At 38.5% G+C, this 60,000-nt stretch overlaps 1 protein-coding gene across 8 annotated transcripts; it reads right to left on the bottom strand.

The window, feature by feature from the left end:
• Positions 1–5,362: 5,362 nt before the first annotated feature.
• LOC149130297 (uncharacterized) lies at positions 5,363–48,497 on the bottom strand. Of its 8 annotated transcripts, XM_089345203.1 has the most exons (20): positions 48,384–48,497; positions 40,166–40,251; positions 36,710–36,861; positions 31,080–31,236; positions 29,109–30,283; positions 26,891–26,927; positions 21,905–22,114; positions 17,611–17,786; positions 13,903–14,045; positions 12,232–12,282; positions 12,066–12,116; positions 11,900–11,950; positions 11,734–11,784; positions 11,568–11,618; positions 11,402–11,452; positions 11,236–11,286; positions 11,070–11,120; positions 10,904–10,954; positions 9,080–9,151; positions 5,363–5,826 (listed from the first exon to the last, which is right to left on the bottom strand). In XM_089345203.1, the coding sequence occupies exons 2-20, from the start codon at positions 40,247–40,249 to the stop codon at positions 5,621–5,623; spliced, it is 2,871 nt and encodes a 956-aa protein (XP_089201329.1). In that variant the 5' UTR covers positions 40,250–40,251; positions 48,384–48,497; the 3' UTR covers positions 5,363–5,620. The 8 variants fall into 8 exon arrangements, with proteins under 8 accessions (XP_089201329.1, XP_089201330.1, XP_089201331.1 ...); XM_089345204.1 differs by lacking the exons at positions 11,236–11,286; positions 11,402–11,452; positions 11,568–11,618; positions 11,734–11,784; positions 11,900–11,950; XM_089345205.1 differs by lacking the exons at positions 11,070–11,120; positions 11,236–11,286; positions 11,402–11,452; ... (1 more) ...; positions 11,734–11,784; positions 11,900–11,950.
• Positions 48,498–60,000: the final 11,503 nt, after the last annotated feature.

Raw genomic sequence — 60,000 nt, 5'->3', positions numbered from 1 at the left:
ACCCACCCCCACTACTAACTTGGTCGCCCAGATAGCGGAAGCTATCGACTACCTCTAGTTTTTCACCCTGGAATGAGATAGAAGTTGTTTCCTGTTTGTTTGCAGTCTTTATTGCACCTGAACATCTGCCACAAACAAAAACTAACTTGCTAGTTAACCTGCCTTTGATGTTGCTGCACGTCTTATGTGTCCATAGTTTGCACCGGGTACATCTTATAGAGTTACTACCTACTCCTTTTCTACATACTGAGCAGGGCCATCTACCTGAAGGGGTTTGTGTTTTATCTACCTTCCTACTTATTAGGATTTTGGTTTTAGCTAGGTTGACTCTAAGGCCCTTCAATTCTAGACCTTGCTTCCACACCTGAAACTTCTCCTCTAGTTCTGAAAGTGACTCCGCAATTAGGGCAAGGTCATCAGCATAGAGGAGCTCCCAGGGGCAACCTGTCTTGAACTCCTCTGTGATTGCCTGGAGGACTATGATAAATAAGAGGGGGCTGAGGACAGAACCTTGGTGGACCCCTACCTCTACTCGGAATTCATTGCTGTACTCATTTCCAACCCTCACCTTACTGGCAGCATCTCTGTACATGGCTCGCACAGCTCTCACTAACCATTCTTCTATCCCAAGTTTCCTCATTGACCACCAGATAAGGGATCGGGGGACCCTGTCAAAGGCTTTCTCCATGTCAACGAAAGCCAGGTACAGAGGTTTATCCTTAGCTAGGTATTTCTCCTGCAACTGTCTCACTAGAAATAAGGCATCAGTAGTGCTTTTACCTGGCACAAACCCAAACTGCATCTCATCTAAATTGATTTGCTCCCTAATTAGTTGGGCTATGACCCTCTCTGTAACTTTCATAACCTGATCTAACAGCTTGATGCCTCTGTAATTATTTCTATCTAAAGCGTCACCTTTACCTTTGTAGCAGTTGACTATGATGCTGCTACACCAGTCATTGGGTATGACTCCTTCATGTATCACCTGGTTCGTAATACGGGTGACTAGGCTATAGCCAACACTGCCAGATATTTTGAGCATCTCTGCAGTGATTCCTGATGGGCTGGGGGCTTTCCCGGTCTTCATACTCTTAATTGCTTTATCTACCCTGGTACTATCAACTCGGATAGCTGGTCCCTCTGTTGGGTCGACATACGGCAGGCTCTCTTCCTCCCATTCATTCTCTTTATTAAGCAATCTATCGTAGTGGCATCTCCAAAAGAACGAAAGTACGTACAAACGAACGAATGAACGAACGAACGAACGAACGAACGTAAGTACGAACGAAGGAACGAACGATCGAACGAACGAACAAAAGAACAAACGAACGAAGGAACGAGCGAACGAACGTACTTACGTACGAACGAACAAACAAAAGAACGAACGAGCGTACAAAAGAACGAACGTACTTATAAACGAACGAACGAATAAATGAACGAACAAACGTAAGTACGAACGAATGAACAAACGAACGACCGAACGTACGTACATACGTACGAATGAACGATCGAACAAACGAACGAATGAACGTACGTATGTACGTACGAACGAATGAAGGATCCAACGAACGAAAGAACGAACCTCCATACGTATGTACGTACGTACGAACGAACTAACGAACGAACGTACGTACAAACTTACGTACGTACGAACGAACGTAGTACGTTTATACGAAAGTACGTACGTACGTACGAACGAATGAACGATCGAAGGAGTGAATGAAAGAACGAACGTACATACGTATGTACATACGTACGAACGGACGTATGTAATTACGTACGAACGTACGTACTTACGAACGAACGATCGAACGACCGAATGAAGGAAAGAACGAACAAACGAACGAACGAACAAACGAATGAACGTTTGTACGTACTTACGTCCCGACGCAGGAACGAACGTACGTACGTACCAACAAAATAACGAACGAGCGAAACCAATGACCGAACGAACGAACGAACGAATGTGTGTATGTACGTGCGAACGTACGTCCATACGTACGTGCTTACGAACGAACGAACGAATGAACGTACGTACGTTCGAACGAATTAACGAACGAACGTACGTACCAACGTACGTACGAACGAACGAACGAAAGAACGAACGAGCGTACAAAAGAACGAACGTACGTACAAACGAACGAATGAACGTACGTACGTACGAACGAATGAACGATCGAACAACTGAAAGAACGAACGTACATACGTATGTACGTACACACGAACGAAATAACGATCGAACGTACGTACGTTTATACGTAAGTACGTACGATTTTACGTAAGTACGTACGTACGAACGAACGAACGTACGTACGTACAGACGAACGAACGAACGGACGAACTAACGAACGAACGTACGTACAAACGAACAGACGAACGAACCAACCAACGAACGTACGTACGTGCGAACGAACGAAACAACGAACGTACGTACGAACGAACAAACTAACGAACGAACGTACGTATGTACGAACTTTCGAAAGAATGAACGAACGAACGAACGCATTATCAAACGAACGAAACAACGAACGTACGTACGAACTAACGAACGAACGAACAAACGAACGTACGTACGTACATACGAACGAACAAACGAACAACCGAACGAACGAACGTACGTACGTAGGAACATTCGAACAACGATCTTTCGTACGTACGTCCGAACGATGGAACGAACGAACGACCGAAAGAACGAACTAACGAATGAACGGACGTACTTACGTACGTACGAACGAATATGCGTACGAGCGAACGAACGTACAACGAAGGAACGATCGATCGAACGAACGTATTTTGTATTTATGTAAATACGTGCGTACGAACGATCTTACGAAGGAACCTTCCTTACGTCCTTACGTACGAACCTGTATCTATGGAGAGAAGTTGGTTTGTTCATTCTGTGGGCGTGAGGTTGTTTTAATTTGGCTGACATCCAACTCAATAATCTCTTGTTTTACGCATTAAAGTGTTGAAAGCACGAATCCCGGTAAAACCGCTGACAAAATAAAATAAAATCGATTTTCTGTCCCAACTGAAATATGCACGCCAGGTGATCCTCCTGTTTTCTGGGATACATGGAAGAATTATGTTGCGGAAGAAAATATGCACCAGAACAATGAAGAAATCATCTCTAAACGGAAATTGAATATTGTTCTCAGAAATATCCAAAGGAAGCTTGAAGTTGACAGCTTCGATATCTACAGCCACAATGGTATTCTTTGACCAGATACAAGTATTGTTGAAGTAGCGAATGTTCCAAGTGGGCTAAGAAAAGGAACCATTTTTAAGGCAAAAAAAAAGCACAAATAAACTTCTGCCAACTTTGAACATCGAGCAACGACTGGAGTTTGATAAAGCTATCAGGTCCATAAATAGTAAAGAAGGAAGAATTCTGTTCTTAAATGCAAATGGTGGCACAGGGAGAAACATGTGGGATCAACATCATACTTGATAGTTGCTACTGCCATGTCTGGAATTGCAACCACTTTGCTTCTGAAAGGGGGAGTTCTTCATTCTATGTCCAAGATTTCTCTCAGAGAGACTACAAAATCAACATTAAGATTCACAATGAGAGACGCCACAAGAGAATTTGTGCCACAATCTGGTCTCTTAGTTATCGATGGGATCAGGATGGGGCATAAGCATATCTGTGAGTTCCTTGAAAGGAGATTGCATGATGTGTGAGACTGTAACAAACTTTTTTTGTGGATTTACTATATCACTGTCTGGTGATAGAAAAGAAATTCTTGCAGTTATGTCATCTTGGAAGATCATAATTTGTTGATGCAACACGAAACAGATCTTTTCTTGAGGATTGAGTAGAAATAGTGAAGATAGGAACCAATCTAAGACTTCTTACAAAAGGTCATTCTGATGGGAAAGAGTCTGTTAATCACCATCTTGATGCAGGAAATGGTGACCTTTCTGTCGGACAAAGTCTAGGTTCATTCAAAATCAACCTGCTTTACAACTTTGGACTTTCAAGTCTATGTGATGTTGTCTTGCAAATGACTTCACAGACCCCCATGTGGCTTGCAAAGAGACCCATTATGACTCCAACAAATGAAATATCACAATTTGTGAATGAATTCATGTTGACCAGGATCCCTGGTGAGGTAAAGATATACAGAAGCTCAGATACAATTGATAACGAAGCTCTGTACCTCATCAAATTCATCAACAAATTCATACCATCAGGGTTTCCAACACATATTCTCACGCTAAAGACAACAGGCTGCATTAGGTTTTTGAAGAATTTAGATGCTAAAAATGGCCCTTGAAATGCTTCCATGATCTTATTATTGCTACTGGGGTTGCTTGTGGTTCTTTTGCAGGATCAATGCAGATAATCTCAGGGATTCCGAATGGGTCTCAATGAATGGAGTTCCCATTCACAGTTACCATACAAACAATTTCCTGTGGAACCACTCTTTGCCTTGACATGCAACAAGGCACAGGGACAAACATTTAAACAAATTGGAATATATCTCCCAACACAATTCTTATCACGAGGTCAGCTGTAAGTTTCCTTTTCTAGATTTTGGATGAAGCCTACTGGAAGGAAGGAATTTCAACCATGTTTCGTGGTCTGCTGCCACAACAGCTCCTTTATAGGATCCAGTTAGCTCAAGACATCATCAGGAAGAACCACGTCCGGTTTCGGCCCCTACTCCTCTACCGTTTTGACGTGGCGGGGCCACCTCTTTCGGAGGTGTCTTCAGCTCTGGTGTTGGGTGCATGTCTTCTTTCACTGTTTCTGACTGTTCTAATTCAACTGTGGAATGTCCCTCGCTATGGTTATTTTCCAGGAGGTTCTGGCCACATGTCTTACGGTTCATCAACCCGCATTGTTGAATTACTTTCTTCCGACATACCTTCCCTTGGTGGATTAGGATCCAGTTAGCTCAAGACATCATCAGGAGGAACCACGTCTGGTTTCGGCCCCTACTCCTCTACCGTTTTGACGTGATGGGCCCCCCCCCCTTTCGGAGGTGTCTTCAGCTCTGGTGTTGGGTACATGTCTTCTTTCTTCTATTCCCTGGCCTCTTCGATGCAGCATCAACAAGTGTCAGCGTCCGACTGATTGTCTTGTCAAATTCCCCTTTTTTATACCTGCTGCTAGGCTCCAGCAGGTTGCTCCAGCAAGTTGTCACGTGGCAGAAATAGAAACTGTATATTTACTGACAAATGTGTCTACAAGGAGGTTCTACTTGAAAGCAAAATATGCATTTTAAGTAAGTTTCACAAAATGGAATTACAACTTTCATTTTTGGAAAAATTCCACAGGATATTTAAACTATATAACAATGGAAGTGTTTAGGGAGATGCCGGGACTTACAATGACAACAACACCAACAACAAATGAAATTTCAAAGCTTATCTTTATTTCAAAAGTTAATCTCCCACAAAAAGGAAGCTAAACCAATAAAGGGGTCTCCATGTGGTAAATAGATCTGCTAGAATTAGTAGCCGAATCCTACTCCATTCATATCTTATCTTAAAGAATGACACATTAGACAAGGAAAACATGATGGTCCTGGATGGAAGACATTTGATCATAGGTCTGTGGATGGTGAAGGTAGACTTGGGACTAGACAACAGCAACAATTTACACAGAAATTCAATTGAAGTCTGATTTTAAACAGTCAAGAGCAGTAAAACATTCACTTTTTTGAAGGGCTTCTTTTAATATTTGAGGTGTACGTTTCGCTGCACTAGAACTTCTATACCATTTCAGCAGCATCTGGAAGCTTTGTTCCCTAACGCTATAGGAATGGTCAGCTTTTATGATTTCCAGGTCATCTTGTTTAATTCCTAATTCCCTTCCTGCAAAAGAAATAAGAAATAATTGCAACAGCATTAACGATAATATAAAACCCGTGTACTGTAGACTGTATTAATTAAGTCAAAGAAATTAGGTGAATAGAAATGGGAGAAATACTTAAGAAACAGGGAAATTAGAAGACATTGTTATTTATTTCTAACAATAGTGACAAAAATAACAAACAAGTGGAAAAAAAGGCTGGAAATGGAGAAAACATTAAAAAAAAAAACGAATTAAATGGAAGTTACACATGAGAGAACTTCTGGTAAACAACTGGCAGGAGAAGTGTTTGTGTGAGTAGCAGTGTATGGGAGCCTAAAGAATCAACAAAGACTAGCAATAGTTAAACCATTTCATCTATCCATTCATTTTCTTTGCCCTCTCTTCATAGGAGGGTTATAGGGGCAGAGTCCTCAAGCACCTCCTTCATACGATCCTATCTAAAGAAACCTTTATTAGAATTTCTGAGAGGATTTCCAAACACAACCAAATGAAACTATGGGTATTATGCAACAATTCATTCTTGGTTTCCCCCCCCCCCCCCCCCGGGGTCTCCTGTCAGTTGGTTCAGCTTCACGAATCCCTCTTTTGATTCTTTCCTGAAACATTTTAATCACATGCTGATAGCATTGCAGCAGCTGTGACCTCTCAATGCAGAGAAGCAGTCGCTTGACCTGGAGAGACACCTAAATCTCGAAGCTACACACGTTACTCCAGAGACTCTTCGGAGGAACTCAATTTCGGTCGTTTTGGTAACATCCCATATTCAATGACTGAAATAGTCACCTGTGATGTCGTCCCTCTTATGTTGTTGTTGTTGTTGGCACTCCATCGCTTCCAATGACGACGAGGGTTCCAGTCGATCCGATCAACGGAACAGCCTGCCCGTGAAATTAATGTGCAAGTGGCTGAGCACTCCACAGACACGTGTACCCTTAATGTAGATCTCGGGGGATATTCAGCGTGACGCAGAGTGTGACAAGGCTGACCCTTTGAAATACAGGCACAACAGAAACAGGAAGTAAGAGTGAGAGAGAAAGTTGTGGTGAAAGAGTACAGCAGGGTTCACCACCATCCCCTGCCGGCGCCTCGTGGAGCTTTAGGAGTTTTCGCTCAATAAATACCCACAACACCCGGTCTGGGAATCGAAACCGCGATCCTATGACCGCGAGTCTGCTGCCCTAACCACTGGGTCATTGCGCCTCCACCCTCTTATGATTAGTAAATAACTAAAAATGATCAAAATTCAGAAATATCTCAAAAGTGGGGATTGTGTACCTGAATGACTTACTGTTAGGTACCTATCACATATAGAAGATACCAGAATACTGACTCCCAAAAAGGAATTCCTTCACTGGCTCAAGGCGACAGTTTCAAAAGAATCTCATACAAGAGAGACTCGAGAGTAAACAAAGCAATGAGAAGAGTTTTAGTTTGTAGGTCATAAGACAAGGGTCACCAAAATCTACACCATACACCTACAACACTTGGGTCCTGAAAAAATCACTGCATCCACAAACATCTACATCATCTGCAAAGTTATCACAATTTATATGCAGGGGAAAGAAAAGGGGTTAATAGGAATTCTATATGGTGTATCTAATGTACACAATAGGTGCAGTGGTATCACAGGCAAGCTTACAGGGAGGACAGGTTAGGGTTAGGGAAGGACTTTGTAAGTAGCAGATATGCAGGAATAATTCGTAGTAAGAACAAGATACAGTTGATAGTTTCTCTAACCTAAGAGACATAATTAGAAGTGGGTGGGTGGGGGGACTATGCAAAAAGTGCAGTAGTTAGAGGAAAAACGAGATGAAAAATGTACAGGGAATTGTTATGTCTACTGGCAACTAAGGGATTCTGTCTCCAAATGAAGGAGAGATTGCATGAGGTGTATTTATAAAGTGTAATGTTGCATTTAATGCAGAGGATGCGTGGAAACTGCCAGGAAATGAGGTGAGCACACATCACTAGAAGTGAAATGTTAATGTGTTGAAAACTTGGAGCCAAAAAAACTAGGTCTCAGAAGAATCTGTGATAGTTCACAAGAAAAACAAAAATAAATGTTATAGATATAGAAGGGATATGGAAGATGAAATTTGGATAAAGAAATGCCTGGAATTCAAGTCAAAGGAAACAAGCAATCAACCCTGACAAAGGACCACAACAACTCTGGGAGAAGTCATCTGACCATTACAAACTTAGTAAAATGGATGTAAGATGATGATGATAATGGACTGGTGTTAGTGGATTGATTTTAGCCCAGTATATGACTGGTACATTTTGTATGACTCCCAGAGAGATAACAAATTGGCAATGTCACAGATGATGTCCTCTCTTAATTTAGGTAAATCATTTCTATCAGCTGACTGAGGGGATAATGTTATGACCTCTTGAGTGAGGGGTGAAAGGTTCAAATCTAGTCCCCAACACAGCTCAATGTCCTGGTAAAGACATCTCTCCTATGGTTCAGTCTACGAACCATAGGGAGGTAAAGACATTGCTGTAAATAATAGGAACATTGTATAAATGATGTTTTATGTTGTTAAACTTTCAGACAAGGGGAAATGGGATACTGTGGTGTTCATGCCTTTCCAATAAAGGAGAGTGAAACGATTTCAATTGAGAAACAAAATCAAGTTGAGTTTGAATTTTCTGTTGAGATTCTTTTTTTTTAACGTAAGCGAGTTTCATTAATTTACAATACTGAGTTCAATCCAGCCATGGACACAGTCAACAATGGGAGCCTGTTTTCTATAGAGACTGGCACTATATATTGACCAGGGTCGAAAGAACTACAATCAAAGAGACTACAGCATGTCCCACACAATGCAAACTCTCGTGTTTAAAAAGGTTGCATTTGATAATGTGGTCCTCTTCAACCAAGATAAAGCATTATGGCACATCTGGAACCGTTTCCTCTTAACTCTGCCAGATTAAGGCAGATATCTGCCCAAACAAACAACAAAAACCTAACAGTAAACTTACTAAAAGTGTAAACAAACAAAAACATTGTCATTAATTCAACTGTTTACTCTTAAACGACAATATTTTTGAGTCCCTTTTACAAACAACAATATTAACTCTACTCTGTCTCTTCATTTATACATTTTACGAAATTTCATTGATATCTTTACTTTATAGCTAAACTTTTAATTGGAAATTAGGAATGGAACCTGTTCTCAGTCATTCAAACAAACAAAAGTTTAGCTTAAAGCAAAATTTATAGAAATTAACTGGGTATTTTATACTCACCAAGTTCCTGCCATTTACCCGCCAACTTTCTGGACACCTGATGAAGATGCTTCTCCTCTAGCATTACAGAATCTGAAATATTTCCAAATTTTACACTTCATAGCATAATTTCCCTATCTCTGTTAATGGTTTATATTTTATTATTGTAAGATATTCCTATCATCAATGGACAACTGCTGACCATTATAGGTTTGGTCAACAATTTTATACTTTCTACAGTGGTCCTATATAATGGCTCAATATTTAGGTCCATAACAAAATAAACTGACCTTCCTAAGCATCCTTTTTCTATTAAGACATCCCACTCAATCTAACAATGTTGCAATCATCTCATTTAATTATCACATGTTAACACCTCTTATCTTTTTTCTCTCTTATATCTGTGCTAAACCTATGACATGGCGTGGTGCCCTCACCACTAGACTTCACTAATCAACATTCCCCTCATTCTTTTGCTTAATTCCGATGTCAACCAAGTTGGTCATCAACAAACTTGACACAAACTCATGTCACACCACTTGGAGTAGGATCAACACACACCTGTTATCTTTGTCAAACGTTGCTGCTTTTAATCTTTGATTTTAATTATGCAACTCACAGTTCACCAGAATTTCATCCTGATTCAGGAAATATTTAAAGACACCTTAATGAAATAGTTTTCTTTCCTGATGAGCAATGATTAGTTCTACACAGGTGAAACAGAAAGTGATAACAGGTATCCTAAAACTCTGTATACTTACACAAAACATCTTTAATGACACAAATGTTTATACACAGATTAATGCAAAGGAAAAATATCTGAAATGGTACATAAGAAGTGATATTCAAGAATATATAATCAAGATGGTGATATAGATAACAATGAGATGAGAGAAAGGTGAATATATCTCTTTAAGGGGAGAGAATTGCTTCAGGGTTTATATTTATCTTTTGTATTGTTTCCTTATCATGAGAGACCTTTTTCCTGTGTTTTATGTTTCCATATTTCCATAAATCCCCTTATGGAGAGAGAGAGAGAAAGAGAAAGAGAGAAAACAATTCTCTCAGCAGCAGACCAAAGCCTCCTACTTGGATAAAGACATCGTTTCGTGGATGTCATGGTAGATTTAGTAACAGTGAAAAAAAAAAGACAGGGTGTTCACACTTGTAGCAGTTTTCAACTTAACCATCTTGTTCAACAAGAACACCAACAACAATGATCAGTAAACTTATTGAAAATGTACAACAAACAAACACCGACATTAACTCACCTGTTTACCATTAAACAGCAAAATGTTTTAGTTCCTTCATTCAAAAGACAATTAACTCGATTGTGTTTCCTAATTGAGCCATTTTAGCAACAGCGCCAACACTGCTGGACAGTTTGTTTAAAGTTTGGTAATATCAATATTTTTAATAACCTTCATGTTGTTACACTACTGGGAACTACAGAGGCTGCTACTTGTAGATAGATAGACAGATAGATAGATAAAGAGAGAGAGAGGGAGGGAGAAAGAGAGAAGGAAAGTGAGGGAGACAACAATGAGATGAAAGAAAAGTGAATATATCTCCTTAAGGGGAGACAACCGCTTCAGGATTTATATTTCATCTTTTGTATTTTTTCCTTATCATGAGAGTCCTTTTTCCTGTGTCTCAGGTTTTTATATTTCAATAAAACCCCTTTACTGGATATTCTTGCATTTGTAGGTAGAGAATAGAATTACTTTATAGGTAACCATTCGAATGAAATTAGCAATGGAACCTCTTCTCAGTCATTCACACAAACAATATAACTCAGGTGAAGGTAAAATTTATAGAAATCAATTACAGTTATTTTATACTCACCAACAGATTCTGCAACCGTCTGGACTGCTTTCTCTTCAGACTTGGGACACACTGAAATAAGAATTGGAAATTAGCAATGGAACCTCTTCTCAGTCATTCACACAAACAATATAACTCAGGTGAAAGTAAAATTTATAGAAATTAATTACAGTTATTTCATACTCACCAACAGATTCTGCAACCGTCTGGACTGCTTTCTCTTCAGACTTGGGACACACTGAAATAAGAATTGGAAATTAGCAATGGAACCTCTTCTCAGTCATTCACACAAACAATATAACTCAGGTGAAAGTAAAATTTATAGAAATTAATTACAGTTATTTCATACTCACCAACAGATTCTGCAACCGTCTGGACTGCTTTCTCTTCAGACTTGGGACACACTGAAATAAGAATTGGAAATTAGCAATGGAACCTCTTCTCAGTCATTCACACAAACAATATAACTCAGGTGAAAGTAAAATTTATAGAAATTAATTACAGTTATTTCATACTCACCAACAGATTCTGCAACCGTCTGGACTGCTTTCTCTTCAGACTTGGGACACACTGAAATAAGAATTGGAAATTAGCAATGGAACCTCTTCTCAGTCATTCACACAAACAATATAACTCAGGTGAAAGTAAAATTTATAGAAATTAATTACAGTTATTTCATACTCACCAACAGATTCTGCAACCGTCTGGACTGCTTTCTCTTCAGACTTGGGACACACTGAAATAAGAATTGGAAATTAGCAATGGAACCTCTTCTCAGTCATTCACACAAACAATATAACTCAGGTGAAAGTAAAATTTATAGAAATTAATTACAGTTATTTCATACTCACCAACAGATTCTGCAACCGTCTGGACTGCTTTCTCTTCAGACTTGGGACACACTGAAATAAGAATTGGAAATTAGCAATGGAACCTCTTCTCAGTCATTCACACAAACAATATAACTCAGGTGAAAGTAAAATTTATAGAAATTAATTACAGTTATTTCATACTCACCAACAGATTCTGCAACCGTCTGGACTGCTTTCTCTTCAGACTTGGGACACACTGAAATAAGAATTGGAAATTAGCAATGGAACCTCTTCTCAGTCATTCACACAAACAATATAACTCAGGTGAAAGTAAAATTTATAGAAATTAATTACAGTTATTTCATACTCACCAACAGATTCTGCAACCGTCTGGACTGCTTTCTCTTCAGACTTGGGACACACTGAAATAAGAATTGGAAATTAGTAATGGAACCTTTTCTCAGTCATTCACACAAACAATATAACTCAGGTGAAGGTAAAATTTATAGAAATTAATTACAGTTATTTTATACTCACCAACATATTCTGCAACTCTCTGGACTGCTTTCTCTTCAGACTTGGGACACTCTGAAATAAGCATTTCAAAGTTTTATATTTCATATAAAAACTTCTTTCTCTCTGTTTATAATCTATATTCCATTATTGTGAGGCAATCATATCATCAATGGTCAATTGGTGACCACTATGCTTTCGGTCAACACTTTCTAAGCTGTTACTATGTAACAGCTCAATATTTAGAACCACAACAAAATAGGCTAACCTTTCTAAATCTCATCTTTTTCTTAAGACATCATATATACTAATCTAACAGTTCTGCAATAATCTTAGTTAGTTATCACTTTATAACTCTCTTTTTCTCTTAGTTTTGTCTTTCCTTTCTTATGCTTGTGCTGGACATATGACATGCCGTTGTCCCTCTAACCTTCACTAACCAATATTCTTCTCATCTTCTGTTAAATTCCAGTGTCAACCAAATTGGTCACCAAAGGTCTGGCCACAAAGTCATGACACATTGCTTCAGGTAGGATAAACATACCCCAGCACTCATTTTTAAATGTTACTGTTGGTAATCTTTCATTTTAACTGCCCACATCACACTTCAACAGAATATCACCTGATTCAGGAAATACTTGAAGGTATTTCCTTGTCATTCATCCTCCTTAATAAGCAGCCTTGTTTGTTTTTCAGGTGAGCAACAATTAATTCTACACAGGTGAAGCAGAAAGTGATAACAGGTATCCTGAAAAAAACTACATTTGTATAAAATCTCCTTCAGTTAAAACTGTTTATCTACAGATTATTGCAAAGGAGTTATATCTGAAATGATACACTAGAATTCCTTCTCAAGAATATATAAGCAAGGCGGGGATATAAACCAAACTGTATTTTTCTAGTAGTTTTGATTTATCAATTGCTTATTGCCCCTCTTCAGTTTGTGCCATGATTTTACTGCCTCAACACTTTTCAGTCAACAATGGAGTGTCCCGTGGTCTTTAACTGTTAGCATTGGTTCTCCTGCTATTTTGAACTTCACTTGTTTCCACGGACATTTCACAAATGACAGACTGCACTACTGTAATTGTTTGATATCTTCACAGTATGATAAATCATGATGAATTTGTGAAGTTCAACTTTGTAAAATAGGTTGAAACTATCCCTGACATCATTTCCCAATTACAACATTCTTTTCAGATACCCAGGCTGATTGATTTTAACCGTCAAACTCTATAAAGTTGGTCCTTAAACTCTCAGTTGAGATTTTATCCTTGAATCTCCTACTTTACCAAAGCTGACTCTGATGTTCTTGGAAGTAACATTGTCTTTAATTATCAGCTCTCCATGATACTGATAAATCATTAATCACCTCTAATCACTCACAATTGAAAGTAAAAGGTTTACAAATAGAACATTGGAGATTTAGTGATATTTCAGTTTAATTACCATTTATCTTACATTATCATTCATTAGTCATATGTTGCAAAGCACAATCCTTTTGAAGTGTGATCACTCTTCTAATTAGATAAAGACAATGTTTAGTGGATGTAGTGATAGATATACTATCACAAAGAAAAGACCCCATTTATACCAGATAATGGCAGATCTGGGTCTTCCCCACAATATGAAGTGTGTTATTCCATACCAGAAAGTTAATGAGACAACAGACAGATCATTAAAGAATGTTCTTACCAAATCCACTTTTGCTGCGAATGTGTTGTCGACATATGGGGCATTGCTTAAATGTCATTTGAGAACAGCAATCCTGACAAATAACAGTATGTTGACATGGCTGGAGTGTGACAGTAGCCTTTTTCTCTTGACACCACCGACACCTGTGGAACAAAATATTAACACATCCCATCAATGACATTCAGTTATAATAAAATATTTCATTATGGACATGTTTAGAGTACAGAATATTAAGGGGCACTACAGTGACCAGCAAGAGTACATCGTAAATTCTTCTGTAAACAATTACATACAAGCAGGTTTGTGTGTATACAAGTGTCACATTAACATAGACAAACAAGGCTGGGCTGAAAGTATCATAGGCTGACTAAGAAGGAGTTATCATACAGTAATTAAACTTGGAATGCATTAAATTCAACCTTTACTGATGCTAACTCCATTTTTGCTTTCCAGATAAACCCACATTGGAATCAGAATTGAGGACTTGTAAAAGTGGTGCTAGAGACATTTTGTGAAAATGGATAAAATTTGGCACCGTGGTGTTATCAGATATCTGCAGAAAAAGGGGTTAGCCCCCAAGGACATTCATGCTGACACAGTTGCTACATTAGATGATGCTCCAGTTTTACCAACTGTGCAAATGTGGGGAGCTGAATTCAAGAAAGGTAGGGAAAGTCTTGAAGATGACCCAAGGTTTGGCCGTCCTGCCACAGCCACCACCCAAGAAAACGTTGACCATGTTCGCCAGAGTAATGGGTGGCAGACATTTAAATGTTAATCAGATAACGAATGCTGTAGGTATCTCCCGTGAATGAGTTGAGAACATTCTGCATAACGAACGTGGCATGTCGAAGGTTTCAGCTCAGTGGGTGCCACAACTTTTGATGCCTGATCAAAAGCACACCAAGCTGGTCATGTCGCAGGCAAACTTGGCACTTTTTGAAGCAAATCCGGTCGGTTTTCTTGAATGTTTTCCTCATCCAAGATGAATGCTGGGTTCACCACTTTGATCCAGAGATCAAACAGCAGTCTATGCAGTAGAAACACCCATCTTCTGCCCCCACCAAAGTAGGCCAAGATGGTGTCATCGGCAGGGAAGATGATGGCCTCCATCTTCTAGGATGCAAGCAGCATTGTGTTCATTGACCCCCTTCAGAAAGGCCATACTACCAATGGTGAATATTATATGCCAACTTGCTGAGGCAGCTACGAAAGGTAATGAAAACAGCCTGGAAAACTGATGAAGGGGGTCCTGCTTCACGGGGACAATGCTCCTGCACACAAGTCTCTGGTTGCAATGGCTGCTGTGCATGACTGTGGCTTTGAACTGGTTGATCACCCTCCATGTTCTCCTGATTTGGCACCATCTGACCATTTTCTGTTCCCCAACATGAGAAAACACTTGGTTGGGAAGCAGTATCGGACCAATGATGAAGTCATATCTGCTGTTGAGGACTTTTTTGAGGGTCAGGATGAGAGCTTCTATACCACGGGAATCCCAGTGCTGCAATACTGATGTAAGAAGTGTATGGACCGCAGGGGAGACTATGCCAAAATATAAAACACATTTGGTCAAGTTCACTCATTGCATCGTAGTCAGCCTATGAACTTTTCAGCCCATCCTCATATATATGTATACATATATATACACACAGATATTAATAAATATATGTCTTGAATGTGATACATCACAAAACCTGGTTGACACAAAGAGAACTAAATATATTCTCAAACCATACTTCACTTCTAGAATAGATTCCATTTCTTCTCAACAAATATCTCTTTGTACTCAAGTGTGTTTCTATATGCAACATTTGTTATATATATATATATATATATATATATATATATATATATATCCGAAAATGGAAAGAAAATTTGGATCTCGACTGAATGACCTGTATATATATATATATATATATATATATATATATGTGTGTACTCGGTTAAAATGTCTTACGTTTAAGCTGGTTCCCATGCATTTCCCTGAAGAGAAGATTACATTTTTAACATCGCCGATTCCTATGGAAGGTATAATTTGTAATCTTCGAAACATATGTTGGAAACAAAAGTATGCAGTTAACATATGCGTTTTACTCCATTCATTAAATTTATATGTATGTATATATATATATATATATATATATATATATATATATATATTACTTTCTTCTATTTAATCTGATTAAGAAGTGCTCTATACTTAGACATACAGTTTTGAATTTTATGGATGGACAGACAGGACACAATTGCTCTAACTTCATGTATGGGTGAACTAGGTAACAAAACAGGTCACAGTGCTAAAATAGAACAATGCCCTGAGAATTATATACGATATGTATGTACAAAACCTGAGAACCCTTTTCAAAATTGATGAGTTGAATGCTGTAAATGCCATATTTCTATGCACCACTAACTTCACGTTGATTTCAGGCCAATAAAAGGTACACTATAGTTATATGATTGAAGGATTGTGGGTAACAATCCAACTACTGGTTTGGTCCTTTCAGTGCCTGGCCCATCTGTCTTCTACCACCATTGCATTTCAACAAAATCTGGCTATCCACAGGGAAATTTTGGATATTTGATGTAATGGATATTAAAAGTAGACTTCCTTACATAATCATACACTGAAGGACCATATAAGAAAGCCATGCATACAAATCTGCCCCTAGTTATAAGCTAAATCAAGGGACATTGAGAAAGCCACTGAATCTTCCACACATGATGAAATTGTTATTGGTGAATCTGAAGAAATCATTGATCTACAAACATTTTTTGACAACTTTTCCACTTCAAATGTATTTCTCAAAAAACGCTGACTTGTTAGATAAACTTTCTACTGAGGCATGTGCTTACTCTTTAGCTGCTGATAAGGAGAGGTGTGAAAAGCAAATATCTTCTCAAGTCCGTCTTGGTTTAGCACCAGATATACACCTGAAGTTATGTATTGTAGCTTCTTTGAATTACGACCCTACACTACATGGAAAAGCTCCAGGAAACTTATCAAGGACAATACATCCTCCTCTATGAATCGTGATAGGTTTCAATCTGGAAACAAATTTTTGATTTTAAATACCAACAGTTTATGTAACAAGGTCCACCTTTTTGATTCTTACATTAAAAGTACCAATTCCAATCTTGTTAGTTAAACCTGGGCACATTCTTTACTCTGCAATGATGTTTTGAGTATAGCAAGCTACATTTTGTTACACAAAGACCGCTCTGATTACCATAGGGGTGGGGGTTGTGTGATGGTCTATGGTCACTCAAGCTTTTCTGTACTTCCTTGTGGAGATTTAAACTGGTCACTACAAGAAGTATTCTTTTGCAACATATACACTTCTACTTGAATTTGTCTACCATCTGCAAAACTGCCATCAAAACTCACAGATTTTTGACATCTCCAAACCTGCATCTATGGAAGCAGTCACCCATATTTTCATACTGGTGATTTCGATTATCCAAATTGACTTTACCTTGCTGTTGATAAAATAAGTACCAGTTGCAAACTGGGGCTGTTATAATTGACTTATCCCCTCCCTGACTTTGCTGGCCTTGTGCCAGAATTGGAAATCCTTATTGTTGTCTCGGGTCAAGACACTAATGACTGAATAATACATCGGGAGAATTAAAACCAAATAAACATGATTATATACAAAATAGAAAATGTCCTGGTTTATCTTGTCATTGCCAGTGAGTACTTACAGTGATCGTAAAAATGTTTTTAATTTTTCTTTCAAATGTTGATTTTTTACGCTGTCCAATGGGGTCGCTTTCTCATCATTACGATGGTATAAGCTAGCTCCCTGGCTGGCAAGGTAACTCACGACTACTATTCCAGAGAGCCTCTTATCCATTGACAGTTGGAGCTCAGTGCAGCACTACAAATGATGAAATATAAAACGATGAGTAGAATATTAGACAAATATATATTATAGATAAACAAATCATGTCAAATGTAGGAAATATAATGGAACAAGTATCACAAATAACAGAACACAACAAACCAACAAGAACTTATCTATACAACTGGCTTGATGAAGCCAACTGGCCATAACAAAAGAAATACTTATGGAAGAGTATTGTATATATAAATATAACACAACAACAAACAATGGCAAACTACGTTTTGTTACACAAAGGCCACTCTAATTACCATGGGGGTCGTGTGATGGTCTGTGGTCACTCAAGCTTTTCTGTAATTCCTTGTGGAGATTTAAACTGGTCACAACAAGAAGTATTTTCTGCAACATATATACTCCTACTTTGTTTACCATCTGCAAAACTGCCATCAAAACTCACAGATTTTCAGATCTGCATCTATGAAAGCAGTCACCCATATTTTTGTACTGGTGATTTCGATTATCCAAATATTGATTGGGAAACCTTTCACTGGTCACAAATTGCAACTGATTTCCATAACAACAAACAATGAACAGAGAATAACAACAACATAGTAATTTCTTCAGACACAGCAACAAAACCAACACCAGGCAGACATATCCAAACATATCAATAATGATTCCAAAATTTATAAAGAAACATTTTTGGCTGATGAAGTGAAGTAAAGGAAGTAAGGATTGGTGTCGTGCTTGAGGCAACACACCAACACATTATAGTCAAGAAATTGTTGAAACTGTTAGTCTGATAGACAATTCCTATAATAAAATGGGTAGTTGACTGCTAGAGTAGCTTCTTCTCACCAAACAAGACATTACAACAATATGCAGGTGACTATCAACTGTCTGAAATACAGTCACACGTCTGTAGTGACCTTTATATATCTGGGAATCAAAGAGTTGCTTAAATTCTGCAACAATAGACAATAAACACCATCAGATCTACCAGTGGATGGATGATGCTGATGTCTTTCAAACAGACAGACATATATACACCTAGAAGTAGTTGATAGCTACTGTTATCTAGGTAATCAAGTCAGCAGTGGACGTGGATGCGCCGAGAGCATCGCTGCTAGAATAAGATTAAGCAGGGCAAACTTCAGAGAGCTTCTCCCTATGTTGGTAACAAAGGGCCTCTATGACTATCTGTTTATTTACATTGTCATACATACAAACTCGTGACATCACACTTTTGTGTGCACATCTTAATGTAAATTCATTCTCATCAAATCTCCCTTCTTTACAATCATTGCAAGGGATATTATTCCAGTCAATATACACACAAAGTCCAAGCCCTGGCAATATTTGGAACCCAAATTATCAACTTTGAATAAACTCAGTTATATATTCATTATCATACTGATAAAAGAAACTTTCTTCAAAGTCCATGAATATATTTTCTTTAAATTTAACTGTCCATAAATGAATTTATTTTCCTTTTCCTTTCTTTGGAAAGAATAATGAAATATGCTTTCTAGCAATTAACACAGTTCAACTTGTTTAACTTGAAATTCAACATTTAACACAGTTCCTGAATTTCTCTTGTTAAATTTAAAGAAAATATCTTCATGAACTTTGAAGAAAGTTGTGTCATCAGAATGATTATGAACAACTGAGTTTATTTGAGGTTGATAATTTGGGTTCCAAATACAGCCAGGACTTGGACTTTGTGTGTCTATCGACCCCAATAATATCTCCTGCAATATTTGTAACTACACTGTCTACACTGAGGGTATTCTTTTGTTCTGCCTTGAGGTTCACACTTTCTTCTTGGACCCCTACTGACATTCATGGCATTGATTTCTTTAGATATGGTTGGCTGTTCATCATTAAGAACTTTTCAATTGTTGTGCACTGATTTCTTTAGCTCTACACATCTGTGCAGTTTTTTCCAAATCAAGATCATGTTCTCTCAATAACCGCATTCTGAGGCTATCACTAAGAATTCCACAGACAATTCCGTCAAGTAAAGTAGTACACTTCACATTCTGTGATTTGGTTGCGATTCCGCTAGCTGTAAGATGCAGTTCAAACCTTTGTGTCCACCGATTCCAGTTCTCAGCTACATTGCCTTCTCAGCACAGTTGGGCTTCTTATCTGATTCATTCGGGTGATTATTCAATCCTACTTCTGACACCAGATAAATTATGACATACTTTGGAGAAAAGTGACTCCCGCCTGGACAGATGGAATTATCAATATCAAGTGAAATTAGTGGCATGTTGAATGAAGTACTGTTCCAGGTTGTGGAGGAAAACCGCTCAAGTATACCGGGAAGAAAAACCTGTGAGAAAATGAAGTTGGTAGAGCGAGTTCACAACATACAGAAAGGGAATACAGACATACGGGAAGAATATCCAGAGCTTTTCCAAGGACTTGGAGGCATGCTGGGAGACACCACATAGAATTAGTGGACAAAATCACACCCATGGTACACCCACCGAGGAAAGTGCCTGCTGCTTTGACGGACAAGGTGCAAGCAGAACTTGATTGAATGACCTAGCTCGAGTTGTCGTCAAAGAGACTCAATCCATAAACTGGATTAATAGCATGGTAACAGTAGTGAAACCAAATATGATTAGGATCTGTATAGGATCTCAATCGTGCAATAGTTGTTTGCCAGGCCTGTAGGTAACTTGAAGATCATACTTCTGTAGCCACAGCAACATTCTCTGCAACCTCTGAGAGAATCTCTACACAAGGGTTTCTGAAATATCATTTCAAGGGGCTTGCAATTAGTTTCTACTTGAATTGTTTTCCAGTAGATGTACGAATGAAACTTCTCACATCTATGGAGGATACCTAGCATCTCTTTCTCAACCTGCACATACTTCTTTTGTGCATTTGTCAGTGACCCCAAAGCAAATGCTACAGGCTTGTCAGCTTGCGTCAATACTGCTCCTAACCATTGGGAGCTTGCATCAACTGATAACGTTACTGGCTTTGTAACATCAAAGTACTGTGGCACCAGAGTCTCTGTCACTCTTTGTTTCAAATTCTTGAAGCATGTTTGCTGCCTTCCTTCCCAGTGCCATGCAATGTCCTTTGGCAACAACTCCCGTAGAACTACAGTTTCACTGGAGAGATTTGGCATGTACTTTCCCAGATGCTGTATCTTACCAAGGAATCTCATCAGATCTGTTTCTATGACACAACACAGGGCACAGCCATTACCATGTGTTTGTTTACATTGTGACGTCACACTTTTGTGTGCTCATCTTAACGTAAAAGTCACTCTCATCACAAGGTCTAGCTGTAGAAACGAAGCCAAAAGCAGACTGACTCTCTGGCTTACCAGTTCCAGTCAAACTGTCTAAGATATGCCAGCATGGAAAGCGGGCACTAAATGATATATATATATATATGTATGTATGTAGTAGAACATACAAACCAAGCCAAAATCACACTAACGATCTTCCTTTGTTGTATCCACTCTCTAGTGTTCTAACATTCAACATTCTAATGACATGTCCACAAGAAATCATGGATACCTGTCGTGTATAAGAAATGTGACAGAGAGCTGTTTCAGTGAACATTCTTCATAGAATGTACTGGATGTATTTCCTATGTCACCCTAACCCTAACCAGTATTACAAAGGTATTCATCTATCATGTCACACAGAACTCTCTTCTACCCTCTATCTCTGTCATTGGTCACCTCTCCTTCATACTGTGATGGCAGTGTTTACAAGACCAATATCCAAGATGGGTTACCTTCTTTACAGTTGAGTGGCCATGCTTTTGAAGGTGAAAGGAGATGGAATATCGTTAGTTACATAATACAACTAGTGCTATCATGAGAAACTGAATTATTTAATACTAAAAGAAGAGATATGGATGGGAGTGAAAAAAAATAGCAAACAATGTCTCCCTGTTTCTCAATTTCTATCCCTTTCTCTCACTTACACACACAGACATCCTCCTCATCATCATTTTAGATTCGTTTGCTATGCTGGCATGGGTTAGATGGTTTGGCAGGAGCTTGGCAACTGCAGAGCTGCTCAGGCACCAACTGCCAGCTTTGGTATGGTTTCTACGGTTGGATGCCCTTCCTAATGCCAACCACACACACACATTCACAAACAGTTTTAAAAACTTACCTCATCTAAAATGTGAATGTGTTCCACCTCAGAATGAAACATCTTCTCCCTTACACCAAGGTGCAAACAATTATTGCCATCATTGTCGACAACATGGATGTTTGCTCCATGTGTAATCAATTTATGGATTATTCCGAGGTGGGCGCTGGAGACGGCTTCCAGTAATGGTGTCATTTTCTTATGGTTCTCAATATCCAGTTTCACTGAATCCTTTGTGGAAGTAAAAATAGAAATTGAAAATGTACATGAAAATTAGGGTGGATATCAATGTGTCATTGCTGTCTTCTACTGGGTACTCAAGCAACCTGATCATGTACATTTGATGTTTGTTAGTGTAGTCAACCTTCTGTATGGTCCCTCCATAACTTGCTACGGATATGTGTTAGGGACATGATAAACCTATTAAGATGTCATAAACAGACTGTTTCAGCCTAATCTATATTTATCTCTCAATATAGTACGTTTCAGGGGAGTAGAACAAGAGTGAACATATAATTAGCAGATCAAAACTAGTAAAGAAGAATTATAATGTTGCTATTTTAATAAGGGGTTCATAAAACAGGTGAGTTGGTTAGCGTCCACGTCCTTAACATTCCTGTACATACACACATATACATGAATGTTAAAGAATTGAGATACACACAAACACACACACACATATATATACATACATATATACATACATATATACAGGGGTGGCCCCACTGCATGACACCTTGGGCTAGTGTCTTGTACTACAGTCTCGGGCTGACCAAAGCCTTGGAGTGGATTTGGTAGACAGAAACTGAAAGAAGCCCATCGTATATGTATATGTGTGTGTGTGTGTGTTTATCCCCGCAACATCGCTTGACAATCAACGCTGGTGTGTTTACATCCCTGTAACTTAGCGGTTCAGCAAAAAGAATCGACAGAAGTACTAGTCTTTCAAAGAATAAGTCCTGGAGTCAATTCCATGTTGTGGCGAGAGTCACAACAACCCATGCGAGAACAGACTTGACTGAACGACTATGAATAGTAAGGGTCTGACTGAGAGACCAGAGAGGGTAGGTGTTAATTGCAGGAAGTGGTAAGGTGTTGTTTTCGTAGTTTGTTGGTTCGTGCATGGATTGTTGTTGTTACCCTGCTCCGTAATATGCTTTATTGTTGCTACAAGGTTATAGTGTAAACAGTATCGTCATAATAATCGGTGATACAATACATTATATATATAAGAAAAGAAGGGTAAAAATACTGCTTGCTTAAAATCAAAGCAACAGCTTAAAAAAAACCACCAATCTTATGATAAATATTTATCATAAGATTGGTGGTTTTTTTGAAGCTGTTGCTTTGATTTGTGTGTGTACGTATATGTGTATACATATGTATGTGTATGTATGTATATATGGATAGGTATACGGGTAAAGTGTATGTATGCATATGTATACGGGTAATATAGTATAGTAAAGAGAAATAAACAAAATAATTAATTAATCTAGTGGAAATCCACAGGAGAGCAATAAAAATAGAAAATTAAGGTGTTATCTCCCCTATAATAACAAACACGAAAGCTAACGATGTCCTAAAGACCTAATAATAGTTATGTATGTGTTTTTTCGTGTTTTGTTCGAAAGGTAACCACTCCTGAAGAAGTGCCAAACGTCTAAATCCAATGGACCAGTCACTGGATAAGTTTGGCACAGAAATGTTAACATAGAGTGGTGAATAAATCGATATATCGAGTTTGAAGTCTCTGTCTCTTTTGAATATGAAAATTTAAAAGTTTAAAAACCTTATATATATATATATATATATATATATATATATATATATATATATATATATATATATATATATATATATATATATATATATATATATCAGCATCATCATTTAGTGTCTGCTATCTTGCTGGTTTGGGTTAGATGACGCTGGCAATGACCACAACTGTGATTGAAGTTTGCCAATGACCATGGTTTGCCAATGACCATGGTTCTCGGGTGCCATTTAGATGGCACACTCGATGACCATGACTACAATGCATGGCACCAGCAACGACCATAATTCGCAGGTGTCATTTACATGGTACCATCAAAGATCATGCCTATAATTCATGGGTACCATTTACATGGTACCATCAAAGATCGCACCTATAACACGTGTCATTTACATAACACCGGCGCAGCCACAACTGCGATTTCACTTAGCTTGATGAGTCTTCTTACACACAGCATATCGCCAGAGGTCTCAGTCATATGTCACCACCTCCATGAAGCCCAGAGTTTGAAGATACTGCTTCACCACCTCGTCCCATGTTTCCCTGGGTCTACGTCTTCCACAGTTAGAGTGTGGCACTTCTTTACACATCTGTTCCCATCCATATGTATCACAGGACCATACCAGCACAGTTGCCTCTCTTGCACACTACATATCATACCTCTCGTGCCCAACTTTTCTCTCAAGACGCTTAGACCTTTGTCGTACATGCACACTGACATTGCACATCCAGCAAAGCATACTAGCTTTATTCCTTTCAAGCCTATGCATGTCCTCAGCAGTCACAGCCCATGTTTTTCTGCCAAGGTGCATAGCTGTCCACACACAGGCATCATACAGTCTGCCTTTCAGTGAGGAGAGGCCCTTTGTTACCAACAGAGGTAGGTGCTCTCTCAACTTTGCCCAGTTTGTTCTTATTCTCACAGCTACACTCTTGCAGCATCCACCTCCACTACTACTAACTTGTAACCTAGATAACAGCAGTTATCAACTGCCTCTAGCTAACCCCACTGGCATTTGATGGAGTCTATTTTCTGTACATTGTACTTCTGCACCTTCCACACGCAAAAACTATTTTCCAAGTTAACATTGGCAAACTTCTTCCTTTCTGCTTCACTCATGGCTAAGTATACCTGCTTCCTAGCTGCCTGATATAACTCTTTGCTGCCACCACCCTTCCCGTCCTTCCAAGCCCATTTGTTTGTTCTAATGGCCTTGTAAACTACCCTTTTCCACCACCACCACCACCATTTCACCTTAGGCATGGCTGGGATATTGCACCAGCCACAAATTTGGCCCAAGGCTCTCACCAAGTTGTCCCGTTGGAACTTCCACTTACTCTCTATGTTACAAGTCTTTAAATCCTCCTTCTCATTATATACTTCATTTAGGACATCACTAAATCTCTGATTAATTGAAGGATCCTTCAGCTTTCATACTCTTCTTTTCCAAACTGGTTTACTTCTTGGAATGCTTCAAGCCAGTAGCTTGAACTCCCCAATGAGTAACCTATGTTGTGGGATACACTCTTCTCCACTGAAGGCCTTTGCATTTATGAGCAGCCACGAATCCTGCTTTCTGGTGAGAATGTAGTCAGTCTGGCTAGCATGTTCCCCAGATTTATAGGTTATCAAGTGACTGGCTAGCTTTCGGAATCAAGTATTACGGTCATCAGGTCATTTCCATCTCAGAACTCCAGTAGTCTTGCACCCTCCTCATTTCAGGAATGAATTCTGTGTCCCACCATGTACCCCATGGAAGATACCTGGGTGCTGCCCAACATATCCACTGAAATCACCAGCCATGAAGATAAGGTCACAGTCATTTATCTTTGAAGTGGCCAGCAGAAGAGTGTCATAGAAGTAGCCCTTCAGTTCATTTGGCATTCCTTGTGTGTGTGTGGGGGGGGGGGGGCGCATAGGACGAGATGGTTGTTGCTGTGCTTACATTGACAGTGCTGTGTCTACATTGGCTGCGGCTTTCAGCACCTGAAAAGGTTGTTATTAGCATTTGCCAGCCAGCATGTCATTAACAGTTGTCCTTGCATTTAATCCTGCATCATTCATGTAACACTCGCTAACACCACTGGACATGGGTGTTGTGCAGGCATTAGTATAGAAGGGTTAGTATGGATACCTGTAAATAGGAGTTAATCAGGTATTGTCACCACCAACAGTGGAAGGTGCTGCATCCTGGCATTCATGCAAAGCAATGTTAATAGAAATACAGGTAAATAAGTTAGGTAGACAAATACAGTAAGGGTAGTTAATCTGTGGAGTTAGGTAGGGAGAGAGGACAAGGGAAGTTGATTCATTATGTATTGATGGTAATGGATTAACGAAGCAATAGGGACTGAGTACAGCATGCCCTCATTTAGCTTTGTTTCTGAGGACAAGGACCCTTAACTTATCTCTGCTGCATAATCTCAGTCTGCAATATGTCTGGCAAGAATAACTCCGTGTGTGTGTGTGTGTATATATATATATATATATATATATATATATATACATAAACACCCACATTTATACATATGTACAGAGGGAAGAAAGCAGCCAAGAAGCCAAATAAATTATTGGACACAAGATAAAATGCCGACACCAACAATATACACATATAACACACACACACACACACAGCATGACAGACAGACCTTAAAAGGTGATGATGATCATTATTAACATTTGACGGATATTTGTCCTCATTTTATTTGTTGTTAACACAATATTTCAGCCGATATATCCTCCAGCCTTCATCAGGTGTCTTGGGGAAACTTCGAATAGGGTTCTCATTCCTAACATATTTTTCGAAGTTATCATCATCATTATTATTATTATAGTTATTATTATTCAGGTCACTGCCTGGAATCGAATTCGGAATCTTGGGGGTCAGTCGCCCGTGCCCTTAACCTCTACATCATATACCTGTGGGCATATGGCGTAGTGGTTGATGTTGATATATATAATCTGATATATATGGGTTGAATTCATAATGACCTTGTTTTGTCTGACCATTAAAGATAGTACTGTCAGCAGTGGTGGTCAGTTGGACTGTCACCACCACTACTACTATGATCATCGTTACCACCACCATAATTATTCTTCATAGGCCCAAGACCTGCCATTTAAAGGTTGCTGCAGTGCAGTTGATTAAATCTACCCCCAGAATTTCACTGGTATTTTGATGATATTAATATTGAATATTAGAGAGAGAGGATATAATATGTATTTAACTAACCTGGGACAGCATCAAAGTCACCACATCATAGTGTTGCCTGAAAGTTATACAAAGAGGAAAGGAAAAAAATATTATCATTAGATTAACGAAAACAAATGTAATTAGGTCATTATAACCTAATTACATCAATACACACAAATACACATTGTACATGTGTGTATATATGTACATACATACATATATATATATATATATATATATATATATATATATATATGAGTTGAGGAATGGAGTAGATAAAATCTGGGCTACATATGTTTCATAGCAAGTGGAACATCGGAACTGGTAAATATCCAAACGAGGTGTATATCACAGGCTACTCTTCAGACCAAGGGTGTCTTGATTAAATGAAGTTAACGCTGTCAATACGAGGCTCATGTTAACACAGAGAAGATGCGATAAGGAAAGAATCAACAACCTTGCCCCCTAATAAACCCCTTCTGTTCCTGAAAGTTGTTTCTTACACTTTCTATGGATTGTTTGAAGCTCACCTTCCTACACCTCAATCCCTGGATCCTACATTTATACATATATAAGGTGGGGACCCAAAACAACCCAGAATTTTGCAATATTATTTTCTTTGCTTACTTTTACATATTAACACTATTATCACCGTCAAAGTATTCTCCATTTGAAGCAATGCGTCGACCCAGACATGTTTTCCACTATTTGTAGCAGAGCTGGAACTCTTGCCAAGGGATGCTTTTTCAAGCCTCCATCATATTTTTCCTTGCCTCTGCCACATCTGCAAATTCTGTAGCAACAGCTTTTGTCACTATTGATGACCTTTGATAAAAGATAGGGATTGACTTCCAGCTTGTTCTTTCAGTTCACCAAATGCATTCAACCATGACTGCTTTTGATCTTCTGTGAGCAAGTGAGGCATAAATTTTGCTGCAACACTTTTCATTTGCAATTCCTTGCTCAAGATTCCTTGACAGGAGTTCCAGGACTCACCAATCATATCAACAAGTTCGTCAATTGTTCGGTGACAGTCTTCCAAAATCAGTTCATGAATTTTCATGATGTTTTCATTTATTTGGGAGCCCCACGGCTGCCCTGAATGAGGTTCGTCCTCAATCGGCAAGTGACCATTCGAAAAGCATGGACACCACTCGTGAACTTGTGTTTTGCTCATGGCATCATGGCAGTGTCCTTCCAAGTTGTTTGAAGCATGACAACTGTTTCGGCTGCTGTTTTCTCCAGCAGAAAACAGAATCTCATGGAAGCATGCTGTTCCTTCATTTCAGCCATTGCAAAAATCGATGAACAGGGGAGAAGCCCTGCAAAACAAAGATGCACCACGTGGTAATAGGACCACACCCAAAGATGCCGGTTGGCAGACTGATGCCTGAGTATCACATCAAGTGGCTTCTAGCAGCAGAAGCCTAAACTTCAATGGCTTTGCCCCACAGAGAACGTTTCCGGTTACTTTTGGGTACCCCCTCGTATATTCGACATGCTCTCTACATTATAGACCAACGATATATATACACACCTGAGTAAACACAGCAATCTATATATGGTACGATGAACAACTGTTATATAGCCACGACATTTAGGATGGAGAGAAGCGTTAATGTGGATTATAAAGACCCCAGTACATGACTGGTATTGTATTTTATCAGCTTAGCAAAGATGGAAGGACAAGGTGACCTTGGCAGGATTTGAACTCAGAACAGAAAGGGTGGTAAATAAATACCACAAGGTATTTTGCCCAACAGTAATCAGACACAACAACAGGAGAAAAGAGGGGGACAATTTATTAAATGAACCCCTGGATATTACTGGTACAGATTTTGACCCCAGGTTGTTAATAGATACTCTGGGAGGATTTGAACTTGGAACATAAACAGATCAAACTAAACACTGTAAGGGAATGATTCTGCATTTAGCCCAGGGTCAGAGGAAAGAGGAAAATTAAAAGAGAGGGGGGTGAGGTGTTTTACATGGAAAGAAAGAAAGAAAAGAGAGGATTTGAACTTGAAACGTTGAGGTAACGAAGGATGAGATGAAATAAAGAATCTAGTCAGGTAACAACAACAACAACAATACTAATTATGATGATTAATTAATGAAGTTAGATTACAGTGTCATTAGAGTGAGAGAGAGTTGAAGCATGACGACCCATGGTGGGATTATGACATGAAGGACTCAAAACAAGAAAACAAACATTAAAGAAACAGATTTGGATAATCCAAATCCATTGGGGACTTACTTTCGAACTGCCACATGTAAAGGTGTGTCACCGTTTTTGGTCATTTTATTGGCATCGATGCCATTTTGTTGTAGGAGAAGTTTTATGATGTCTGTGTGTCCCTCCTGAGAGGCAAGATGTAGAGGTGTCCAACCTCTGTTGTCCACAGCCCTGACATCAGTGCCATTCTGTTGTAGGAGAAGTTCTGCTGTGTCTGTGTGTCCACGAAGAGAGGCAAGATGTAGAGGTGTGCAACCATCGTTGGTCACAGCCCTGACATCAGTGCCATTTTGTTGTAGGAGAAGTTCTGTTGTGTCTGTATGTCCATAATAAGAGGCAAGATGTAGAGGTGTGCAACCATCGTTGGCCACAGCCCTGACATCAGTGCCATTCTGTTGTAGGAGAAGTTCTGTTGTGTCTGTGTGTCCACGAAGAGAGGCAAGATGTAGAGGTGTGCAACCATAGATGTCCACAGCCCTGACATCAGTGCCATTTTGTTGTAGGAGAAGTTCTGTTGTGTCTGTGTGTCCACGAAGAGAGGCAAGATGTAGAGGTGTCCAACCATAGATGTCCACAGCCCTGACATCAGTGCCATTTTGTTGTAGGAGAAGTTTTATGATGTATGTGTGTCCATTATAAGAGGCAAGATGTAGAGGTGTCCAACCATTGTTGGCCACAGCCCTGACATCAGTGCCATTTTGTTGTAGGAGAAGTTCTGTTGTGTCTGTGTGTCCCTCCTGAGAGGCAAGATGTAGAGGTGTCCAACCATCGTTGGTCACAGCCCTGACATCAGTGCCATTTTGTTGTAGGAGAAGTTCTGTTGTGTCTGTGTGTCCATGAAGAGAGGCAAGATGTAGAGGTGTCCGACCTCTGTTGTCCACAGCCCTGACATCAGTGCCATTCTGTTGTAGGAGAAGTTCTGTTGTGTCTGTGTGTCCACGAAGAGAGGCAAGATGTAGAGGTGTGCAACCATCGTTGGCCACAGCCCTGACATCAGTGCCATTTTGTTGTAGGAGAAGTTTTACGATGTATGTGTGTCCATTATAAGAGGCAAGATGTAGAGGTGTGCAACCATCGTTGGCCACAGCCCTGACATCAGTGCCATTTTGTTGTAGGAGAAGTTCTGTTGTGTCTGTGTGTCCATGAAGAGAGGCAAGATGTAGAGGTGTCCAACCTCGGTTATTTTTCTGATTGACCTAAAAAAGATAAACAATAAAGACATTAAAGATGGCGTCTAGTGGATGGGAGGGGGGGGGGGCAACGCAAAAATGAAAAATGTCAGAAAAAGAGAAAGAATCAGATTAATAAACAGGTGGAATGAAGGTGGAGTGGAGTAAATAAATGAGGTTTATATCGTATCTATACCTGCAGAGACATTATGTATGTGCATATATATATATATACACACACTTTCACACGAATATATATACATAAATACCTATATACACATGTGTTTTATATTTTCACTGATCACTTGTTTATGTATTTTTGTGTATATATGCGTTTATGTGTGTGTGTATATTTGTGTATGTATGTATAGGTCTCATTATCATCATCATCGTTTAACATCCGCTTTGCATGCTGGTATGGGTTGGACGGTCTGACTGAGGACTGGTGAGCTAGAGGCTGCACCAGGCTCAATCTGGTCTGGCAAAGTTTCTACAGCTGGACGCCCTTCCTAATGCCAACCACTCTGAGAGTGTAGTGGGTGCTTTTACATGCCAGCAGCATGAGGGCCAGTCAGGCGGTTCTGGCAATGACCACGCTCACGCCCAAAAGATAGGGTGTTTTTTAAAGGGTGGGGGTACAAAAGGAAGTCTTGCAGCAACTTTTATTTAAAAAATATGAATCGTCAGTCATGAGGAAACAAAATTTGGGGCACTAAACTGTACGTATATATCATATACATATAACACACACACACACACACATATATATATACATACCCTAATATACATATCTATATACACAAATATATATGTATTCGCTAACCTGTAAAATGGTATTTCCTTTGCTACTTAACAGGACTTCGACTACATCTTTATAGTTCTTCTCAACAGCCAGATGTAGAGGTGTGTTGCCCTGTGAGTCCTTCTTATTAACATTTGTTCCCCTGGAGACTAAGGAGGCCACAGCATCAATTTGATGGCTGAAATGAAAAAAACATAAACATCACAGACATTCACTTAGTAATTACATTAAATACAAACTCGTGTTCAAGTAAACGCATAAAAACCTATATATACATTACAGCCGCGTGTATATATATATATATATATATATATATATGCGTGTGTGCATGCATGTATAGACATACCTACACAAGTGTGCTCCCCCAACGAATTTGTTTCCCTGTAACTTCTAGAAAAAAGGATATTTTTTAATGAAATTTCTTTCACTAAAACCGTTTCAGATGGTGAAGATTCCACTTATATCGGAATTGAATATGAAGAAATTTTTTTAAATTGGTGGATTTTCAGATATACACTGATACACATCACAAAATGAAAATTGAACTTTGGAAAATAACCATGATGTGTGTCAGTATATATGTGTGTGTGAATCCATCAAAGTTTTAAAATGTTTCCATGTTAAATTCCGATATAATCCTAATCGACTTCATTTGAAAGGGATTTGTAGAAATTTTCACAGAAACAAAATAGACATTTTTCTGAAAGTTTCTGTAAGGATTTGGGTGAATTTTGAGAAAGTCAACTTCTCAACGTTTGAAAATTCGTTTTCACAACAAATTCCAATATAATTGGAATCTTCATCATCTGAAGCATTTTTGTCAAAGAATTTTCATTAAAAAAATATCCACCTATCTAAAAGTTATAAGGAAACAAATTCGTTGGGAGCCCACTTGTGTAGGTATGCCTGCCGGTGGTTTAACTGGTTGAAGTTAAACCACCGGCATGTATGTATGTATGGATATATATATGTATGTATGTATATATATATATATATATATAGAGAGAGAGAGAGAGAGAGAGAAATATAAGCAACAGAATATTTGAAAAACACTGAAATGCGTATAATCGTAATATACAGTAAACAAATGTGTACGTGTGTAGACACATATTAATAGGTGAAGGTATAATGTATAAATCTTTTTATCCCAGCGAGTGTACAATACAAAACAATGTTTACGTTGTTAGTATCTACATATTTGGTATACATTGAAAAAATATAGTTTCAATTGACACCAGCTTCAGTTTTAGCTTATACATACTTCACACAATGTATAGATTCTTCTAATGTCCACCAAATACTACATATAGCAGAATATACATACATAGATACGTATTAGAGAGATCCTCACAGATTATACAACTAAATAATCTAGGAAAATCCTTTTGTGAAAGATGGAATGTCTGAAAAGTATAGACAAACTAATCCAAGGCAGATTTCTCATCGTCTGCAAATGTAATGTTGTCATAGCAACTAACACAGACTAGGCAAGAGAAAGCTTGTTGTTAAGGGCAACGAGACGTATTTTTACCGCCAAAACAAACAGTGACCAACAAGGAAGTATGGCGGTCATAAAACACACATAAATGAATATATAAACACACATATAGGATCTTTACCTTAAAATAATTTTTTGTAACTGAACACTTTCAAATTTCGGACACTAGTAGAATGTGTCACATAAAACATCATTTACTCTAGGCGTTTTTGAGAAAATTGCCTATTTTCGAAGTTATTTCGTGTTAAAGTTGTCTTATTTCTGTAATTTCAACCAATCAATGACGTCAATTGAGGTGAAAACAATTACTGCTGTGGTTTGTCAACGAGACGTTTTGGCGGTGTATATTTAGTTTGTCACTGTTATTTCTGACATATTACCCTTTGGCCGACAGATTAAAAAAATAATTGTCACTGTTATTTATGACATATTTCATCTCAGTTATGTTTTTATAAATAAACGAGTGTATCTGAAGCATATTTACTTCATGGCACCACCACAATCATTCGTACATTTCTACTGCTTTTAGTTTGTTTTTTTTCCTATTTTTCAGCTACTATTTACGGAAAGACATTTTTGCCCCCTCCCTCTCCAATTCCTTCATTTTTCACATTTTTCCGTAACTCTAAACCTAAAATCCGAACCCTAACCCTAATCCTAAAACCCTAACTCTAGCCTTAACCCTAAAAGCTTAAAGCTAAAACCAGTACAAACGCACGAACGATGTCATAAATAATAGTGACAAACGAAATATACACCGCCAAAAGTTGTTGTTGACAAACAATAGCAGTAATTTTATTCAGCTGAATACACGTCATTGATTGGTTGAAATTACCGAAATACGATAACTTTTAAAATATAAACTTTTCTCAACACCACTAAGAGTAAAAGATGTTTTATATGACACTTTCTACCAGTGTCCAAAGTTTGAAAGTGTTTAGTTCCAAAAAATTAACTTCTCAATGTGCCGTTCAAAAGGAAAAGATCTGGTGTTTGTGTGTACAGGTGTGTGTGTGTGTGTGCAAAATTCTGTCTGCTTGTGTGTAGCTGTGTGTGTGTGTGTGTGTGTGTGTGTGTGTGTGTGTGTGTGTGCTTGTGAGTCTGTGTTTGTGTGTACAGGTGTGTGTGTGCAAAACGAAAATAAAATGCAAGATTTTAACTTCCAAACGTCTCTGCATCCAAGGGTTTCCTGATTCATACTAACAAGAATTCAATTACTGGCCTGTAATAATACATTTCAAAACAAATAATATAAACGAAAAAAAAAATTAATAAAACGTAACTATGAATCTGATCATAAAAATCGCCCACAAACATAAAAAAAAAATAAACCAAACCACATGGTTCCGGGTTCAGTCCCACTGCGGGGCACCTTGGGTAAGTGTCTTCTACTATAGCCTCAGGCCGACCAAAGCCTTGTGAGTGGATTTGGTAGATGGAAACTGAAAGAAGCCTGTCGTATATATGTATATGTGTGTGTGTGTGTTTGTGTGTCTGTCCCCCCCCCCCCAACATCAATTGACAACTGATGCTGGTGTGTTTACGTCCCTGTAACTTAGCGGTTCAGCATAAGAGACCGATAGAATAAGTACTAGGCTTACAAAGAATAAGCCCTGGGGTCGCTTTGCTCGACTAAAGGCGATGCTCCAGCATGGTCGCAGTCAAATGACTGAAACAAGTAAAAGAGTAAAAGACTAAAGAGCAGGAACAAAATTGTAGCACTCACCCCCCCTACACACACACGGAACGCCAACCTCAAAAGAACTTCCTTGATCCAATCGCGCTCTCTCTGTCTCGCTTTTACGCCGACTTGAAAAGATACCCTTCCCCCCCACCACATATATAAAAAAAATTTTTAATTTTATAGAAAGCGACGATCTTCTTCAAATGTAGACAAAAGCACGTGCTCCAGTTTGACAGTAACGGTACTCATACCATAATTTTTGGGACCGGTCTGAACGGCAAAGAAGGAAACAACAGTGGAAAACTTTTAAAAAGTGGGTATCATAAGTAAAAAGTTATAAAAAAAAAAGGAGAAAACCGGTGGGTCGAACACGAACCCGGAAATATATCAATTTATAATTTCATAATTCGTTCCGATTTCATTATAATGTGCAATTTCATTCGATCAATTTCATCCAATTTCATTATATTTGATTTTTAACCAAGGTATAACCCCAACCCCTAAACCCTTTTGTTTTGTTGTGTCCTTGTGCTGTCCCCTCTGTGTCATGGCCTGTGTGCCAAATAAAAGAAATAACTCATACTGTAATTTTGCCACCAACATGTCAGGGTCTTTTGGAATTAAGAGAGGTACGTAAAAAAATTCGATATTTTGCTCACACACACACACACACACACACACAACAAAATGGTAATTCGTATTTAGAAAGTTGATCCTCGGTTTGGCTGTTGTTTCTAGCTTGGCAGATTTCCAGTTGGGGTGGATTTAAATTTTAAAATTCTTTCTTTGGTAACTCGTATTAAAATTTTGAAACGTGTTTCTAACAAGTCAGGTTTTCTGTTTAGATGCTTTTTGCGTCTGCTATTTTATAATTTAAGCATGCATGAAACATTAGTAGATTTAACACTTTACTTTCACATCTTGTCATAGGGCGGTGGGGAGGGGTGTTCATTTATTTTCTATTTTTGAAATATTATTTTCCAGAATCATAATCTCTGTATTTTTTTGCATATTTTGCCAAAAAATTTTTTTGAAAAAGTGAAAATTTAAGAAATTGGGGAATGGGGTTGGGTGGGGAAAGTGAAAGTTTGAAATGCAGATTTCATGGTGGCAATTCTAGGATTGTAATAGAATCACACTGAGTCCTAATTCAATCATTACCTGTTGTGTTGTGGAAGAGGTAGACTCAGAAAGGGTGAAGTGGTGAGAAATGATCAGAGGAGATGACAAAACACTGGCAATTTGGTGTGCTTGAGAAGAACCACCCAGCAAAGTAAAATCCATATCCATTTCTCAACTCCCTCTTTCTCCCACAATCCACCCATGAGCACCATTGCTGATTCCACTTCCCATCCATTCACACTCACGTGTCCAGCTTCCTACCTGCACACAATATGCCCTTGTTAAATCAGCTCCCCACATGTAGCTCCCACATACCCTTTCAAATCTTGTGAACTAATCCACCAAACCACCCTCCCTAATCCCCAGTGTACCCTACTTTATACACCACCCAGTAACTTGGATGTATGGCCCCTGCTCCCTCTCTGTCACATCCTCACTATCTTTCCCCTCCTCTGTCTTCTCCATCTGAAGGAGCCATGTCCCTCCTCTAATGCAAGACACCTTTCTCTCCCGCAACACTAGCTCCTCCACCAGTCGAGAGGTCTTTGTCTTGCAAATTAATTGATTGGTGACCTCACTGGTTCTGATGGCATGTAAAAGGCATCCAGTACACTCTGTGAAGTGGTTGGTGTTAGGAAGGTCGTCCAGCCATAGAAACCAAACCTAAGCAGACAGTAGTGTTTGGTGTGGTCTTCTGACTTGCCTGTTCCTATCAAACCCTCCTACCCATGCCAGCATGGAAAAGGAACGCTCAACAATGATGATGATGATGTGTGTGTAACATTCCGGAACAATTTGTGACTGCAGAAGCTATAAAAACTAACAAGAACTTCAAAATATGTTTTATTGTCCAGAGATGACCTTATGAAGCACAATTCAAAATACATCTCAAAATGTGTTGAGTAAGTTGCAGATGGAGGTGAGAAATAATTTTTGTAAGAAATTTACAGATTATTTACTGCCAAAACAAGCTGTAGAATCTTTCTTCTTGTTTTAGATCTCAAATAACATTTTCTTTGGAGAAAAATTGATCGATCGCTCCATAATCAATATGAAGAGAAGACACTGAATCACACTGGGTCAATCTTAAGAATTGTTGGATCTCAAAGAATATCTCCAAAGCAAAAATAATCTGTTTTGACAACAAATAACGAAAAAGATTTTTGTGATTCAATAAAGAGGATGATGGAGAAAATGAGAAAAAGATGTTATTTGGTTATTACTATCATGTTGTCATCGTGACACACTGCCACTATTATGGCATCTTTGGATATTCAATTTGTCTGGAATTGCAAGACATTTCGAAACAAAAGCAGATCTGAAGATTTTGGTTAATTCAAGCCTTACTTTTTAACAGCATAATGCAACGCTGTCAGACCATCTTCGTCAGTGATGTTGAGATCAGCTCCTGAGTCTGCCAATAAGGTTATTAACCTTTCGTTGCCTTGTTCACAAGCAGCCATAAGGAACGTAACGCCGGCTGAAGATGTTTGGTTAACCTGAAGAGAAGAAAGAGAAAACATGTGAAATATATTAAAGGAGAGAGAGAGAGAGGAGGAAAGAAGAGAGAGAGAGAAAGGAGAGAAGAGAGAGTAAAGAAGATGCAGTAGTGAAAGAAAGGGATATGAAAGAGAAAGAAAGAAAGATGTAGACATACATACACATGCATGTACACACATACACACACACCAGTACGCAGCATGAAATAAAATGCCTTGCTGAAGAATATAACAGACAGCCCAGGCTGGGAATCAAACTCACTATCTCCTGATTGTGAGCCTGATGCCCTAACCATTGAGCCATTCACCTTCATATGCATATGCACACATACAAACACACACGCATGTGTGTGTATGTATGTATGTATAGTTTCAGTCATTCAAGTCCTACCACTGGTCTAAGTGCAGCAAAGCTACAACTTCAAATTCTCACAAACATTTAACTTAGACATTGTTACCTAATTAAATTACTATATCCATACTTTGTTATATATATACTGATATGTATGCATGTATATATGTATAGGTTATGTCTCCAATCTGGTACGCTCATTTTGTCCAGAATACCAAACTACTGGAAGCTGTCCACAGATGTACAACCATACAATTAGCCTCTTTAAATCACTTATCATTTTTTAAATATATTGCTTCTCCATGCATTGACACACAGAAATTTTTCATTTCTAGCAACTCACTCGATAGAATCCCACAAGATTATCCCTCATCTTTCAGTAACAGCTTTGACTACTTCTAGAATTTAATATCTTTACCACTCTCAGATATGCTTATAAAATTTTTAAAAACCCATTCCAGTTTCCATGATATCAGAAACAATATTTTATGCTCAGAATTGTCAAGGCATGGAATAAACTATCTACACCGGTTATTAGCACTCAGAACACTGTAACCTTCAAAAACACAACACTTTCTGTAATTCAGAAACACTGGTTCCTATGCACCCTTTCCTTTTTATGGTTCTTTCACTGCTCCCTTTTCTTTCTTTATATGTTTTATCCCATTTACTATGACATGCACTTTAGACGACCATTGGTGTCTTTCTTTACATGACTTGTGCTCTCTGTCTTTTCATAGAAATGGACAGAGCAATATCGAGAGAAATCAGTACAAATATACCGTTTCATGGTAGATGGAAGAGTCTTTCTTATGAAACATAAGATGTCTGTCTTAGTTACAACCTCACTTTTGTCTGACTGAAGGGAAAAAAATCAGTTGAGAAAATCCTCCAGTTTATTACTGGTATCTGTGATATCAATTATGAATTGAAGAGAACACTGACAAGATTTCAAACGTGGTATCTGATAGGAGACACACAGGTAAATAACAGAAACCATCTAAACAAAGCAACCGTAGGGATTAGACCATAAGATGGTGTATAAAGTAATTGAACAGGTGAAGTGCTATAAAGGGTCAAAACCTCAGAAATAATTGTGGAGATTCTAAATATATCTGACAGGATTTTAGTTTTATATTCCCTGGTAAAACTCATGAAATTCTACACTGTGTTATCACTGATGTCTGGCGTAGTAGCGCTTCCATTTAATGCTATAATGATGAAGGAGCTTTAAGAGCCGGCAAGAGAAGAACAGGATGTTTGAAATGAAGCATGGATCTTCAGATGTCATATATCTGGTGAAACAGCAACATGAGATCATCTTGAAAAAGAATAAAAGCAAATCTACAAGAAAGGTTTGAGAGAAATATCCCACATTCTATTGGCTGTAGAGCACAGGTAAATCAGGGTGAAAAAGGCTCAGAAAGACTGTTCAGTTCATACATAAGCTCAAGGAAAAGACTGAAAATCTATTTATGCTAATCACTGAATGTATTACAAAGTAATTATTTGTGATTAGATATCTGTGACAACTTTGGAATGAGACCAACCACAGCTAAATATGTGCAACTATGGAAAAATAGACACAAAAGAAAAGAAACAATGGAGAAAATAAGAAATATTATGAAAATAGTGATCAGAATTTTGAGCTTAAATGAGGCAGCAGTATCAGGGCTTACTTTAGTTTGTAGCCATACAATATGTAAGAAGGTGTGAGTGGTTCATACACAACTGTATTACAGCTGTACAAACAACACTATCAACTTTACCTTGAGGAAAACACCTATCTTCACTAACTGGCAGACATTCATCCACCATTGAAATACATGTATGATGGTCATTAATAAAATAAAGGATGTTTTGTCTGCATTTCACCATTTGTCAGCTGTCTTCCCTCCTGAATTAAAAGAAGCCACATTTTCTGGTCTCTTACCAAGAGAATCCCTATAGATCTTAAAAAATCATTCCACCCATCACTCCCTAACCATGATGGTTCTATACCAGTGCTTCTTAAACTTTTTAATTATGGCCCCTTTTTATTTACTAAGAGTTTTTCAATGCCCCTTTTCTTGCTATGATTCAATATCCCTCATTTTTAATGTTCTCAAAGGTCATATTAATTTACCTCTGGGTCCTAGTCTTGACATGGGTGACTACTTGCCACAGCACCACCCCACAATAAGTGAACATTTGATGCATCACCCCTTCACTTTAGTTTCTCATCCAAACTCAACTACACATTGAGCTTCATATATTTGTACCACCATAGCCTTCTTGTCACCTTGGTCCTTATAAAATTTTCCACAATCCCTACCCAAGGGTAGTACTACTATGTTAGAGAAGCCCTGTTTTATAATTCCTGCTGATAGTGTCCTGTCTGCTGACTACCAGCCAGTCATTCTAACTTCCAGAATTTCAATTATGAAGTAAAATGTCATAAACAGACATCATCTTTGTCCCTTTCGGTATCTTTCTCTATTCAATGAGCACCAGTACAGTTCTATAAAGCTGGTTCAAGCAGGGGTCTGATTCCTATGCGACTCCCCAGTGTTTTGGTATGTTTGACAACTTCTGCAAAAGAAATGTTGTAGCCCTTGGCATTGGTAAAACCTTTGACTGTGTATGGCAAGAGAATTTCTTGACAAAGTCACCATTCATCTATAGGATCCATCTGTCCCCCATCTCTTGGACTGAATATTTCCTGCCAGAATACTCCATTGCAGTGTGTGAGGATGGGTTTCTCTCTCACTCACAGTCTATCAATTCTGGCATGCCTCAATGTCTGGTTGAATATTCATAAAAAGTGACAATGATGAGAATTAGAAGAAAGAGGTAAAGAAAGAAATGAAATATTATGGACAAATATATGTGGTTACTTAGGAACGTTTAATATTGTGCATAAAATAATAAACAAACATTTAACATTGAGGAAGCAATATAAAGTAAACTTACTTTTTCAGGCTGTTTTTCAATAAATCTTTTGACATCTTCAAAGTCCCCAGTTCGAATGTTGCTTATAATCTTATCTACATCCATGTCTTTTGAATAAAAAGGAAAGTAAGATAGTTTTTAAAAACTTATAAAATGAGGTAAAGAGCAATTTAAAGAAGACTGTGTGGATCTTTTTTAAAACGGGGGCCACATTTTTCATTAACGAAACACTTTGAAACTTGGAACACTGGTAGAATGTGTCATATAAAACATCTTTTTCTCTTAGTCTTCTTAAAAAAAAAAGAAATCCATAAGTTATTCCATGTGAAAGTTGTCGTATTTCTGTAATTTCAACCAATCACTGACGTCCATTCAGCCGATATACATTAAGTGCCGACTACATAAACAAACGATTCTGAAACAATTAACCCTAACCCTAACCCTAACTCTAACCCTAACCCTAGGGTTAGGGTTAGGGTTAGGGTTAAAGCAAATTTAAAATGAAAAAAGCAAATAAAACGAAGGTATGGAGATTAAATATGCTTTACATCGCTTAATCAGCCAAAGGAGTAAAATGTAAACAACTGAATACTTGTCAGTGATTGGTTGAAATTATCGAAATAAGACAATTTTTTACATGAAATAAATTGGAATACAAAAATATTTTTCTGTTCTATAACACAAAATAGATAAGTATACGAAGTTTGAAAGTCTTTCGGTACCAAAAACACTACGTAAAACATTAATGAAAAATGTGGCCCCCGTTTTAAAAAAGATCCGACTGTGTTTCTCAAATCTCCCATGAAATGACAGAAATATTAAAAACTTCAGCTTATCTCAAGTATTATTTATAGCTGAATGTTCTTCTTGACACTAATAAACCTAACAACAGTCATTGTGTTGTGTCTCTTGGTTTGCTACATTGCTGTGCTTATCACATTCTCATTGGTCACACACACACACACACACACATGCATGTGTGTGTGTGTGTGTTTACATTTGCTGTCTCTGACAATTTCTTAGCTATGGGTGATTAGATTGTTATCATTTCTCCTGTTGATGAATAGACCATTGGAATAAGAGATCCCTAACTCGAGCAACAAGTAAGGATTAAGGACATGAATGGGATCCAGAAGTTTTAAAGAATGCATCGAATGTATATTCATCTAACCCATGCTAGCATGGAAAATAGACGTAAAAATGGTTGCCATACATGCATATACATACATATGTACTTCTATGTATATGCATATGTATACATGTGTGTGTGTGTGTGTGAAGGTGTAGAGCCTAGTGGTCAGGGTGTTGTACTCACAGTGGGTAGATTGTGGGTTCAATTCCCATACTGAGCAGTACATTGTATTCTTGAGCAAAATACTTCATTTCACTTTGCCACAGTCCACTCAGCTGTAAATGGATCACCCTGCAACAGACTAGTCTTATGATCAGGGGGAACAGACATTGGCCTGCTGGCATAGCCAGTGGGGTGGCATCGTTTGAAAGATGAAATGATGCAAAGCATATTTTGACCGGGGATGTGTAACATCATCTGATACTCTGGTCAATCATATGACCATGTGAAATATATATATCTATATATATATATATATGTATATAAAAGAGACCACTATAGTGGACTGTTAATGTGCTAGAAAAAGATCACTTAGAAATTCTCAAAGAAAGATTTAGCGGAGCAAAAACAGGTGGGTGAGACTAGTGAAAATTATAAATACCCCGGTTATCTGTAGACTATGGTCTCATATATATATATATATATATATTAGGGATAGATAAAAGAAAAGTCATGTAAGTAGTTTTATACATATATCATCATCATCATCATCATCATTTTAACATCTACTTCCCATGTTGGATGGTTTGACAGAGGATTGGCAAGCCAGGAGGTTGTGCCAGGCACCAATCTGATTTCGCAAGGTTTCTACAGTTGGATGTCCTTCCTAAGGCTAACAACTCTGAGAGTGTAGTGGGTGCTTTTTATGTGCCACCAGCATGGGACCCAGTCAGGAGGCACTAATATCAACCACGCTCGAATGGTGCTTTTTATGTGCCAGCAGCAACAGGTACCAGTCAGGTGGCACTGGCATCTGAAACGCTTAAACGGTGGTTTTTACATGTCACCAGCATGGGAGTCAGTCAAGAGGCACTGGCATCGATCATGCTCGAATGGTGCTTTTTACATGTCACCGACATGGGTGTCTGTCAGGCAGTACTAGCATCAGCCACAACTAGGATTTCACTTGGTGCAACAAGACTTCACAAGCACAGCATATTGCCCGATGATTGATGGGAACTTTCAAAGGAGCCAATTATTCAACATTGGCCACAGCTATGATCTCACTTGGCTTGTCGGCTCTTCTCAAGTACAGCATATCTCCAAAGCTCCCAGTCACTTGTCTTTGTCTCTGTGAGGCCTAATGTTCAAAGGTAATGCTTCACCACTTCATCCCATGTCTTCCTAGGTCTACCTCTTCCACAGGTTCCTTCCACAGTTAGGGAGTGGCACTTCCTCACACAGCTGTCTCCATCCATATGTGACACATGACCATACCAGCACAGTTGCTTCACTTGCACACTACATCTGATGCTTCTTATGTCCAACTTTTCTCCCAGGGCGATTACACTCTGTCGAGTATGCACACTGACACTACACATCCAGTGGAGCATACAAGCTTCATTTCTTTCAAGCCTACATATGTCCTCAGTAGACACAGCCCATGTTTCACTACCGTGTTAGAATGGCAGTTTGCACAAAGGCATCATACAGTCTACATTTCACTCTGAGTGAGAGGCCGTTTGTTATCAGCTGAGGTAGGAGCTTTGTGAACTTTGCCCAGGCTATTCTTATTCTAGCAGCTACGCTCTCTGAGCATCCACCCCCGCTTTTAACTTGGTCACCTAGATAATGGAAACTATCAACTACTTTTAGTTTTTCCCCCTGGCATATGATGGAATCTTCTTTTCTGCACATCTTCAGTATTTATTGTCCCTGTGCATCTGCTACATCCCCAAAATATCTTCCCAGTTAGCCTACCTTTGATATTGCTGCACCTCTTATGTGTCCATAGCTCAAACTTGGTACATCTTATGGAGTTTCTACCCACGCATTTTCTACATATACACATATGCATATAATATATGCATATACATACATACATGCATATACATTCATCATTATCATCATCATCATCGTTTAACGTCCGCTTTCAATGCTAGCATGGGTTGGACGATTTGACTGAGGACTGGTGAACCAGATGGCTACACTAGGCTCCAATCTGATTTGACAGAGTTTCTACAGCTAGATGCCCTTCCTAACGCCAACCACTCCAAGAGTGTAGTGGGTACTTTTACGTGCCACCGGCACGAAGGCTAGTCAGGCAGTACTGGCAACGGCCACACTCAAAATGGTGTATTTTACGTGCCACCTGCACAGGAGCCAGTCCAGCGGCACTGGCAACGATCTCACTCGAGTGTCTTTACACGTACCACCGGCACAAGTGCTAGGAAGGCGACTCCGGACACAGGTGCCATCACGGTTTCGCTTTCGCTTGCCCCAACAGGTCTTTGCAAGCCGAGTTTAGTGTTCAATGAAAGAGACGTTGGCATGGGTGCCAGTCGTCGAATTTAGTTCAATTTCGATTTCACTTGCCTCAACAGGTCATCGCAAGCGGAGTTTTGTGTCCAATGAAGGAAGGTACGCATAAGTGGACTGGCTACATCCCTGGCAGAGGCCTTGGATTTAGGTCTCACTTGGCCTGCCAGGTCTTCTCACGCACAGCATATTTCCAAAGGTCTCGGTCACAAGTCATCTTCACTGCCAGATATTTTGAGCATCTCTGCTGTGATTCCTGATGGGCCGGGGGCTTTCCCTGTCTTCATACTCTTAATTGCTTTATCTACCATGGTACTGTCAATTCGGATAGCTGGTTCCTCTGTTGGGACGACATTCGGCAGACTCTCTTCCTCCCATTCATTCTCGTTATTGAGCGACCTTTCATAGTGGTGTCTCCAAACCTCTTTCTTTGCCACCTCGTTTAGTGCAAGCGTACCATCATCCATGCGAACACATTTCTCTCCTACAACATGTGTGTACATATAGGAGCACTCTGTTAGTTATAATGACAAGGGTCCCAGTTGATACGATCAACGGAACAGCTTGCTAATGAAACTAACATGCAAGTTGCTGAGTAATCCACAGACACGTGTACCCCTAACATAGTTATCGGGGAGATTCAATATGACACAGAGTGTAACAAGGCTGACTCTTCGAAATACAGGTACAACTCATTTTTGCCAAGTGAGTGGACTGGAGCAACATGAAATAAAGGGTCTTGCTGAAGAACACAACATGTCGCCGGAAATTGAACTCATGACCTTGCAATTGTGAGTCGAATGCCCTAACAACTAAACCACATGCCTTACACACTATATATATATACGATACATATAAATATATACAGTATATATATGGTCTCTGAATAAGTTACCTCTGTCAGCTCTTCTATGAATATTGGCTAACGGAGTGTATACAGAGGAAGAATATTTCTTGATACTCATGTAAATGTATGTATGTGTGTGTGTGTGTGTGTGTGTGTGTGTGTGTGTGTGCGTGTGTAAGAGAGAGAAAGATAGACAGAGAGTGTGTATTTGTGTATGTATGTAAATGCCTGTATATTCGAGTGTTTATGTATGTATGTATGTATGCATGTACATATATATATATATATATGTATGTATGTATGTATGTATGTATGTATGTATGTATGTATGTAAGTGTCTTGCCCTGCCTTGGTCCCTCAAACCACTGGTTGGATTAAAGTCTCATAAGCGACAGAGTTGAAAAACAATCAAAATAAATTCTGGTAGAGTCTCCTTGTACTTGAGCGAGACCCTTCATTTCATGTTGCTTCATAACTAAGAAAGTATTACCAGCCTCCACAGGTCAAGAATCCTTCATCCACAATGTGCCACTGGCTCAAAGGATGTGAGAATTGAGGAGGCTTCTATATCTTCTAATGAACAATTATTTGCCTAAACTATTAACAAAAGTAGGGTTCATGATATGAACACATATTCGTTTAAAGCAGGGCTTCTCAACTAGGGTCCACATGACCCTCGGGCGGCCATACAAGATTTTGCTTGTTAGAATTTATGTGCAGTAGTAAATTGGTCATACACAAAATATTTTAGCAATGTCTTTTATACAATTATTAATAATATTTAATTATCAAAATATAAAAGGATATTTTAAAAGCTGAATGACTATGAGGGTCAATCTGAGTAAAATTGGAACCAAAGGGGTCATTAGGTAAAAAAAATGGTCAAGGACCACTGATTTAGATTGACAGTACAATGTAAAGATTTTACACACACACACACACATGTATATTTATATAAATATATATATATATATATATAAATATATATATATATACATATATATATGTTTATTATTATTATTGAAAACTGATTGGGGCACAGTATCTTTTATTCCCTTTGTCCACTCATGTATACACACACACACACACACACACACATATATACATACATATACATATATATTTTTTCTATAAACTCCTACATATATGTGTATGTGTGTGTGCATATATTACACGTATGTATTTGTTGACCATCCCCAAGTATAACAATACACACACACACACACATATATGTGTGTGTGTGTGTGTGTGTGTGTGTGTATATATGTATATATGTATGTATTTATATATATGTGTGTGTGTGGGTGTATGTGTGTGTGAATCTATATATGTCGAAATGAATCCGTTTGGGTGTGCCTCTGCACACAAGTGGGTGGGGATGCAAGTGTACTAATGTGTTAATGTGTATCCGCAGGTTGGTATGTAGTTGGATGCATCTATAAATGGTGCCACCACAAACCCCAGTGCTGCTTGATTATTGTACCCAGAATCTCTTGCTGGTCACCTGATTTGTTATCTACTTGCCCGCCTGTCTCCCCTCTCTTAAGGGGGCATGTAAGTACAGCCTATATCCCCAAACTCTGGTCGATTCTTAACCCCCATTCTCATCAACACCAGTCAACAATTGTGTTTCTGGAGGTCGTGTTCCCACCCTACCTTCTCCTGATATATATATATATATGTGTATATATATATAGATATAGATATAAATATATAATATATATATTATACACACACACACACACACACACACACACATATATATATATATATACATATATGCTATATCGATACATAACATAGACACACACACACATATATATGCGAAGGCATGTGGCTTAGTGCTTAGGCTGTTGCACTCCCAATTGCTTGACGATGGGTTCAATTCCCTGACTGGGTGGTGCATTGTGTTCTTGAGCAAGACACTTCATTTCACGTTGCTCCAGTGCTCCCCTCACAAAACTCCTTGTAATGCTAAAGATGACCTGAAAGCAAGGATTATGGCAGCATTCACCTTGAGATTGATTAAGCAAGGACATCCGTGAGAAGAGTTGCAGGAGATTCTGAAGTCATCTGGAGGCAATGGCTGAAGCCAATGGCGATTTTATTGAATAAATTTATTCTTTAGTAAGTCAAGATATTTTGGTGAATATATCTGTTAAAATGAGATGTCAGTGTTATTTTCATTTTTGTGTAATGTAGACAACAATATACGCAATTCACCCTGTATATACACATCTTTCTGTCTGTCTGTCTGTCTATCTATCTATCTCTATATGTATGTATGTATCTATGTATGTACGTATGTATGTATGTAAGTAAATGGTCTGAAGAAAATGCAATTTCATGCAAAAAAATTCACAGCTCTCTGTTATCATCCAGCATCTTGCTTTGATTCCACAACAAAAATACTTTGGGCCAAAATGGAACAGCATTTCCAGGGTGAAACACAGTACGTGATCTAGGGATTGATGTGAGCAATGATGCCCTCTTCCATTACATATCACAATGATGTTGGCAATGTACACATGAATAACTGGCTGGATTAGGAGAACTTACAGAAAAATAGACCAGGAAATTATACTAGTCCTATGGAGGACAATTGTCCTCAGCTGCCTGAACTACTGTGGTCAGTTGTTGTAATCTTATAGCATCAGATTAATAGCGGAACTCGAGGCAGTTCAGTGGTGCTACACCAGGAGAACTGCATGAATGGAACAGTTGAGTGACTGAGAAAGACTTGAAGTGAAGATGAGAGAGACATGCAATGATATACAGCTGAAAATTATAAGTATATACGTATACACAAACCTACGCACATGCACACATATACACACATAGATATATATATATATATGTTATGAAAATACATAGACACAGGTGTGGCTGTGTGGTAAGATGAAATGCCTTCTATTATAGCTATGAACTGACCACACTTGTTGTTTTAATTGGTGGAAACTGAAAGAAGCCCATCATATATCTGTGTGTGAGTATACATGTTTTTGTGGGAGTGTTTACCCCCAAACCCCACTTGACAGCTATTGCTGGTTTGTTTATCTCCCAATAAGGTCAACAATTCTGTGTAAGAGATGGATTAAATAAGTACCAAGCTTAAAAATATAAGAACCGTGGACGATTTGCTCCTCCAAAACATGTTAAGACTGTGCTACATCATAGCTGCTGCCTTATGATTGATGCAAGTATGTATAGGTATGTCTATATATATATTATATATGTGAATATATATGTGTATGTATATATAATATACATATATAAGTGCAGGAGTGGTTGTGTGGTAAGTAGCTTGGTTACCATCCACATGGTTCCGGATTCTGTTCCACTACGTGGCACCTTCGGCAAGTGTCGTCTACTATAGCCTCGGGCGGACTAAAGCCTTGTGAGTGGATTTGGGAGACGGAAACTGAAAGGAGCTTATCCTATATATACATACACACATACATACATACATACATACATATATATATATATATATATATATATATATATATATATATATATATATATGTATGTATATGTATGTATGTATATGTATTTGTGTGTGTGTTTATGTTTGTGTGTCTGTGTTTGTCGTCCCAACATCGCTTGACAACCGATGCTGGTGTGTCGGCAAAAGAGACCGATAGAATAAGTACTAGGCTTACAAAGAATAAGTCCTGGGGTCGATTTGTTCGACTAAAGGCGGTGCTCCTGCATGGCCGCAGTCAAATGACCGAAACAAGTAAAAGAGTAAAGAGAATATGACAAGAAAATGTTTTCTTTACCTTGAATCAGAAGTTTTCAGTTGGATAAGTTTGTGTTTTAAGGTTTTCAGCTGAGTAAGCTTGTTTCGAGGTTTTCAGTTGGAGACGTCGAGCTTGAAACTCTCTCGCTGCTATGAATAAATCGATTTCAGTTTCCTAGTTATATATTTGTAATAAGCAGGAGGTAAGTCGTCTCAGCCAATAAGGTTAATCATTGTTTTTCGGGGAATTTTATCTATCTATACATTCTATCTTCTTTTGTTCACTCAATATCACGCCACTCCTTAACTGACCTGAATTTCTTTAACCTTGAATGTTGTTTACAATTTTTCCTCTCAAAGTATAATTCAATTGCATTTAGTATGACCTCAGCTTTTCATAATTGTTTGAAAAACTATGTGCATGTATGTATGTATGTTTTTAATCTAACCAGACTGAAATTCAAAACGAAGGTTTTTTACATCACTCATTACTCTTCTACTTGTTTCAGTCATTTGACTGTGGTCATGCTGGAGCATCACCTTTAGTCGAGCAAATCGACCTCAGGACTTATTCTTTGTAAGCCTAGTACTTATTCTATCATTCTCTTTTGCTGAACTGCTAAGTTACGGGAACGTAAACACACCAGCATCGGTTGTCAAGAGACATTGGGGGGGAGACAAACACAGACACACAAACATACATATATATACATAAATATATATATATATATATATATATATACATATACGGATTCAGCGGAGCAAAAACAGGCAGGCTAGACCAGTGAAAATTGTACATACCTCAATTATCTGCAGACTATAGTTTCAAAATAGTTTCCTGGTATTAAATTGATATTAATTAATATCGAATTTTTACCATATTATGTTAATTAACCATAATCACATTTCTCAAAGCTGGTAAATTCAAAGCAGAAATTATTTTCTGCAGAGATATTTTCCGGATTCAGCGCGCCAAAACTAAGACTTTTGAATTTTAATCTTTATAATGGATAGAATCACGTGCACGTTTTCACTGGTTGAAGACAACTAGCACGAGATTGTGTTCGATTGTAAAAATATCGGCAATCTGTACTGAAGATAAATAGATACTTTTATTTTGGAAGTATTGATTTTGAAACTATATTCTGCAGATAATCGAGGTATGTACAATTTTCACTGGTCTAGCCCGCCTGTTTTTGCTCCGCTGAATCTGTATTTGAGAATTTTTTAAGTGAGCTTCTGGCATATTGACAGACCGGTCACTGGTCAATCTTATATACACAAGTACTATAATCTTTTTAGGATCTCCCAAAAAATTTTTTCATGAACCTTCTGATTCCTTTAATGTGCTAGTTTCCTGGTATTAAATTGATATTAATTAATATCGAATTTTTACCATATTATGTTATTTATATATATATATATATATATATATGTATATATATATATATATATATATATATATATATATATATATATATATATATATATATATATACATATAAATGAAAACAGATTCTTTCAGTTTCCGTCTACCAAATCCACTTACAAGGCTTTGGTCAGCCTGAGGCTATAGTAGAAGACACTTGCCCTAGGTGCCATGCAGTGGGACTGAACCCGGAATCATGTAGTTCGTAAGCAAGCTACTTACCACACAGCCACTCCTATGCCAAAAGTTCCTATTAGGGAATTTTATACGTTGACGATTGCGATGTGGTCAGCCATTCTGAAACAGGTCTGCAATCTCTTTTGACTTGGCTTGACCATCAACTTGCAAAAAGCAGTTGTAATGCATCAACTTGTGTGTAGTGTTGTTTGTAACCCCACTAAAGTTTTTGTTAAGGATAAGTTGCTTAAGGTTGTCGATTCGTTCATCTACCTTGGAAGCTCTGTTCCAAAATTAGGGAAATCTTCATACAGAAATACAGCTGTGAATTCAAAGGGCAGCAAAAGCATTTGGTGGATTGGAGTCCCGCATTTGGTGCCAGCGACATATAAATAAGAATACAAAGCTGGCTCTTTACAAATCATTTGTCTTACAATCCCTGTTGCATTCCTGTGAAACTTGGACTTGTTATGAAAGGCATTTTAAATTGTTAGAACAATTTCACCAAAGATGCCTTCATCACATTTTAAAAATTAAATGGTTTTTTTTTTTTACTCCAAACACAGATAACCTTGCATCTGCAGGCATCACCTCAATTAAAACTATGAGTTTGAGGAACGAAATGAGATGGTGTGGCCATATTGTTCAAATGGCAGATGAACACATGCCGCAACAGCTGTTTTATGGTGAGCTTGCAGAGGGGAAACGCTATCGGAGTAAACCTAGAAAAAGTTGATAACTTGAGTATTGAGGCAATGGTGCACAAGCACCATGTTACGTTGGACTGGACACCTTATTAGAATGAAGGATAGCAGGGTCCCTAAGCAGATGCTATATTGGGAACATGTCAATGGAAAGAGACAGACCCCAGCAGAAACCAAGGCTGTGATTTAAGGACTGTGCCAAGTCCTCATTAAAGGCCTGTGATATGCAGGAGACTGAATAGGAGAACAATGCCTGTCATCACCACAGAAAGTGGAAGCCGGTTAAAGAGGGGGCCGACACTTTTGAGAGAGCATGTAGTCTGCATGAAGAACTTAAACGTGCTGCTTGAAAGCGCACTGCTGGTGTAGTGAATGGGGAAAGCTTGGTTTGCAATGTTTGCAATCGTATATGTTTGTCAAGAGCAGGGTTTGTTAGGCACCAACAGAGTTGCTGCAAATGCAAAATACAAGTTAGTCCTAGAATGCACAATGGTCTTCCTCAATTACAAGTGGACGACCATGCATGTATGTACGTATGTATTTATGTATGTCCATATATATTTGTGTGTATATATATATGAGAGAGAGAGGGAGTGAGGGAGAGAATTAATGCACAAGTTTTGGGTTTGGGGTAATGACTTTCCTCGTTCTATGACCATAATTGAACATTTCTTTCGGCCAAATTCCATGCCTATATCAGCTGAAAAGGTTGCAAGTAATTCCAGTTGTCTTTTGGCTTTGCTAACACTTTTAGAATAAATCTTCAGGTCGTCTACAAATAATATTGTTTGTATGTATATACGTTTCTAAGTTTGTATTTATGTATGTGCATTTGTGTATATATATATATACATAGAGAGAGAGAGAGAGAGAGAGAACAATGGGGAGAAGGAGGGAGAGAGAAGGCGATAATGATAATGTGTATGTTGGGGGTGTATACAGGGTGTTCCAAAATTAAGGCAACCAAAGTTTTGGGCTTTAATGACTATCAATGGATAGTGTGTCTTGTGTTTGCTTCAGACTAAATAAATTCAGATAGCAATTATGAGGGCCTCATAAGTGACCTGACATACATACATACATGCATGCATGCATACATACAAGCATACATAAATGCATACATATTTGCATATGTACAAACATACATACATGCATACACACATATACATTACACACATACATATACATACATATACATACATATATATACATACATACACATATCTACATACATAATTATATATATACATACAAACATACAGACATATATACAAATACATACATCCATGCATACACACATACATACATACAGAAACATACACATACATACATACAGAAACATACACATACATACATATATGCATGCATACATAAATACATACGTACATACATGCAGATTCATACATACATACATGCAAACACACACACATACACGTATATACGCAAAGACATATGCACCACCAATCTTAAACGTATTAGTTTTCCGATTCAGTGTTTTGTCTGACGTTTCAAATCAGGATAAAAATTCTTAAAATATTTGAAACGAACCCAAAATAAAGAAACAGGTTATAAATTGATTGTTGTATAAGAAAATAAGATAGCAGAGAGTGTAAAGTAATATTTATGTTGAAAGATTTCACAGTGACAACGTGACTGACATCTCAGGTGTGGCAGTATCAGTTGACGATATAAATTTACCCCAGGTGTGTCCATTATTCTGTTCTCGTTAATTTAAGAAAAGTGATCCTGTCTAAAATTAACGATGATTATCTTGATGGTGATGGTGGTGGTGGTGTTTTGTGTGTGTGTACTTGATATTGTTGGCGTTGTTATTGTTGTTATCCTCTCTTCCAGTTATCTGATCAAATGGCTGAATTGCAGCCACACATAGATTGTCCCGGATACACATGACTGCATCATGCTGACACCATGCAGCACTGGTTTGATGTGTGTTGCATGAAATGCGGCCACGTCTACCTCTTGAGCTGTCTCTAGTGAACATTTGATTCTAGTGAGTTCTAAATTTAGATGTTGTTGTCCAGCTCCCAGATCATCTCTAATCCAGAAATCATTTGCTTAAAAACGTTCCAGCCATGACCATCCTGTCTTTTGAGTATGAGTAATGTTGAAATTACATTATTATCTACAATAACCTTTCTTTCTCATAACAGTAAGGCGTGAGCTGAGTGAGATTTAGCTGCTTTTTCTATCGGATCATCACGATCGCCAATTGACAGCTTTGCAGTAATTGTTGCGGTTCTCTCTGTTCTGAGATCAAATCCAGCTGAAGTCAAATTCTTTCAGGGTCAATAGATAAACTACTAAATATAGTTACCTCTCCTGGGAACTGCACTGATCCCATTAAGGGCCCAAAGCAAAGCATTTGAATAAATCACAGAGTTGGTCTGAGCAGAATTGTGTAGGTTGGTCGTGTTTGTGGTAGTGTTGAGGATGCAGGTGGCGGTAGTGGTGGTGGTGGTGGTGGTGTAGGTTGCAGAAGTGATGGTGGTTGGGGTCATGGTGATAGTGGTGGTCCTTTTTGCAAGGAAATGTCGGTTTTGGAGTAGTTGTCACAATTCAGCCCAGATCATTCAAACCTAGAATCAAAGACACTCCTCCCATGACATACTCTTTGGATTAATCTTACACACTATCCCACCAGTGGTTGAAAATATTAAGTAGCAATAATATACTGTTCCTGTTTGTCTCATCTAATTCTCTTTCTCAGGTTTTCAGGCATTGTTTAGGCTATGGGCACTGCCTTACTTTCTTTCACTAATTAATTAGCATGCTTTATGCATAAATACTTTATATGCATATATATATGCATTAGTGTATGATTGTTACATGTGCATACTGCATGCACATGTATATGTTTATTTGTGTGTGTGTGTGTGTGTGTGTGTGTGTGTGTGTGTGTATATACATACATATATACATACAAACATAAAAACAACGCAACAATCCCAAAACATACTTAAATACAATATATCTCAAAATAACGAGGGGGGTTTCTGAGTGGATTTTGACATCAAATTACCAATCGAACCCCGATGGCTCCAGATACACTCCAAGGCTGGCTATTTTGCTGGTTTACTGTCTGTTCAATGTCAAATTTCTTTTCATCAGCGAACACCAGTCAGGGCAGCATGCCTTCAACAATCTCATGAATGCTAAGACGATTCCTTTCCTGTCTCCTCGTAGAGTATTATGATTGTATTTCGGTCTATAGCCATTATCTTATCTATAAATCTGAATTTATTTAGTCTGAAGCAATCAAAAGACACACTATCTATTGATAGTCATTAAAGCCCAAAACTTTGGTTGCCTTAATTTTGGAACACCTTGTATACACCCCCAACACATGCATTATCATTATCGCCTTCTCTCTCCCTCCTTCTCCCCATCGTTCTCTCTCTCTCTCTCTCTCTCTCTCTCTCTCTCTCTCTCTCTCTCTCACTCTATGTATATATATATATATACACAAATGCACATACATAAATACGAACTTAGAAACGTATATACATACAAACAATATTATTTGTAGACGACCTGAAGATTTATTCTAAAAGTGTTGGCAATGCCAAAAAACAATTGGAATTACTTGCAACATTTTCAGCTGATATAGGCATGGAATTTGGCCGAAAGAAATGTTCATTATTGGTCATAGAACGAGGAAAGTCATTACCCCAAACCCAAAACTTGTGCATTAATTCTCTCCCTCACTCTCTCTCTCTCTCATATATATATACACACACATATATATGGACCTACATAAATACATACGTACATACATACATGCATGCATGGCCGTCCACTTGTAATTGAGGAAGACCATTGTGCATTCTAGGACTAACTTATATTTTGCATTTGCAGCAGCTCTGTTAGTGCCTAACGAACCCTGCTCTTGACAAGCATATACGATTGCAAACATTGCAAACCAAGCTTTCCCCATTCACTACACCAGCAGTGCGCTTTCAAGCAGCACGTTTAAGTTCTTCATGCAGACTACATGCTCTCTCAAAAGTGTCGGCCCCCTCTTTAACCGGCTTCCACTTTCTGTGGTGATGACAGGCATTGTTCTCCCATTCAGTCTCCTGCATATCACAGGCCTTTAATGAGGACTTGGCACAGTCCTTAAATCACAGCCTTGGTTTCTGCTGGGGTCTCTTTCCATTGACATCTTCCCAATATAGCATCTACTTAGGGATCCTGCTATCCTTCATTCTAATAAGGTGTCCAGTCCAACGTAACATGGTGCGTGTGCCCCATTGCCTCAATACTCCAGATATCAGCTCTCCTCAGGGCCTGTGAGTCTGGAGTTTTTAAGCTCCAGCCAACATTCAGAATGTATCTGAGACATCTCTGGTGAAAGTGTTCAAGGACCCTTACATGACGTTTGCAAAGGGTCCATATCTCATATGAGTAAAGGAGCAATGTCAGTACACATGCACAGTACACAGCAATTTTTGTTTGCCTTGTGATGCCATGCTGGGATGAGACTGAAGAGGCTGGAAGGAATGGGTTGCTCTTTGCAGCCTGAAAGATATTTCATCATCCAGAGAGCAAGAATGGCTGAGTATGCTGCCCAGGTAGACAAACTTGTCTACCACTTTCAGATTTGTTCTTTCAGCCAAGATAGCTGGCTCCACATATGGAATTAGTGGTGCAGGGTGGAACATTAAAACAGTCTTGTCCAGGATAATGCTGAGTCCAAATACCTGGCAAGAAGCAGGGATACGATTTATAAGTATTTGCATGTCATCCATTGTATGAGTGACTAAGTCACAGTCATCTGCATAAAGGAGGTTATGAATAAGAGACTGGAGAAACTTTGAATTGGCAGCAAATTGGTGCAGATTAAAGATGTGGCCAGAGGATCAGTACCTGACATATATTCCCAGAGAGCTAACCTTAGAAAAAGCATGAGTAAAAGTAGCAGAAAAGAGAGTTGGGGCAAGGATGTCACCCTGCTTGACACCATTCTCTACAGCAATGGGTTCTGCCATGCTACCACCAACATTGACCCAAGCCTCCATCCCATCATGAAATGATTTAATTATAGATACAAAGTGATCCGGACACCCAAGCTTGCCAAGTATTTTCCACAGACCCTTTTCACAGTATCAAAGGCCTTCGTTAAATCAATGAATACCAGAACCTGAACAAGATCCATATTCTGCTCATAGCACTTTTCTTGCATCTGTCTTGCTGTGAAAATCATATCCATTGCCCCTCTACCAGATCAGAAGCCACGTTGAGATTCAGATAGGGCATCATTTACGAGACACCCATTCAGGCGAGAGAGAAGAATATTTGCCAGAACCTCGGCAGCTGCTGATAGTAGAGCAATACCTGTGTAGTTACTACACATCTAGCTCCTTTTCCTTTATAGAAAGGAAGAATAATTGGTTCAGCTGAATGTTTTAATGGTCCAGCCTGCACCAGGAAATCCATGTGTGGAGCCAGCTATCTTGGTTGAAAGAACAATTCTGAAAGTGGTAGACAAGTTTGTCTACCTGGGCAGCATACTCATCCATTCTTGCTCTCTGGATGATGAAATATCTTTCAGGCTGCAAAGAGCTACTCATTCCTTCCAGTCTCTTCAGTCTCATCCCAGCATGGCATCACAAGGCAAACAAAAATTGCTGTGTACTGTGCATGTGTACTGACATTGCTCCTTTACTCATATGAGATATGGACCCTTTGCAAACGTCATGTGAGGGTCCTTGAACACTTTTACCAGAGATGTCTCAGATACATTCTGAATGTTGGCTGGAACTTAAAAACTCCAGACACACAGGTCCTGAGGAGAGCTGATATCTGGAGTATTGAGGCAATGGTGCACAAGCACCGTGTTACGTTGGACTGGACACCTTATTAGAATGAAGGATAGCAGGATCCCTAAGCAGATGCTATATTGGGAACATGTCAATGGAAAGAGACCCCAGCAGAAACCAAGGCTGTGATTTAAGGACTGTGTCAAGTCCTCATTAAAGGCCTGTGATATGCAGGAGACTGAATGGGAGAACAATGCCTGTCATCGCCACAGAAAGTGGAAGCCGGTTAAAGAGGGGGGCCGACACTTTTGAGAGAGCATGTAGTCTGCATGAAGAACTTAAACGTGCTGCTTGAAAGCGCACTGCTGGTGTAGTGAATGGGGAAAGCTTGGTTTGCAATGTTTGCAATCGTATATGTATGTATACACACACACAAATAAACATATACATGTGCATGCTGTATGCACATGTAACAATCATACACTAATGCACATATATATGCATATAAAGTATTTATGCATAAAGCATGCTAATTAATTAGTGAAAGAAAGTAAGGCAATGCCTGAAAACCTGAGAAAGAGAATTAGATGAGACAAACAGGAACAGTATATTATTGCTACTTAATATTTTCAACCACTGGTGGGATAGTGTGTAAAGTTAACCCAAAGAGTATGTCATGGGTGGAGTGTCTTTGATTCTAGGTTTGAATGATCTGGGCTGAATTGTGACAACTACTCCAAAACCGACCTTTCCGTGCAAAAAGGACCACCACTATCACCATGACACCAACCACCATCACTTCTGCAACCTACACCACCACCACCACCACCACTACCGCCACCTGCATCCTCAACACTACCACAAACACAAGCAACCTACACAATTCTGCTCAGACCAACTCTGTGATTTATTCAAATGCCTTGCTTTGGGCCCTTAATGGGATCAGTGCAGTTCCCAGGAGAGGTAACTATATTTAGTAGTTTATCTATTGACCCTGAAAGAATTTGACTTCAGCTGGATTTGATCTCAGAACAGAGAGAACCGCAACAATTACTGCAAAGCTGTCAATTGGCGATCGTGATGATCCGATAGAAAAAGCAGCTAAACCTCACTCAGCTCACGCCTTACTGTTATGAGAAAGAAAGGTTATTGTAGATAATAATGTAATTTCAACATTACTCATACTCAAAAGACAGGATGGTCATCGCTGGAACGTTTCTTAGCAAATGATTTCAGGATTAGAGATGATCTGGGAGCTGGACAACAACATCTAAAATTAGAACTCACTAGAATCAAATGTTCACTAGAGACAGCACAAGAGGTAGACGTGGCCGCATTTCATGCAACACACATCAAACCAGTGCTGCATGGTGTCAGCATGATGCAGTCATGTGTATCCGGGACAATCTATGTGTGGCTGCAATTCAGCCATTTGATCAGATAACTGGAAGAGAGGATAACAACAATAACAACGCCAACAATATCAAGTACACACACACAAAACACCACCACCACCGTCACCATCAAGATAATCATCGTTAATTTTAGACAGGATCACTTTTCTTAAATTAACGAGAAGAGAATAATGGACACACCTGGGGTAAATTCATATCGTCAACTGATACTGCCACACCTGAGATGTCAGTCACGTTGTCACTGTGAAATCTTTCAACATAAATATTACTTTACACTCTCTGCTATCTTATTTTCTTATACAACAATCAATTTCTAACCTGTTTCTTTATTTTGGGTTCGTTTCAAACACTGAGATTGGTGGTGCATATGTCTCTGCGTATATACGTATATGTATGTGTGTTTGCATGTATGTATGAATCTGTACGTATGTGCGTATGCATTTATGTATGCATGCATATATGTATGGATGTGTGTATGTGTATGTATATATGTATGTATGCATGTCTATGTTTGTAGGTATATATGTAATTATGTATGTATGTATGTATGTATGTATGTAATGTATGTATGTGTGTATGCATGTATATATATGTATATGTATGTATATGTATATATACGTATGTATCTGTATGTATATGTATGTGTGTATGCATGTATGTTTGTACATATGCAAATATGTATGTATGTATGCTTGTATGTATGCATGTATGTATGTATGTCAGGTCACTTATGAGGCCCTCATAATTGCTACTGGTAACATGGAATCCAGTACAACCTGTGGCATGGCTGGGTTGTCAGCAGCTAAACTGGTACACCCTCCTGGGTATCCAGATGAGGAGGGTTGCTAGAAACCCAGCAGGATTAAAAACAAGACCTGTTGAAAGGTCAGATGGACCTAGTGCAGGCTCAACGGCTATCTAGCAACAGGATGGGTATGCAGAAAATCCGGGATGGTGTCTGGCATGCTGAAAGACCTTTGGGAGTTAGGTACCCCTCAGCTTCTGTTGAAGCATGTCTCTAAGAGAAGGTCATTCTGATATAAAACCAGATATGCAGGGAATGGCATTGGACATGTTGAGGATCTTTGGTTTGTGCTAGAGATCATGGCACACTCCCACATCCCAGAGCCTGTGACTTATATTGGCACCAGACATCTTGCTCCGGCATGTCTCTGAAAAATGGGAATAGAGTGGAGAGGGTCTATGAGATGTCGTGCAAGCCTTATTGGACCTAAAAGTCTGTACAGGCATTGCTGACCTCTACTCGATATGTGGGCCCTTTTTCCTGTTTCCCCCCCTATATATATTTATTTTATTTTCAGTATATATGTATCTTTATTCTTAGTATATATTTATATATATATATTTATTTATCTTTAGTATATTTTCATTTTATTTCTATTCGGAAGTCCTGCGACGATGGGAAGGTGGAGAAGCATTCAGACCTGAAGAGAAGGATAATGGTGTGGATATCTGGATATCTCTCGACTGGAATGTTCTGAGAATCCAGGAACACATTCTGCTGGCCATGCTTACTTTGCTGTGTACATGAACGGCCCACCTTGTATCTATCTATCTATCTATCTATCTATCTATCTATCTATCTATCTATCGATCTATCTATCTATCTATCGATCTATCTATCTATCTATCTATCTATCTATCTATCTACCTCTCTCTCTCTCTCTCTATATATATATATATATATATATTATATATATCTATCTATCTATCTATCTATCTACCTATCTATCTCTCTCTCTCTCTCTATATATATATATATATATTATATATATCTATCTATCTATCTATCTATCTACCTATCTATCTCTCTCTCTCTATATATATATATATATATATATATATATATATATCTATCTATCTATCTATCTATCTACCTCTCTCTCTCTCTCTCTCTATATATATATATATATATATTATATATATCTATCTATCTATCTATCTATCTATCTATCTACCTCTCTCTCTCTCTCTCTATATATATATATATATATATATTATATCTATCTATCTATCTATCTATCTATCTATCTATCTACCTCTCTCTCTCTCTCTCTATATATATATATATATATATTATATATATCTATCTATCTATCTATCTATCTATCTATCTACCTCTCTCTCTCTC

Source organism: Octopus bimaculoides, chromosome 29, assembly GCF_046866305.1.
Source record: "Octopus bimaculoides isolate indiv1 chromosome 29, ASM4686630v1, whole genome shotgun sequence".
Lineage (NCBI taxonomy): Eukaryota > Metazoa > Mollusca > Cephalopoda > Octopoda > Octopodidae > Octopus > Octopus bimaculoides.
This window is presented reverse-complemented; position numbering and strand designations above follow the sequence as displayed.

Bases quoted from the DNA above. Each gene is read 5' to 3' on its own strand.
- LOC149130297 (XM_089345203.1), bottom strand. From the start codon at position 40,249: ATGGATGTAGATAAGATTATAAGCAACATTCGAACTGGGGACTTTGAA. The intron at 36,862-40,165 runs GTAAGTTTACTT...TCTTCTCTTCAG, and splicing joins TTGAAAAACAGCCTGAAAAA to GTTAACCAAACATCTTCAGC. The intron at 22,115-26,890 runs GTTAGTTAAATA...ACTTCCACAAAG, and splicing joins TGACTTTGATGCTGTCCCAG to GATTCAGTGAAACTGGATAT.